The following is a 72,089-nucleotide window of genomic DNA, read 5'->3' as shown; positions in this document are numbered from 1 at the left end:
TTATGGAGTACTATTCAGCTATAGAAAGGAAGAAAGTTCTGATATATGCTACAGATGACATGAAAATATTTTCCAAACACAAAAGGACAAATACTGTGTGATGTCACTTATATGAGTTGTTAAAAATAGGCAAATTGGTACTTTCCTGGTGGCACAGTGGTTAAGAATCCACCTGCCAAAGCAAGGGCTACAGGTTCGAGCCTTGGTCCAGTAAGATCCCACATGCCGCGGAACCACTAAGCCCATTCACCACAACTACTGAGCCTGTGCTCTAGAGCCTGTGAGCCACAACTACTGAGCTGGTGTGCCACAACTACTGAAGCCCGCGTGCCTAGAGCCCATGCTCTGCAACAAGAGAAGCCACCACAATGAGAAGCCCATGCACCACAACAAAGAGTAGCCCCTGCTGTCCGCAACTAGAGAAAACCCACACACAGCAATGAAGACCCAATTCAGCCAAACATAAATACATAAATAAATTAATTAATAAAAAGAAAAAAAAAGGAATAGGCAAATTAATAAAAACAGAAAGTAGAATAGAGATTACCAGAGGTTGAGGAGAGGAAAGAATCATTAGTTATTGTTTAATGGATTTAGAGCAATATTGTGAGTGTAATTAATGTTAAAATTGGCTCATCTTTTTAAGTTCATGACATTGGCTTATTGTGATCTCAGGATAATTGTCATAGAATATGCTATTTCATAACACTTCCTCCCTCAGCCAAGCTATGCTAAAAACTAGAGTTTCAATAGGTAAGTGTGGGTAAGAAGACTAGCAGCTTTGTTGCAAGAAGGAGAAGATATATTTTTGAGAGGAGGTGGGGCATGAAAAACAAATGATTTTGTCAGATAAAAGTTAGTTGTGTTATGAAAAGACAAAGGAAACTTGCAGCTTTGTGAGATTGAAACTGGTTAGCTTGGCGTGAGCAGGGAACCAGCCAGAAACTTATCAGAGTTATCTTGGACAAGAGACACAGAAGGGCTAGATAAAGTCTCCCCAAATCCTTGCCTGCCTGGGACATTATATGCACACATAGGAGAGGCTCACATGGTGGTAAGAAAAACCAAGGAAGTAATGAGAACCAACCTAACTTGGAATGTGCTTTCGACTGCCCACAAAGATTGATTATCAGAGAGTGGAAGGAAGCCTTCTGAGGTGTTTTCCCAAATTATTGGCTGAACACAAAGCCATAAAGACATATTGGAAATCTACAGAAAGACAGGCAGCTATAGCCTTATGAGATGCATTTCATAAAGAAAAAGACTTGAAGTCAAAATTACTTCTAGATCCATGGGCTGCAGAATGGATATTGTGTTAGCAGGCATGAAAATATTAATCTCTTTGTACATCTTCATCAGAGCTATTGGGTGATCAAGGGTTTTGTCAATGAGCAGTTATATTTTGAAAGGAATCTTTTTTTTCTGAGTAGAAAGTCTCAACGGTGGGCTTAAAATGTTGTAAACAGATGTGCTGTCATCCAGGCTTTGTTATTCAATTTATAGAGTACAGGCGGAGTAGATTTTGCATAATTCTTAAGGATTCTAGGATATTTGGAATGGTAAATTGACATTGGCTCAATTTAAAGTCACCAGCCGCATTAACCCCTAACAGAAGAGTCAACCTATGCTTTGAATCTTTGAAACCAGGCAATGACTTCTCCTCTCAAGCTATCAAAGTCCTAGATGTCATATTCTTCCAATAGCAGGCTGTTTTATCTACATTGAGTCTGTTGTTTACTGTAGACACCCTCATTAGTTATCTTAGCTAGATCTTCTGGATAACTTGCTGCAGCTTCTACATCAGCACTTGCTGCTTCAACTTGTATTTTTATGTTCTGGAGATGGCTTCTTTTCTTAAACTTCATGAACCAAACTCTGCTAGTTTTCAACATTTTTTTCCCCAGCTTTTCCACTTCTCTCAGATGTCACAAAATTGAAAGGAGTTAGGACCTTGCTCTGGATTAGGCTTTGACTTAAGGGAATGTTGTGGCTGGTTTGATCTTCTATCCAGACTACTAAAATTTTCTCCATATCAGCAATAAGGATGTTTTGCTTTCTTATCATTTGTGCATTTACTGGAGTGTCACTTTCAATTCTCGCCAAGAACTTTTCTTTGCATTCACACCTTGGCTAACTGTGTGGTGCAAGAGGCCTAGCTTTCTGCTTATTTTGGCTTTGGACATGCCCTCCTCACTAAGCATAATCATTTCTAGTTTTCAATTTAAAGTGAGAGACATTTGACTCTTTCTTCCACTTAAACACTCAGAATCCATTGTAGGGTTATTAATTAGCCTAAGTTCAATGTTATTTTGTCTCAGGCAATAAAATGGCATGAGGAGAGTGAGATGGGGAAATAGCTGGTCTGTGGAGCAGTGAGAACACACACAACATAAAATTAAGTTCACAGTCTTATATGGGTGTGGTTCATGGTGCCCCCAAACAATTACAATAGTAACATCAAAAATCACTGATTACAGATCATTATAACAAATATAATAATTATGAGAGAATTCTCACAATATAATAACATAATAGTATTGTGAGAATTAACAAAATATGACACAGATACATGAAGCGAGCAAATGTTGTTACAAAAATGGTGCCAGTAAACTTGCTGGATGCGGAGTTGCCACAGACCTGCAATTTGTAAAGAATACAGTGTCTGTGAAGCCGCAATGAAGCAAAGTGGAATTAAACAATCTACTGCACCTTGAAGGCTGAGAAGTGGAAATTAGTCAATATTTTGAAAAAAAGAAGAAATGAAGACAAATGAAAAGTAATAGAATACTGTGAAACAAGTGCATCAATATAAGGATAATGGGAGTTCAGAAAAGAAAAGAAGTAAAACGTATTCTAAGAAATAATGGCAGAAAATTTGCCAAATTTAATGAAAACCATACTAATCATAATAAATACAGAGATCCACAGTTAGCCACACCAAACAACTAAAGAAACAACTAAATATTAAAGAGAAAGAAAACATCTTGAAAAGGAACGAATATCTCATCACTTTGAGGGAAATAGTATTGATAATATTACCAATGGCTGATGTCTCTTTAGAAAGAAGAGAGTTCAGATGTCATTAAAATGAAATATTCAAGTACTCAGAGAAAAAACTGTCATCCAAGAATAATATATATAGAAAAGTTATTATTAAAAAATGAAGACAAAGTTAAAACATTCCTAGATAAATAAAAACTGAGAAAATGCATGGCTAGTATACCTACCTTAAAAAAATATTAAAGGAGTCCATCTGGCTTAAAGGAAAGAACAACAGATAGAAACTCAAATATGCATGAAGAATTGAAAAGCTCCAGAAATGATAAATATGTAGATAAATATAAAAGACTGTGTTATGGGCTAAATTCTTTCTCCCTAGAATTAGTGTATTGAGTTCTTAACTCCTAGTACCTCAGTGTATGATTGTATTTTGAGATAGGGCCTTTAGAAAAGCAAGAAAGGTAAAATGAAATCATATGAGTGAGGACTAATTCAATAAGACTTGTGTCCTTATAAGGAGAAGAAGACGACACAGACATGCACGGAGAGGACCATATGAGGACACAAAGAGAAGACATATACAAGCCAAGGATAGAGACTTGAGAAGAAACCAACCCTGCTGACACCTTCATCTTGAACTTCCAGCCTCCAGGACTGTTAGAAAATACATTTCTGTTAGTCCAACTAATCTGTTGTAATTTGTTATGGCAGATCTTTTTGTATACTTTAACTAACATAAAGTATACAAAAATATTTTTCACTTTTCTGTTAATGTATTTGAAAAATAGTTGATTGTTTAAAGCAACATTTATAATATTGCATTGTTAAATTTATAACATACAGAGATATAATATATGAAAATAATATGACATATAGGCTGTATTGGGGCAAAATTGCTATATTTTAGTAGAATCAAGTGAGCTTTAATATGAATTGGACTGGGAAAAGTTAAAGTTCTCTGTTTAATCCCTAGAACAACCACTAAGAAAATAACATTAGAATATAGTTTAAAACCAATAGAGAAATTAAAATGGTATAGTATAAAATATGTGTAATAAAAAGGCAATAAAAGGGAACTAGAAGAACAAAAATACATGAAATATATGAAAAACAAGGAACATAACAGAAGATATAAATTCAAACATTTTAATGATTATGATAAATATGAATGAACTGAACATTCCAATTAGAATTAATCAATTATCAGACTAGATAAAATAAGTCTTAATTATATGTTCTCCACAGTGGTACACTTTAGATACAAAGACACAAATAACTTGAAAATAAAGTATGATAAAGATACAGCGTGCAAACACTAACCATAACAGGGCTGCAGTGGCTACATCAATATAAGACAAAAACACATATCAAAACAAGAAATATTGTAACAGACAGAAAGGTCATTTCATAATGATAATAGGTGCTATGAATCATAAAGTTGTAATTGAAAATGTACATGCACCTAAACAATGAGGCCGCTAAATACATGAAACAAAAATGAACCAATTGAAAGGAAAAATAAACAATTCAACAGTTACAGTGTCAGGTTTCAATATCTCTGTCTTAGAAGTAGACAAAATCAGTAAGTATATAGAAGAGGTGAACCACACTATCAACCAACTTGTTCTCACTGACCGATATAGAACATTCCAATAGATAACAGCAGAACACACATTATTTTAAATGCAAATGAAACATCCACTAAAATAGAACCTATGTCAGGCAATAAAAAATCTCAATACCTTTAAAAGGATTGAAGTCACAATGTGTATGTCATCTGTTTGCAATAGATGATTAGAAGTAACACAAAATATTTTAGGGAATTTCCAAATAATTGAAAATTGAAAAACACATTTTAAATAGTCTAAGGCTCAAGTAAAAAATAAAATAAAATAAAATCACAAAAGTAATTAAAAAGATCTTTACTAATTGAATTAATAACTTTTTCCTCAAGCAACTATATAAAGAACAAACTGAACCCAAAGCAAACAGAAATAAATAATAAAGATTATAATGAAATTAAATGAAAGAGAAATCAGAATCAGTCATTTTGTGGATAGATACAAGCTGATTCTAAAATTTACATAAAAAGGCAAAAGACCCAGAATACCCAATGCAATATTTAAGAAAAGGACAAAGTTAGAGAACTGATAGTCTTCAAGATTAACTGCAAATCTACAGTAATCAAGAGAGTGTGGAAGTGGCAAAAGTGTAGACAAATAGATGATCAGAACAGAATAGAGTGCAGAAATTGACTTATAGCAATATGGTCTGTAATGAAGCAGCAAAGTTAGTGCAATAGGCAGAGGATAATCTTTTCAATAAATGTGCTGGAACAACTGCACATCCACATGCAAAAAAAAAAAAAAAAAAAAAGAATCATGACAGAATTTTAACCTTTCATAAGAATTTACTCAAAATGGATCATATCCTAAATGTAAATTAACACAGAATTATAAAATCCCCAGAAGTTAACTTACAAGAATATCAAGGTTATCTTAGCTTTGGTGATGGTTTTTCAGATACAACACCAAAAGCACAATATTTGAATAAAAAACTTGGAATTTTTGATTTCATTAAAATTAAAACCTTTTTCTCTACTATAGATACTGTTATGGGAATGAAAAGACAAGTCACAGACAATGGGAAAATATTTACAAAACACATATCTAGTAAGGATTGTTATCCAGGTTATATGAAGACCTCTCAAAACTTGGCAAAGTTGTCAAGTTAATAGTTTAAGTAACGTTACTTATGGATGAAAGTAGAAAATATCATTCAAAATGTGCACTTTATTAACAAACCTCTGTCTCTCTCTCTCTCTCTAGATATATATATATATATAAATACACACATGTACACACACATACACATAAATGTATGTACATGTGTATGCATATATTGCAAATCATATTTCAAGACTTGAAATGCTCAAAATTGTTTATGCCAAAAAGCATTTGCCCTTGTTTGTTCAAGATAGGAATTAGTAGTCTAGGATGTTAAGTCTACATGTTTTTCATTTTGCAATGCTATAGAAAGTTAAATAGTAATTACTATTGCCCTTGTAATATAAATCATTTGCTATTAAAGTGGTATTTTATAGGAAACTATAATTATAAAACCACAAACCAACTTACTGAAACACTTACATGAAACACATGACTGACAAAAGTGGACAAAAGGCATTATCTTATTTACATACAAATGACATATAACATGATATATTCTGAGGCCCCTCCAATTTCCTCACCTGTGATATAATAGGATTATATATCAAAACTCACATGATCAGCTTATTATTTATTATTCAATATCTCTATGTATGTTTCTGCTTTATAAAACCAGTGCCCCTGCTCTTCTATTTTGCTCTTAATTTGTAACAGTAATTATTTTCTAATTTCTTAATTATAAATCCTGTTAGAATTTAAAACCTTTAAAAATATAGCTAATTTATCATTGGAATTTATTACCCTATTAAGAAAGATCCCAGTTATTTCTTAGTTAAAACTTATTACTTTGGGGGTCTTTGTTTATAGGAGAGTGCATAATCTACAGGAGTTATTTATGGACTATTTAACTTATTTGGTGTTTAGAAGGCTGCTATTTTCAAACATTCCAGGGAATTTCTTAATACTATTATCCAAATAATGTGACACTTTTATTAAAGAATCAGTTGGTTGTTGGTCTTTGCTTGTTTGTTTTTACATAAAGCAAAAACCTCAGGAGTTCTCTCTGCACTTAATAACTAAAAATGAGGACTGATGAGAAGGCTTTCTTGAGAGGGAACTTCCTAGTCAAAATGCTCCAGGGTTTTTTCTCTCAGACCAAATCATTCTTCAAAACTCACTGGGAATGTAACCTTTCTTTCTGGGGCAGAAGGTGAAACTCCATAAATCCAGTTGTGGGTATTCCATACTGAGTTTAAAAGCATTCTACTGATCCATAATATTCAATAGCAAGGGGACTTATTCAGTGGTAGAAAGTTCCTTGAGGATTCTTATAGTTTAAGTGGAACTGACTGAGATTATCTTGGGCCATGCTTATATTTCAGCAGCTAAAGACTTAAAACTGTAAAAGTACTTGAGTTGTGACTTTCATTCTTAGCTTTTGGCTGAAATGAAGTTACCTGGATTACAGTAGAAACTGAATTATTGTCAATGTTGAGACACAAACTTGAGGAAATGAGCCCAGCAATAAAAATGCGATTATCAGGGAAAGAAGCTGAGTAATTGTCCTAGGGAAGGATGAATGCAAAGTAACTAAATAACAGCAGAGACATTTACTCTATACTCGATATCCAGGTCTTGGTGGAACATGCCTGGAAAATTAAAACTGGAGTGAAATTCTGTATGTATCAGGATATGATACTGTAAAGGAAAAACAGCAACAAAACAGATACGTTTCCCACACCATAAAAAAGCACCAGTGGTTTTTTTTTTTTTTTTTTTTTTTTTTTTTTTTTTTTTTGCGGTACGCGGGCTTCTCACTGCTGTGGCCTCTCCCGTTGCGGAGCACAGGCTCCGGACGCGCAGGCTCAGCGGCCATGGCTCACGTGCCCAGCCACTCCGCGGCATGTGGGATCCTCCCAGACCGGGGCACGAACCCGCGTCCCCTGCACCAGCAGGCGGACTCGCAACCACTGCGCCACCAGGGAAGCCCTACCAGTGGTTTTTAAAACACCAAATCTATATCTTCTTTGTGTTACGCAGGTCAGCCAGTGGGCTTATTCCAGCCCCTTTGGAACCTGAGGCATGGATGACAAGGAGATTTCCCTGTAGTAATACTTCCTGGCCAACACATGCCTCCAGCATTTTCTTCTGCAGGAGAAGAAAATATGAAAAAATCACACGATGCTTTTTAATACTTCAACCCTAAAGTGACGTATACCTAATATCCATAAAAAAATATGAACCAATGAACCATAAACTTTTAAAAATTGTGTCTTAGAAAGACATTTTAATAAAACAAAAATTCAGAGAACATTCTGGGAAATTTTTTTCAATACGTTTCTGGCAAAGACACAATTTTAATTTTAAAAGAATTCTTGTAATTCTTATTCTTTTAATTTTAAAAGAATTCTTATAAATCAATAATAAGAAAACAAGTAAATTAATAATTGACAAATATTTGAAAAATATATGTTAAATTTTATTATATAAAATATTAATATATAATTCATATCATATTTTATTATATAAAAATATATATTTTTGAAAAAATATAAAACCCAAAAGATATATTTTAAGTCTGTTTAAATCTATTGGATTGGTAATAAGACATTAAATAATTTTAGAATTAAGACCTTAAAGAGGAAAACAGAATGACAAACACAGTTTATGTTTAATTTCCCTGTAAGAGTAAGTTAGGCGGAGTGGTGGCACTTCAAAAATGTCCACATCCTAATTCTGAAAACACACAAATATGTTACATGGCAAAAGGGACTTTTCAGAAGTAAATGATCATAATGGGGGATATTATCCTGGATTATATGGGGTAATGTAATCACAAACGTCATTATAAGCAGTAAATGGAAGCAGGAGAGTTAGAGAAGAAGATGAGATGAGATGTAACCAGTGTCAGAGTGGAGAGAAATTTGAAGATGCTCTGTTGCTGGCTTTCAAATTTGAGGAGGGTCTGTGAGCCAAGGGCTTCAGGTGGGCTGGGGAAGGCAGAAAAAGGAAAACAATTGACTTATTCGCTAGAGTCCCCAGAAGGAAACAGCCCAGCTGATACCTTGATTTTAGCCCAGTGAAACCCATTTTAGACTTCCAACCTCTAGAACACTTAGTACACATGTGTGTGTGTTTTAACCACCAACTTTGTGGTAATGTGTTACAGCAGCAATACAAAATTAATGCAAAGGGTCTATTCCAATCCAGCACAGATATCTAAGAATCTAATCAAATCCAGTGACGAGCTTTTGGGTCTATTGATTAAAGAAAACTGGAATCCAGAATTTGGGGGAGATGAGGATTATAAACAACCCACTATAGCAGTAAGGGTAAACACTAATTGAAGATACTATTACCGTGACTGAAAGCCCAACTTTTAATTATCTCAATCCCTAAAATTGGATTAGGTTAATCATCAAAATTTGCTAATGGCCCTAGATTCCTACAAGAAAGAGAGTCAGATCTCTTCAACAGAAGATAATAACATCTTTAGCTTCATGTTTTTCTCTAATTTGTTATAAAGAATTCTCAGCACTCAATCAAATATAACTGGGTATCCAAGGTGGAAACATGACATAAAAGAAAACTGTGAGAGACATCAAACCGTACACACAATACACAAGGATAATGTTATAAGAGTAATAGGAGTTATAGGAGTAATATATATAGGAGTAATCAGGCACAGACATTAAAATAACTGTTTATCATGATAGATACATAAAATGCAGTATTAATAAATTCAGAAGAAATTTGAAAGCAGTTAAAAGGAGCCAAATACCAAATATAAAATAGTAAATTAAAATATCCACTATTAAGAACTGAATGGATGGATTTATCAGCAAGGTAAAGAGAACCAAAAATAGGATTAGAGAATTGGTAATATGTAAGAAATAAATATTCATAAAAGTCAAAAATAAACAAAAATACAGAGAATAGAGAAGAGGGTTAGAAACGTAGGAAATAAAGTGAGAAAGTTTAAAATGTGTGTAACTGGAATCTCACATGAAAGTTGACTAGAAGTAAGGAAAACACACTGTTTGAAATTAAAATTTCAAAGGAAATTTTATCAAAGGAAAATAACGAAGGAACAGCAATAAAAATAAACCATGGTTTCAAAAAGTCATAAGAACTCCAAGCATGTTCAAGAATAGCACTCTAACAAATGTTGGTGAAGTTGTGGAACAACTGGAACGCTCACATGTTGCTGAGAGAGGTTTGAGGGGGATGTTATGTAAATTGGTAAAATGACTTGGAAAAATATTTGTCATAAATGTTTTTAATATGCACACAGTCAGTGACCAAGCTATTCCACTCCTAGGCAGATATCAAGAAGAAATATAAGTGTGTGCATATCTAAAGACTATACAAGAATATTCATAAAACACTATTTATAACAGCCAAAACAAAAAAGACCCATAAAACTCTATCATTACAGAATGTTTAAATAAATTATGGTGCCTCAATAATATAAATGTTATACAGAAATAAAAAATCACATTGATGAACCTCATAAACCTAATATTGAATAAAAGAATCCAAACACAGTAATATATTTTTGTATTATTCTATTTAAATAGAGATTAAAATAGACAAAAGAAAACCATACTCATAACATCTGGAACAATGGTTACCTTTAAACAAGAGTAAGAGAGAAATGATCTCAGATGAAGTTATTAGTCGACTTTCTAACCTTGTTTGTGATTCACAGGTGCTTGTTTCTTGATAATTGATTGAGTCACACAGAGATAAATTAATTAGCAAGATATTTTAGAAAAGAATTAGTAAATTAGTTTCCTGCAGCTTCTGTAACAACCTACCACAAATGGTGACTTAAAACAACTGAAATGTATTCTTTCACAGTTCTGGAAGGCAAATGTCCAAAATCATTTTCACTGTGTTGAAATCAAGGTGTCAGCAGGGTCATATTCACCCAGGAGGCTCTAAGAGAAAATCCATTGCTTGCCTCTTCCAGCATCTGGTAGCTGCCTGCATTCCTAGACTGTGACCACATCATTCATTCCAATCTGCCTCCATTATCACAATGCCTTCCGCTCTTGCACAGAATGTGTTTTAACTCCCCCACTTGTGACTGCATTTAGGGTCCACCCAGAAAATCCAGGAAATCTTTTCATCTCAGTGTCCTCATCTAATCATGCGTGCAGAGACACTTTTTCCTCGTGAAATTATTTTCATGTTACAGGTATTTGGACCTAATACATTTGGAGGAGCAATTATTCTGCTTACCACAATTGGTAAAACATTTTAACAGAGGATTAGAATTTTTTTTTAATATTATATATAGGAATAATGGTAGCCTTCAGTCTTCTTCACAGATATTTCTTGCTTTCCTCCATTTAGGCACTTAATACATTTGCCTTTCCATAGTGAGCTGTAGCAAGACATGTTTAAATGACTTTGATTAAAGGCATGTGTGTACTTTTGTGATTCATCACATTTCCTATCATCTGCCACATTGACCAGTGATTTTATTTTATTTTTTTAAGTTTTATTGGAGTATAGATGATATAAAATGTTGTGTTAGTTTCTGTTGTACAGCAAATTGAATTATTTCTACATATACATATATTCACTCTTTCTTAGATTCTTTTCCCATATGGGCCATTACAGAATATTGAGTAGGGTTCCCTGTGCTATACAGTAGGTTCTTATTAGTTATCTATTTTACATATAGTAGTGTGTACATGTCAATCCCAATCTCCCAATTTATCCCTCACCCCCCCCCGCCCTTTCCCCCCTGGTAACCGTAAGTTTGTTTTCTACATCTGGGACTCTATTTCTGTTTTGTAAAGAAGTTCATTTGTATCATTTTTTTAGATTCCACATATAAGTGATATCATATATTTGTCCTTCTCGGTCTGACTTACTTTACTCAGTATGACAATCTCTGGGTCCATCCATGTTGCTTCAAATGACATTATTTTGTTCATTTTTATTATGGCTGAGTAATATTCCATTGTATATATGTACCACATCTTCTTTATCCATTCCTCTATCGATGTACATTTAGGTTGCTTCCATGTTGGAGCTATTGTAAATAGTGCTGCAATGAACACTGGGACACATGTATCTTTTCGAATTATGCTTTTCTCCTGATATAGGCCCAGAAGTGGGATTGTAGGATCATATGGTAGCTCTATTTTTAGTTTTTTAAGGAACCTCCATAATGGTTGTATCAATTTACATTCCCACCAGCAGTGCAGGAGGGTTCCCATTTCTCCATACCCTCTCCAGCATTTATTGTTTGTAGATTTTTTTATGATGGCCATTCTGCCTGGTTTGAGGTGATTCCTCATTGTAATTTTCATTTGCATTTATCTAATAATTAGTGATGTTGCATATCTTTTCATGTGTTTTTTGGCACATGTGCTTTATATGCCTTATATCTTCTTTGGAGAAATGTCTATTTAGCTCTTTTGCCCATTTTTTGATTGGGTTGTTTGTTTTCTTGACATTGAGCTGCATGAGCTGTTTGTATATTTTGGAGATTAATTCCTTGTTGGTTGCTTCATTTGCAAATATTTTCTGCCATTCTGTAGGCTGTCTTTTTGTTTTGTTTATAGTTTCTTTTGCTGTGCAAAAGCTTTAATTAGGACCCATTAGTTTTTCTTTCTTTCTTTCTTTTTTGGGGGGTATGCGGGCCTCTCACTGTTGTGGTCTCTCCCGTTGTGGAGCACAGGTTCTGGCCACACAGGCTCAGCAGCCATGGGTCACGGGCCCAGCTGCTCCATGGCATGTGGGATCTTCCCAGACCGGGGCACGAACCTGTGTCCCCAGCATTGGTAGGCGGATTCTCAACCACTGCACCACCAGGGAAACCCAGTCCCATTTGTTTTTATTTTCATTACCTCTAGGAGGTGGAAGAGACTCAGCTAACCTGGGACCATCAGTGACAATGTCAGAACCCCACTTTACTGTTAAGAAATAGAAATGTATCATAATTCAGGTTAACTCCTTCATTGGCTTTTAACCTATATCTCTGCATTGAATTAATGTGGTGGAGGATCATACATTTAATGTTCTAGTTTATTCAAAATTATAATTTAGAGCATCTGGCCTAATCCGTTAAGTCAGCTTTTCTTGATTAAGTGACCAGAGGGTTATTTAATACTCTCACTAGGAACTTCTGTTTTGAGTTCTCCTGAAGCCAAGATTGCTGACACAGATATTGGAGGCTTGAGTTGGAGGGAGAGCATTGTCATGTGTGAATAAGGTCCTCTGCGGAGTTGTGCATGGAGTGTCTCTGGAACTTCTGGCCCTGCCTGCACTCTTCTTTTCATGCTGAACCATATCATTTGTCTTCAAATAAAATCTTTAGATGAATTTGCTCTGTGGTGTCTATTGAACCTATTCAAATGTCTAAACTGGGGAAATCTTTGTATACTCAAACCTGGAAGTTTGAAAGATGTAACAACTCTGGGCCAACCTTTGATTAATGAGCAGCAAAAACCATTAGGTACGTGTTCCCCTCATTTGTGTCTCAGAGGAACAATACTGAAAAGCATTATAAAAGCTTCCTTAGGCTATTCCCAGCCACATTGATCCCTGGTTTCTCACAGAAGAAACTAACTCATTATTCACCTTTAGATTGGCTTTCCTTTCTTTTCTGTTTCATTCTTCCCAGGCTTTCCATTCTTGGTTTCTGGGATCAATTTCTCAAAGCCGGCAATCCCTAGATTTAGATTCTGATTTCTGAAATAAACTCAAGCTAAGACACTCTAATAAATTGTATGCTGTTTTTCCTATTCTTTAAAAAAATTTTATGACATAGTATTCTTACTAGCAAATGCTAAATAGATGTGAAATTTTGAAATAAAACCTCTGCTATTACAGTCTGTAGGAATTATTAAGTTCCTGCATAAACTAAAATTGTGCTCATTTATTTGCTGAGAATAATTCTTGATTAAATGAATTATCTTTTCATTTTTAGCCTTCACTCTTCATTTACTTTTAGAACAATTTATTGAAATAAAGTTGATTTACAACGTTATGTTAGTTTCAGGTGTATAGAAAAATGACTCAGTTATGTGTGTGTATATATATATATATATATATATATATATATATGTATAAATTCTTTTTCAAGTAATACATAAATTCTTTTTAGATTCTTTTCCATTATAGGTTATTACTAGATATTGAGTATAGTTCCCTGCACTATACAGTATGTCCTTGCTCGTTATCTATTTTATATATAGTCCTGGGTGTATTTTAATCCCCAAATCCTAATTTGTCATCTCCCCTTTCCCCTTTGGTAAACATAAGATTGTTTTCTATGTCTGGGAGTCTATTTCTGTTTTGTAAATAAGTTCATTTATATAGATTCCACATATAAGTGATATCACATAATATGTGTATTTTTCTGTCTTACTGCACTTAGTATGATAATTTCTAGGTTCACCCATGTTGCTGCAAAAGGCGTTATGTCATTCTTTTATGTCTGAGTAATATTCCATTGTGTATATGTACCACATCTTCTTTATCCATTCATCTGTCTATGGACACTTAGGTTGTTCCCATGTCTCGACTTTGTAAATAGTTCTGCAATGAATATTGCCTTCACTCTTCATTTAAATGCTAATCTATATAATGAGGGAAAATTGGTTTTTAGGTACTATCCAAGAATTTTCCTGAAATGTAATAAGGCCTGAATCCTCAGCATGAATGATACTACTGAGCAGAATTAAAGACTAACATTGATACACATTGCTTTAAAATTGAAGTTCATTAAGGAAAAGTTTGGTAAATGAAAAAGAAAGCTAAGGAAACAGAATTATAAACTGAGAGAAGACTAATTATTAACAACAATAGATGGCAAATGTCAGTGAGTAATAGCCTCAAAATTCTAAGGGGAAATTGAAATTTGACCTTTATATCCAACAAGTTAATGAACCTAAAAGAAATTAAATATAAAGTTATATGTAACTTTCAAAAACTTTTACTACTGTTAGATCCATTAAATGAAAAGTTTGAAGTCCAGAATATGTAGGGGAAAAATATAAACAATGTACTTCAAAGAGAAAACAAAGAATTCAAAATGTGTAGCAAAATATAATGAAAAAGTAAATCAACATGACATTCTGGCCAATGCCCAAAATATGATTGTGATAAGATTGTGTATATATATATATGTGTGTGTGTGTGTGTGTGTGTGTGTGTGTTTGTGTGTGTGTATTTATAATTAAAATTCTAGACAAAATACTACCTCGGAATTTAGGAATAAGCTTTTCAGATGGAAGTGAAAATCTGAATAAGAATCTAATGAGAATAACTTGCCTTAATCAGGACTCCACTAAAGATAAGAATGAATTCAGACTTGTTTAAATATATACATGTTACCAATTAAAGGCTAATGACTAAAATAATATAACTGTAGTTTGTAAATCATTTACATCAGAACAGGAATAAAAGATGGCTCTAGAGTGAAAGGAAAATGATATTAACCCAAAATTTAGCTAGGGCGCAGAAAATGTATACTGTATATTCATTTCTAGTGGTAATGTAAATTGGAACAGTTACTTTAAGGAGTAACTTAAAATGACCTAATAGAAATTTAAATACCCATACGTTATGAGTCAGTAATTCCTGAATATACACTGGAGAAACACTTGTTCACATGCACAAATGGACATATACAGGAAAGAGCCTAGCAGCAGTTTTGGTAATTTAATTTGATTTAAAAAAATATAAAATTCCATAGAAAGGAAATAGATAAGTAACTTGTTAACACACAGGTACACAAGCACAAACACACACACAATCAAATTTTATACAATACTTTAGTTGTCTCTTTCCTACTCTTTAATTTCTCTTTCTCACTCAGCCTATAGAAAAATAATAATGGGTATATATGTATAACCTATTATTATTATTTTCCCTTTATTCTTTTTCTTTTTTTTTTTTTTTTTTTGGTGGTACGCGGGCCTCTCACTGTTGTGGCCTCTTCCGTGGCGGAGCACAGGCTCCGGACGCGCAGGCTCAGTGGCCATGGCTCATGGGCCCAGCCGCTCCGCGGCATATGGGATCCTCCCAGACCGGGGCACGAACCCGTATCCCCTGCATCGGCAGGCGGACTCTCAACCACTGCGCCACCAGGGAGGCCCTATTCTTTTTCTTTTCTTTTACTGCAGTAAAATTGCTTTACAATGTTGTGTTAGTTTCTGCTATACAATGAAGTGAATCAACTATATGTATACCTATATACACTCCCTCTTGGACCTCCCTCCCCCACATCCTCCCCTCATCTAGTTCATCACAGAACACTGAGCTGAGCTCCCTGTGCTATACAGCAGGCTCCCACTAGCTATCTATTTTACACATGGTAGTGTATTTATATCAAACCTAATCTCCCAATTTATCCCACACTCCCCTTCACCTGCTGTGTCCACATGTCCGTTCTCTACATCTGCGTCTTTATTCCTGCCCTAAAAATAGGTTCATATGTACCATTTTTCTAGATTCCACATATATGTGATAATATACGATATTTGTTTTTCTCTTTCTGGATTGCTTCACTCTATATGAAAGACTCTAGGTCCATCAGCATCTCTATACATGATCCAATTTCATTCCTTCTTATGGCTGAGTAGTATTCCATTGTGTATATATACCACATCTTCTTTTTCCATTCATCTAGTTTTGGACATTTAGGTTCTTTCCATGTCCTGGCTATTGTAAAGAGTGCTGCAGTGAACACTGGGGTACATGTGTCCTTTTGAATTACGGTTTTCTCAGGGTATATGCCCAGTAGTGGGATTGCTGGGTCGTATGGTAGTTCTATTTTTAGTTTTTTAAGGAAACTCCATACTGTTCTCCATAGTGGGTGTATCAATTTACATCCCTACCAACAGTGCAAGAGGGTTCCCTTTTCTCCACACTCTCTCCAGCATTTATTGTTTGTAGATTTTTTGATGGTGGCCATTCTGTCCAGTGTGAGATGATACCTCATTGTAGTTTTGATTTGCATTTCTCTAATGACTAGTGATGTTGAGCATCCATTCAGGTGTTTGTTGGCAATCTGTATATCTTCTTTGGAGAAATGTCTATTTAGGTCTTCTGCCGATTTTTGGATTGGTTGTTTGCTTTTTGATATTGAGTCGCATGAGCTGTTTGTATATTTTGGAGATTAATCCTTTGTCTGTTGCTTCATTTGAAAATATTTTCTCCCATTCTGAGTGTTGTCTTTTCATCTTATTTATGGTTTCCTTTGCTGTGCAAAAGCTTTTAAGTTTCATTAGGTCCCATTTGTGTATTACTGTTTTTATTTTCATTACTCTAGGAAGTGGGTCAAAAAAGATCTTGCTGTGATTTATGTCAAAGAGTGCTTTTCCTATGTTTTCCTCTATGAGTTTTATAATGTCTTGCCTTACATTTAAGTCTTTAATTCATTTGGAGATTATTTTTGTGTATGCTGTTAAGTAGTGTTCTAATTTCATTCTTTTACATATAGCTGTCCAGTTTTCCCAGCACCACTTACTGAAGAGGCAGTCTTTTTTCCACTGTATGTTCTTGCCTCCTTTGTCATAGATTAGGTGACCATATGTGCGTAAGTTTATCTCTGGGCTTTCTATCCTGTACCATTGATCTATATTTCTGTTTTTGTGCCAATACCATACTGTCTTGATTACCATTGCTTTGTAGTATAGTTTGGGGTCAGGGAGACTGATTCCTACAACCCCATTTTTTGTTCTCAGGATTGCTTTGACTATTTTGGGTCTTTTGTATTTCCAAATGAACTTTAAAATTTTTTGTTCTAATTCTGTGAAGAATGCCATTGGCAGTTTGATAGGGATCACAATGAATCTGTAGATTGCTTTGGGTAGTATAGTCATTTTCACAATATTGATCTTCCACTCCAAGAACATGCTATATTTCTCCATCTGTTTATGTCATCTTTGATTTCTTTCATCAGTGTTTTATAGTTTTCTAAGTACAAGTATTTTGCCTCTTTAGATAGATTTAACCCTAGGTATTTTATTCTTTTTGTTGCAGTGGTGAATGGGATTGTTTCCTTAATTTCTCTTTCTGATCTTTCGTTGTTAGTGTATAGGAGTGCAAGAGATTTCTGTGCGTTAATTTTGTGTCCTACAACTTTACCAAATTCACTGATTAGCTCTAGTAGTTTTCTGGTGGCATCTTAAGGATTATCTATGTATAGTATCATGTCATCTGCAAACAATGACAGTTTTATTGCTTCTTTTCCAATTTGTATTCTTTTTATTTCTTTTTCTTCTCTGATTGCCATGGATAGGACTTCCAAAACTATGTTGAATAAGAGTGGAGAGAATGGACATCCTCATCTTGTTCCTGATCTTAGTGGAAATGATTTCAGTTTTTCACCATTGAGTATGATGCTTGCTATGGGTTTGTCAATATGGCCTTTATTATGTTGAGGTAGTTTCCCTCTATGCCCATTTTCTGGAGAGTTTTAATCATAAATGTGTGTTGAATTTTGTCAAAAGCTTTTTCTGCATCTATTGAGATGATCATATGGATTTTATTCCTTAATTTGTTAATATGGTGTATCACATTGAATGATTTGCATATATTGAAGAATCCTTGCATTCCTGGGATAAATCCACTTGATCATGGTGTTTGATACTTTTAATGTGCTGTTGGATTCTGTTCGCTAGTATTTTGTAGAAGATTTTTGCATATATATTCATCAGTGAAATTGGTCTGTAATTTTCTTTTTTTATGATATCTTTGTCTGATTTTGGTATCAAGGTGATGGTGGCTGTGTAGAATGTATTTGGAAGTATTTATCCCTCTGCAATTTTTTGGAAGAATATGAGAAGAATGGGTTTTAGCTCTTCTCTAAATGTTTGATAGAATTTGCCTATGAAGCTATCTGGTCCTGGACTTTTGTTTGTTGGAAAATTTGTAATTAGTTTCAGTGTCATTACTTGTGATAGATCTGTTTATATTTTCTCATTCTTCCTGGTTCAGTCTTGGAAAATTGTACCTGTCCAAGAATTTGTCCATTTCTTCATGGTTGTCTATTTATTGGCATATAATTTTTTGTAGTAGTCTCTTATAATCCTTTGTATTTCTGGGGTGTCAGTTGTGATTTCTCCTTTTTCATTTCTAAGTCTACTGATTTACGTCCTCTCTCTTTTATTCTTGATGAGTCTGGCTAAAGGTTTATCAATTTTGTTTATCTTCTCAAAGAACGAATGTTTAGTTTTATTGATCTTTGCTATTATTTTCTTCATTTCTATTTCATTTATTTCTGCTCTGAACTTTATGATTTCTTTCCTTCTACTGACTTTGGGTTTTCTTTGTGTTTCTCTCTCTAGTTGCTTTAGGTGCATTGTTAAATTGCTTATTTGAGATTTTTCTTGTTTCTTGAGGTGAGATTGAATTGCTATGAGCTTCCCTCTTAGAACTGCTTTTGATGCATTGCATAGGTTTTGGATCATTGTGTTTTCATTGCCATTTTTTTCCATGTATTTTTATATTTCTTGTTTGAATTCTTCAGTGATCTCTTGAATATTTAGTAGTGCAGTATTTAGCCTCCATGTTTTTGTGTTTTTTACAGTTTTTTCCCTGTAACTGATATCTAGTCTTATAGTGTTATGCTCAGAAAAGATGCTTGATATGATTCAATTTTCTTAAATTTTCTCGGGCTTGATTTGTGACCTAAGATGTGATCTATCCTGGAGAATGTTCCATGTTCACTTGAGAAGAAAGTGTATTCTGCCACTTTTGGGTGGAATGTCCTATAAGCATCAATTACATCTCTCTGGTCTACTGTGTCATTTAAAGCTTGTGTTTCCATATTTATTTTCTGTTTGGATGACCTGTCCATTGGTGTAAGTAGGGTGTTAAAGTCAGTCCCCTACTCTTACTGTGTTACTGTTGATTTCCCCTTTTATGGTGGTTAGCATTGGCCTTAGATATTGTGGTGCTCCCATGTTGGGTGCATAATATTTATATTTGTTATACCTTCTTCTTCTTGGATTGATCCCTTGATCATTATGTAGTGTCCTTCCTTATCTCTTGTAACAGTCTTTATTTTAAAGTCTATTTTATCTGATATGAATATTGCTACTCCAGGTTTCTTTTGATTTCCATTTGCATGGAATATCTTTTTCCATCCCTTCACTTTCAGCCTGTATGTGTCCTTAGGTCTGAAGTGGGTCTCTTTTAGACAGCATATATGTGGTCTTTTTTATGTATCCATTCAGCAAGCCTGTGTCTTTTGGTTGGAGCATTTAATCTATTTACATTTAAGGTAATTATTGATATGTATGTTCCTATTACCATTTTCTCAATTATTTTGGGTTTGTTTTCATGAATAATTTTCTCTTTTGTTTCCCACCTAGAGAAGTTCCTTTAGCATTGTTTGTAGAGCTGGTTTGGTGGTACTAAATTCTCTTAGCTTTTGATTTCTCCATCGAATCTGAATGAGATCCTTGCTGGTGAAAGTAATCTTGGTTGTAGTTTTTTTTTTTTTTTTTTTCCATCACTTTAAGTATATCCTGCCACCCCCTTCTGGCCTGCAAAGTTTCTGTTGAAAAATCAGCTGATAACCTTATGGGGATTCCTTTGTATGTTATTTTTTTGTTTTTCCCTTGCTGTTTTTAATAATTTTTCTTTGAATTTAATTTTTGTTAGTTAATTAATATGTGTCTTGGTGTGTTTCTCCTAGTCTTTATCCTGTATGGGACTCTCTGTGCTTCCTGGACTTGGGTGCCTATTTCCTTTCCCATGTTAGGGAAGTTTCCACTATAATCTCTTCAAATATTTTCTCAGACCCTTTCTTTTTCTCCTCTTCTTCTGGAACCCCTATCATTTGAATGTTGGTGCATTTAGTGTTGTCCCAGAGGTCTCTGAGATTGGCTTCAATTCTTTTCATTCTTTTTTCTTTATTCTGCTCCTTGGCGGTTTTTTCCACCATTCTGTCTTCCAGCTCACTTATTCATTCTTCTGCCTCAAGTATACTGTTATTGATTTTTTCTGTTGTATTTTTCATATCAGTTATTGTGTTGTTCATCTCTGTTTGTTTGTTCTTTAGGTCTTCTAGATCTTTGTTAAACATTTCTTCTGTTTTCTCAATCCATGCCTCCATTCTATTTCTGAGATTCTGTATCATCTTTACTATCATTACGCTAAATTCTCTTTCAGGTAGATTGCCTACTTCCTCTTGATTTATTTGGTCTTATAGGTTTTTACCTTGCTCCTTCGTCTGTGACATATTTTTTTGTTGTCTCTCTCTCTCTCTCTTTTTTTTTTTAATTGGTGGGATTTTGTTCCTGTTTTACTGGTTGTTTGGCCTGAGACTTCCAGCACTGGAGTTTGTAAGCTGCTGGGTAGAGCTGGGTCTTGGTGCCGAGATGAGGAGCTCCGGGAGACTTCACTACAATAAATATTCCTTGGGGTCTGAGTTTCTCTGTTAATCCAGTGGTTGGGATTCAGAGCTCCCACCGCAGGAGCTCTGGCCCAACCTCTGGCTCATGAACCAAGATCCCACAAGCCATTTGGGGGCAGCAAAAAAAAAAAAAAAAGAAAGAAAAAAGGAGCAGAACAATAACAGAGAGTAAAAAATAAAATTAGATTGGAAAGCTAACAGATATGTTAGAAAGAATAAAAAAATAAAAATATAGATGAAACAACAACTGGAAGGTAAAACAGAGCCACAATTGTAAAAACGAGGAGAAAAAGGAAAAAAAAAAAAGAGCCAGAAAAGGCCCTTTCTATGGGGGGTGCGGTTTAGGCAGAGGTGGGGTTTAGGTGGTGGTCAGGGCATATGCTTAAGACCCACATGATGGGAAAAGGCCCTGGGGGCGTCGGGGTTAGGGGATTAGGCTCAGTGCAGCAGGTGGGGCTGCAGCAGGAGGGGCCCAGGGGAGTCTTTAGCCTTGGAGGGCAGAGGACCAGTTCCAGGACCCCAGCATGCTTACTGGGCCCAGAAGAGTAGGGGATATGCCACGCGCATTCACCCCTGATTCTCCGATCCCAGACAGCCCCTCCCAGTTGTCCTCTCTTCTTCTTCTTCCCCCTCCTTCCTAAGCCCTTGGGACCCACATGGCTGGAGGGGACCCCAGAAGTCAGGGAGACCAGTTCCAGAAGCCCAGCAGGCTTCCCAGTGCCTGAGTGGTTGGGGAAATACCAACTTCACCTCCTCTAATCCTCTGGTCTTGGAGGCCCCCGCCCGCTGGCCTCTCCTCTTCTCCCCCTGCCTCTCTCCTACACCCCTAGGACCCACGTGGCCCAGAAGGGGCCTCAGAGGGTGGAGGACCTGGCCCAGGAGACCTGCAGGTATCCTGGAGCTTGATTGGGCAGGGGAGATGCTAGGCACACTTCACCCTGATCATCTGAAACCCCTAGGGTCCCCCCAGGTGTGGGAATACCTCCTCCCTCCCATCCACCCCTCAGTGCACTAGTCCTGTCTGGGCTCCACTTCTCATCCCCCCTCACTACACCCTCATCCTACCCGGTCATTCAGGGGTTCCTCCCATCTCCTTGGGTGTCCCTCCCATCTCCTTGGGTGTCAAGGTTCCCCACCAGTGCCCAGCAGGCACCCTAGTTGTAGGGAGACATGAATTCCATATCTTCCCCCGCCACCATCTTGACTCCACCCCTAACCTAGTATTTTAAAAATATGTGTTATAACAAAATCACCTTATGGTGAATTTGAAACAAAACTCAAATATGTAATTTAGGCAAACTTTTAACATTTTTAAGTGGTCTAATTAAATACACATTAGGAACTACCTCTGCCAGCTATCATGGAGCAACTACCACAAAACTAGCAATACCATCCTAAGCAGTTACAATTGATGAGGCAGCTGGATAATAGGCAGCTCAGAACAGGGATTCCTGAATTAATGGAAACCCAAAATGAGAGTTCCAAAATCTCTTCTGGAGCTATTTATTTAAAAACAAGGAGAAAATAACATATTAGACTATCACCACAGTAAAAAAACTTTTAGCTCTACTTTGAATCCAATATGAGATTTACAAAAGACTCTGTGCTTCATTTGGACTTCTAAACATTTATTTATTCCAAGGACACCCTACTGAATTTTGCATCTAAATTTTAAAGTGATTCTCGTTTCAATATTTTTTGATGAAATACTTCACATCCTGAGTAAACACACACACACATAAAATAAGGGTCCTCATGAATAAAAATAATTTGACCCTTGATTCTACAAGAAAAATCAAACAAACAAAGAATACAACAAACAAACAAAAAAGTGAAGTGCTAGTGGATTTAATAGTGGTATTTCTAAATGCAGCAGGAACATTAAAGCTCATATTTTCCTGTTTCAACTTTGAAGTTGTATTTTGCTTTCTTCCTTAGACAGAAAATAAAATAAAAGACAGAGTCAGAGACAGAGAAAGTGAGCAGATGGAGAGAGAGAGAGAGAGAGAGAGTAGGGTTTGCTTGACATTACCTAGAAGAGTGAAGAAAAATTAAAAGAATAAACATCTGTTACTAGGTTTCCACCATCCTACTCCCACCTCTATTTTTGTTCCCTTTCTTCCTATCATTTTATTTGTACAAAGGTAATAAGCAGCATCCATGTTCCCTGGAATCCTTTCCGTACACTTCTCATCAACCATCATTATTTTAGGTGAGATTAAAATTTTGTTCAGCCTAGACAGACTATTTGAACAGACCTTAAGTCCTTCCCATGGGCTTCTTCCACTCCATTCCATACTCTCCTCTGCAGTAAAACACAAATATAATTCTATTGTCATCCTATTAAAAAGCTTCTACTTCTCCTTATCATCGATAAATGAAATCAAAACCTCTGGGTACATAATTTAAATCTCTTTACAGTCTGACTCTTTCTAACTTTTCCTGCTTCAATCCTGGTGTTTCCTATGTGCCCGAACTATGCCATATTCATTTCTGTGCTTTTCCCACTTGGTAGAGGATTTCATTTCAGTATCCATCATGGAGTGTGTGTATATGTATACATATGTACATACATGCAAACATATGCATACATATATATGTATTTCTTTACATATCTTTACTTCCCATTATGCTCTGAGCAGCTTGAGGAAGTGACTTCTGAACACTGTCCAGAATTGGCAAAATGTAAATAAGTATAAATAGTTGTTGAAATATTATCTTGAAATCATTAGGAATGAGTCAATGAATAAATAAATGACACCCTCCACTCCCTATATTCAGACCTATGAAGAAAACATTTCTTATCTCCTCTACAAAGCTTCTCTAAAATATACTAGATCTCATCAACATCAGCCTATTAGAAGTTGTTAAAACCAGTAGAGATAAGCAATACGATATACTCAAGAAAAGCAATAAAATTATGCAAATTTACTGGCTCAAAAACATGACTACTAGAATTCATTATAATACTCTTCTTAAACCCAAATATTAGATTCCATTTTCAAAGATATATAACAAAATTCTAGGTGCATAAATATGTCAATACATCAAAATTTAGAATTGAGCCAGAAAATATTGAATTAAAAATAAAATGTTTTGGAATATAGGTTATTACAGATTTGATTTGCTAAATCTGTAATATACTACATTATAAGTCAACCTCCATTACTTCAGTAAAGGTTGTTTACTTTCCTGCAGTTATATATTTTTTTGTATTAAAACCTAATTACTGCTATCTAATTTCACTAAATTATGAGGGTAGAGCTCCATTCACTGCTTGAAACTGCATATAATTATCAAATATTGAAAAATAACAATGAGACATCCTTATAATTACAGTTAAGTACTTTCCCTGTGTATAGAGAAATATAAAAGTATCTGTTGTTTTTCTTTATAGATAAATGATGTTTTTCTCATGAGCTAGAGGAAATTATCACAATGTTTGCCCAGGTGTTTCTCATATGCTTACAGAACCGAGTGGTGCAATTACCAGTCTACTTTCTCTCTTTAATAGCAAGAGTACAATTGTGGAGTTGTGATATCTGCTATAAAACAATTAGTTTTTCAATTATATAATTGCTCCCCTTTCTCTCTTAGTTTTTTCTCTGTTTATACTGAATCAAATTGCCTTTCCTCTTTCCTTTTGAATATTTTCTATATTAATTTACATAGAAATACATTTTTTTCTCTCACTGTAAATTTTTAGTCATCCATGCACTGTTTTTTATAAATCTATATAATCCATAATCCTATTCCTGTAAATTAAAAGTTGAAGACACAAGAACATGGTCTCCTCTCCACTTAAAGGAACCAGTCATAATATTGGAGAGCAATGGAACCTGAGATCTTCAGCACCCAAGTTTTTCCTTAGGTGACCTCTTTTGTCACAAGCTACAGATAGTAAAGATACTCATCTTTAGGTACTCTAGTTGTTTACATGACTCTGAACTAAACATTCTCTGCCACCTATTTTTTGATTGCCTGACATACGACTTTGGAATTTTAGCTTGCAAACGCTTTTTCTAGACAGTTTGCTACTGTTCTGTAATTTTCCACGGAAATACATTACAGTTTGCATACTTTTCCTGTCAGAAATGCTATCAGATAAACCTTAGGCAAGGTTCTTAACTCTTGAAAAGTAAGGATTTTAACAACCTGGGAAGAATATAGAGCAGGATTTTACAAGTTTATCATTCCCTCCTACAGCTCCTGATAAAACATTTTGTACTCTTGAGTACTGGGAACACTATTACACATAACTTTGTTTTCTATCTCAACAGGGAGTAGGGTGAGCAGCCCTGTGTAGAGATGGATCTCTATACAGAAAAGTGAGACAAATCGGTTCTTGCAGCAATTTGTATTTTTCAGATCTTTTCATTTTCAGTCTTTTGGGGGGAAATACATTTGCTTAGAAGAATCTTCCATGCACTTCTTATAATAAGCTTAGTTTTATAACTGAAATATCTCCACAGGATTTCAGAGTCTTACATGTTACTTTGTGTTGTTGTTCTACTAAATTGTCTTAATTGAATGTCATCCCTTCCTTCATTAAATAGCTAAAGAAAGTTCATTTAGTTTAAACAAGTGGAAGTATGTATGGAAGTAAGGGTAGAGCAATAGTTACATTTTTTCTGCCTGTGAAATTTAAAATCCAATAACATGCACCTCAATGAGCCGAATATATAGGAAGGACATGGTGTAGGTGAGCAAAAACCTATAACATAAAAATAATTCAAAACAAATCATCCAGAAGTAACTTAGCAAGGAAATATCAGCTTTAATACTGCAAACTATCTAGTTTGGAAAATGGTATATTTACAAGTATGTTTTAAATGAAGTCTCACCTTAACAAAATGATCTAAGGGCCATGTTTAAGTCAGAATGCTGCATATACGGCATGCCACTTTCTTGGTAATCTCTACGTTCCCCTCTATTTTCTTCAAATATTTCATTGATTTTTTTTCTTTCTATTCTTCCACATGGTTTCATAAAAAAGAAAAATAAAGAGAATTACAGGCAGTGATAATTACGTACAATGAAGAATGAAGTAATGGGTTCTTCCTCATGAGCTCATGATTTGATCCTCTTTGCAGCTTACTGGTACTCAACAAGCTTTAAAGATGTTAAAGATGACTGATTAATTGGGTCCTCTCTGTTTATCTCTACTGTTTGTTACCTTTTTCAATATTCTGTACTTTACTAACATTTCATTCTTAGAATTCTTAATCTCCTTGAATCATATTAATTTTCTGACAACTGAATCAAAAAGTCTAAATCTTGGTGTGTTTACTTTTTAAAAAAATAGGTGTGAATAATTTAATTCAGAGATGATCTCTGGAAACCCTGACACAAGAGTGAGATTGTGATTGGATGAAGGGGGAAGATCATCAATAAATTTGCATTACTATACAAGTTACCACTGGGGACAACAAAAGTTTAATCCCACTAGGGACTTGGAAAGCTGGCATAGAACACACTCTTCAGCTATTTCACCCAAAGAAGCCAGGGTATTTACTTACCAATTAATGTCTGTCATTGGTTGGGTTGTGTGGTTTTAATTCCACAACAATTTTGGCTTTCCACTTGTATGGACAAATGGGTAAAGCTGCCGAAAAAGCCTTCACACAATGGGATGCAGCTCCTAACAGTTGGTATTCCAGCCCACATACCCAGAAATAATAAGAACCAAGGAGATATGTACTAAGCACTGACAGAATCTACTCTAAGTCCTTAGTACAGATAAATGTCATTTTAATATATCTTAACATTTCTAAGCAAATACATTGCCTTCAAAGTATATAGAAAACTGTGTTGCCTCAGAACCTTGACACGAAAACAAAAAATCTGTGTTCAAGGCCCATATCAACAAAACATAGGAAAAGTTATATACTCCCCTGTTGTCCTCAACTTCCCTGTCTTGCTCATTTGTAGGATGAAAATGTATGCAAAAATATCCATAAATTAAAAGAAAATAAAAATATAAAATGGATTATTTCTATCAAACAATTTTAAAAAGAGCAAGCAAAACACCCAGTGACTTAGAATAAAGCAAATTATTGTGCAATTATTTAACTTAGATATTAGAAAGACCGTAGTAAAGCTAGTAAAGGATTGTGATTAGAATTATTTGCCAAATTATAAGTAATTTTTAAGTAGGATCAAATGCATCTGATAAATTATGTTTTCATTGATCCATGGATATTTTGATATCTGGATTCATCTTAACATGTAAAGAATTACTAAAGATAAACTCAGCATATTGCTAAAGTTGATATCTCTAATTTACAGCACACAACAGTCATGATAATTAAGCTAACTGATATTGTCACTTATGATTGCTTCTTGTCAGAAACTGTGATATTTTCCCCACTGAGTAGGGAGTGGAGGTGGGTGAATTAAACTTAGTGCTAGAATTATCTCCCTCTTAGGCAGAATTCATCAAAACCAACAGTGAGGTTCAAAATGACCAGTAATAAAAGTAGGAAGAGATGATTGCTATGAAGCTCAACTTAATGGGACTGGACTCACAGAGAAAACCACCACATAGTGAATCAGATCAAATAAAAGAAGTAGAATGGCCTGCATATATTCTATTAAGAAGAACAAAATGAAACAAAACAAAATGTTACATTATAGTAATTTCAGATATTTATACCACCTAACTTTTTCTAATTAAAATATTATTTTGTTATACAATTGACAAATGCACATATTAAAAGCTTAAAAGAAAGAGAGAAGGAAATTCTCCTACTTCTGAATCTAGTCCAGATTCCAGAGGATGGTCCACAGTTTCTTGTGCAGTTACTTAAATGGTGGGATTCCTGGCTTATATTGATTCACACCTTTCATAAGCAATGTAAGTCTTTGTTTTTCTACATTCTTACAGTGTTATGTATTTTCAACATTACTGATCTCGCATAATTAGTAGGTTAAAGAGAAACATTTGTTTTAGTTTTTATTTCTTCGTGGTAGTTGATGTTAAACACCTAATGCTTAAAAGACCCGTTCTTTTTCTTGGTTGTGAATCACCTGTTTGTTTTTTTTATTCATTTATATATTACATAGTTTGACTTTTAATCATTTGTGGAAATCCTTTGGGTACTGATCCACTAGAAGAAGGAAAGATTAGTAGTCTCTGTGATCTACAACCATTTCTAGACCATTGAAACTCTTTCCCTCCACCTAGGGTTTTATTGTTTTTAGTAGCTTTACAAAAAAAGCACGCATATATATGTGATATTTTCATCCTTATCACATATCTACAAAGTAATCAGAACTTACTGATATTATCATCTCGATTTTAGCGTTGAAGAAACGGAACCTAAGTTAATGATTTTTGCAAGACCCATAACAGAAATTAAACTTCTCTTCCGATTTCTTGCATTTTTTTCCAACTACATACATCCATATCTCTACTTTCCAACAGAGTGTTGTTATATCCATTGTCATGCACCAATGTTTTTTCTATTAAGTTTTCTTTATTGAGTGTATCCTAATTAATGGAAAAACAGGTATATTCCCTGAAAATTCTTGCAAAAACCTGCTTTACTAATTTATCATTTCAATGCCCCCATACTTGGTGATAGACTTTAATAAAACTAAATCAGCTGTTTCCCATACTCCTGCAAACTTGGCACAAAAGTCAGTGTCCACATTATTTCAGCTTTCTGGAGTGGTCCTAAATAATTTATGCTACCTGTTGCCAAACTATTACCCACTTTACAAGGCTGGGTTCATTTCTTTCTCATCAATGAAAACTGTCAGGATCTTATCAAACCCAGGTCAGAATTTTTCTCACTCTCTGGTTTTCCAAGAATCTTACATTATTTATATATAATAAAGTGAGTTGATTTGCTTAAGTATCTACCATAATCTTTCAAATAATGCTAATTCACTTCCTATTAATATGTTATATTAATGCTATATAATATAATATGCTATATTTATGAATGCTATATTCACTTCCTATTAATATGCAGTTTGGCAACAGAATGTGACTTTGTATAAATTAATGCAGTTTGTCGGTACTATTCACAGGTATCAGTAATTATTACCAAGCTGGGAGTTGAAGAAATTCGGGGGTACTCTTTATGAACTAAAAAATAATTATTTAAAATTTAAGGATAAAAAGGAGAAAGAAGAGGTGGTAACTAAATAGATAATTAAAATATAAACATGAATGCAATAATCTAGACCAGGTTAATATTTGGAAAAATTCAAAAGAACTTTCCTAATATTTCCAGAATTTTACTGTCTGCCTCTCACACTAGACTCAAGATTTATGTTTTGTTTAGGCAATAGAGAACAACAAATCACTAGGGAAAATTTATGGAAACCAAAAAGTGGGCTGTTTAATTACCAAAGAAAACAGGTGCTAGTACTGATGGAGGGAAGGTACCTCTCCATTGGCAGGAGAGAAACAGCAATGGGAGGTTAGAAGGTAGAAGTGAGTTTTTCTTAAAAAAAGATGTGATAGAAGAAGAACTAAGCCAGAAAAAGAGGGAAAAATAAGAAGAAAACAGGCAGGGGAAAATTTAAACTAACCTAGGTAAGGAAGTCAAGAGATTGTCACAGGTGTGTGTACAAAGAAATGAACATCAGCTGGATTAGACCAGTGGCACACTGTATGATTTGTACCCTTACAAATTTTTATGATACAAGTCCTGGGACTATATAAGATACTCTTAACTATATAAGATAGTTATTTATTAATATAGACTTATTATTCAAATCTAACAGAAAAGGAATATTTCATGACTAGAAAGTAGCTCATTTTGTTTGTGAGAGCACTGATTATATTTTGAGGGAATTAGTTCACCATGAGACAAAAGCAAGGGAAAAAGAAAAGAAAACCCTGCTTGTGGAAATAACAGTGTTGAAAGTATGAAAAATGATGTTTAAATATCTAAAAATCTAGTCTCCATATATCTTTTCACCATAATCTATAACCTCATTCTTCTAAAGTATGCATTCCTACCCTAAAACACTGTCTTTCTAAATATACTATGGTCTTACATGCCCCAGACTTCTGTTCATTCTGTTATTTAAAGATGGAGGACTCTTCTAACACATTTTCCCACACATGAAAAAATGTCTGCACTCATCAATACATATCTCCCATTGCTAACTACTCCACAATGTCTTTCCTAATTCTTTAACTCACAATTATTAAACCTTTTCCTTTTATTTTCATAGCTCTTTGCTTATTCCTCTATTCAGAGCAAACTTTAATATGTTAAAATATGTTAATATATTATTTATTGTTTACTTGTCATTCTGAATTATATGTACCAAAAAGTTTGAAGGAAAAGCAGAAAAGAAAGCTAATAACTGAGATGAGATAGAAATATCAAGAAATCAAATATCTTTTGTTAAGTACAATTTCATTGTTAGGATTTTGCCCCAGAAATATAAGATATATGTCTATAAAAAGGCTAATACATGAATGCTCATAACAGCTTTATTCAGATACCAAAAAAAAGAGAAAAAAAGAAAAAACCCACACAAATAAGCCAAATATCTATCTACAAGAGAATAGATAATCAAATTGTGCTATTTTCATACAAAGGAATGAAATGCCACCCAGCAATGGAAAGGAATAAAATTCTGATGCATGTAAACATTTGTAGACTCTCACAGGTATTACACTGAATGAAAAAATCAGAAGAGAAATGTACATATGATATTATTCCTTTATGTGATGTTCTAGAACAGATACAAATAACATGTGGTAAAAATATTCAGAAAAAGGTGGAGGTAGGTGACTAAGAATGAGTATGAGAGAACTTTCTGGAGTGATGAAACATTCTATTTATTGCTAGTGTGTGGAGTACAAAGGTATATGTACTCATCAAAACATTAGACTATACATTTAAGATGCATGCAGTAAAAGTATGTAAATATTCCTTTAAAAGATCTATAAAAAGAACTATTGAATTTTATTTAGTACCTTTACTTTTTTCTGTAGTATAGGTTGGCAAATGTGAAAGTATTATCTGTATATTCAAGGTATTAAATAATAAGTAAATATACTGAAAATAATAGGAACCAGAAAAGATACAAATATAGAAAGAGAAAAGACTAGAATGTACTCTGTTGATTGGAATTAGAGTTCTCTGTACGAACTCATTACACACACACACACACACACACACACGACACACACACATTTGATGGTAGACAGTTCTCTATGACTCTTGTGCATTTTTGCCCATTTTCTAAGAAAAAGTATTAAAATCATTTGCTCCAGATAGCTTTCCAAGAATGTTTTTATAGCATTCACTCTGGAGGGATAAACATAAGGTCTCCCAGGCTCCCTCTGATCAGGGTAGTAAAAACTCACTCAGGGCCAAATGTGGGCAGATTTGCTACCAACTGCCTTATAATATTGGGAGTTTCCCTTAGCTCATGTTTCATCAGTTGTGACATAAAACCAACTGTGTGCACAGCATCCACTTGGACCCACCTCCAAATCACCCCGAGGGGGTTGGAGGGAAGAGGAACTGATGGGTACAGGAAGCTCTTAATGCCCGCTGTGCCATGAGGAATAAAGTTCTCTAATCCATGTATCTTGTGTTTTCTGCCTGCATCTATGAACCCATGCAGGCTAACTTCTTAGTTTAACTTAGTTTTCAAGTAGAGTAAAATTTCAGAACTCACAGTTCCCTATAACACCCATTTGTTTTCTGGATTTTTCTGATGAGACGGCCTAAAATCAATGACATAGCTATCCCATAGATGACCATACCTATGATTTGCAAGACCATGCAGATATTGGTCTTTGAATACCATTCAGCTCCAAAAGGAAACAAGACTTCTTTAAGAATACACTGAATCCATGGCTAGTTTAGGTGGAGAGAAAGTAAAAATGTGCTAAAGAATGATGGTGGCAAATCTTAACCGAGTGATTATATTTAACATCACCAACTTTGAGGACAAATCAGTATCATTTTTGCCTCCTGATGTGATACACTGAGAAGAACACATCATTTTAATACTATTCCTGCCTAAATAGTAAAACCTAAATCTAATCATGAAGAAATATCAATAAAGAACATTCTACAATATAAATGACCTGTGCTCTTCAGAAATATAAAAGGTCACAAAAAGCAAGGAAACTCTGAGGAATAATTCTAGCTTATGAGACTAGCAATACCTCACAAATAACTGCAAAATGTGACCTTTGTAGATAGAACATTTGACCGTGGGACACCAAATGACTATGCTTCCAAATGACCCATTCTGCACTGGGAACTGATGACCTGCCAAGTCATAATGTCTAATGAGCCTGTGGCAGATGGAAATGGTAAAATTGGGATCAAGCATGAACAGGATGAGAGGGCATGAGTAAGCTGCATGAGTTGGTAGTCAAGGCCTCCACACAGCTGCACCCAGGGCTTGAAGCTATTGTCATCTGGGGTGTTTCATCTGTCTAGCTGAAGAATAAAGAAAAGCCCAAGCTATGTTATGGATGAGTTGATTGGTATGTGTGAGCAAGCTGAAAACCTACAACTGCCTCATAGTCACACTCAGGTATGGCCTTAAAAGACATTGGAGTGGGAAAATCTTCCCAATGGGCAGAACTGAGAGCAGTACACCTGGTCATCTACTTTGCATGGAAGAAGTAGTGCCTGAGCTGAGAATATATACACACTCCTGGGCAGCAGCAAATGGCTTGGCCTGGTCAAAGGCCTGGAATGAAAATTTCTGGAACATCAGAGGAAAAAGGGTCTGGGGTAGATCATGTGTTTGAACATATGGAAGTGGACACAAACTTGATGTTAGGCCAATGTATGGGTAAATTAAACTGAATACTAAAAAAAAAAACAAAACTTTAAAATCATGTTAAATGCAATATTGATCAGTGGGGCTTTGAGAAAAATTAATTTGAAACATAAAAATGAGGACAATTTTTGACTTACTCATATTCATGAATGTGTTGTATTAAGGTAACTATCAAAAATTAACTTATAGAAAGTTTTCATAATAAAAGATTATGTATCAAGTCCATTATCAAGATCAGTAAAAGAAAATAAAAGGTCTTAGAAAAGAAAGTTTTAAAGAAGTCCGAAAATACCCTGAATAACAGTCTCTTAATGGTTTTGAAGTATGTACCAAGTGTTTTGTAATTTCAGAATTGTCAGTCTTAATTGCATAATTAATAAAGCATTTTAAGTACCAGTAGGAGAAAGAGTTTGTAAACATTATAGATTTTCACAAGGGTGACAATTTATTATAGTTTAATTACTTCGTAGATGCTTATAGACAGAGCTCCCATGAAGCTGAATCTCCATGCAGTTAGGCAGGACCTGAAACTCTACTGTCACTATTTTTTTGTCAACATAGAGGTGAAATAAACAAATGCGATCTAAGTAAGATTTTACAGCTCACAAAGAACTTTTCCAAGTGGCTTATCTCCCCCGTTGCACATAGTCTATGCATTTCCAGTTATAGCAGCATCTTCCACCCCCTACCATCCCCTTCCAATTAAAACAGGATTTTTAGAAATGGAAAGTTTTAAGGTTAAGCTTTTTATTTCTAACATAACATTTTTTTTAAAGTTCTTATATTTTTAACTGAAAAATAATTGCAAGCATATGAGATCAGAGGTTAGGTTTTGGAGGGTGGGTGTTTGTTTTTCTAGGAAAAAGGGATCTGTTTTCCCAGAAATAATATTATGTGCCTGCCTGAGCCTGTAGGTATCCTTTCTTTAATCTACTTTGCTTTCTCAAGGGGATCAGATGTAAGGCCTAACTCTCCTCATTTGACCCATGGTGCTCAGCTCTCTTGATGAGGATAAATATAACCTGCATCTGCCTGCTTCTTATCATCCCCATATTGCTTTCCTACCACCTTTTCCTGAAAAAAGTCCTTTGCCATTATCTACCTCAAGTTCCAGAGCTTGGAGATACTGCATCTCCTCTCACAGTACACTGGAAGAGGGAGCAGATGGTGCTAGTAGCACTCTTAGATATGATGCTGGCTTTGGACAGAACTGATAGAATAAAATCCTCTGGGAGAATCAGAGAGTCTTAGAATATTTTTGTAAATAAAAAATAAATAAAATAGATTTTATCCAGCCTCATAGGTAAATAAAAAAATCAAATGACATGTAATTTTATTTTATTTTATTTTATTTTTGCGGTACGCGAGCCTCTCACTGTTGTGGCCTCTCCCATTATGGAGCACAGGCTCTGGACACACAAGCTCAGTGACCATGGCTCACGGGCCTAGCCACTCTGCAGCATGTGGGATCTTCCTGGACTGGGGCACGAACCCGTGTCCCCTGCATTGGCAGGTGGACTCTCAACCACTGTGCCACCAGGGAAGCCCCGACATGTAATTTTAAATCAGCAATATCCTGATGTTATTCAAATTGTTCAGAATATTCTACAATATGAAAATAACTTTAATTAAAATGAATATAATCCCATTTGTCAAAATCTACAAATATCACTTTCAGGTGGTAGACTATCAGACATATTTTTATTAAAATATAGGTTGATTGGTTGAATCTATCAATGAACAATAACTTTACTGACATCTACTTTCAAAATTTTAATGAATGATTTTATATAATTTTATACCTAAAATTAGTCATATAAATTTCATATAGAATGTGAAAAAGTGAAAAATCTGTTTGAGATAAACTCATTTAATAAATATGTGTATTTAAAATGTACAGAGAAATTTTACCTTGATGAGTTTTTTGAGAAATTAATTTTTAAGTGACATTTTGTGTTTCAGAATGGCTAAATCAGGAAAAAGTCCTCTAACCTTTGTTACTCTATTAGAAAATAACATCTGAACTTCCCCAGGATGAATTTAACCAAAAATGTGAAAAGAGCAAGGGCCAGCTAGTCATGGATGAAATGAAGTCATGGGTGAAATGTTAATCAAGGCAATTTTGTAGTGAAGACATGTGGTGATTGGGAGAATATATAGCAAAGGTGTAAGTAAAATGGCTGTAAGCAGAAAAAATGTGATTGCTCGTGGAGAAATAATCCTAATCGTGATACACCATACATAATTGATGACTTAATCTCAGCAAAAGCATTGCTAAATACTTTGCATACATCATCCCATTAAACTTTCACACCAAACTTATAATTCAAGTAAAAAAAAAAAAAAAAACCTAAAGAAACTGTGAATGAGGGAATTTAAGTAAAGTATCCATATTCCCAGAAGAGTTTTGAAGCTATGATTCATTCTAGATTTATTTAACTACCCAGTGTTTGCTCATAACTCTGATATTTTACTTCTTCCCTCTGTACCACACTGCACTATACTGTCTCCTATTTTATGAATTGATTCCCTGATACTGTATATTCCATGTGTCTTGACAGAGCAAAGTAGAATAAATATAAGACCAGATTTTTAATATCCAGATTTTTTTATAGTTTGGGAAAACGAATTTGCAGTAACAACTTAAATTCAACTCAATGTATCCTTTTCCTATTTTTTTCTGCCACAAATGTAATTTCATCCCATCCTGCCTATGCACACATGAGTTCCTGCAGCTGAAAGTGACTAGAGTAAAATATAAGACCATACTGAATTGTAATCCTTTAAATTTGTAATCACCAAATTCAAGCTGATACTGCCCGGGAATCATGACATTTTCCTAGTCCCTACTCTCCAAGATAATTTTATACCTTCCCTTTATTTTCTCCTTTCTTCAAACTTTCATCATCTTTTTTTCCCATTCTGTTGCTTGGCTGATATTTTTGCTTCCTATTCCACAGTGGAAAAAAAAAAAAAAAGAAGTTAGAAGAGAGTTTTTCAGAGACTCATTACCACATCTAGCAATTAATTCACTTCTGTTTGTAATCATATCCAACTTCTCATTTATTATTATGGATGAACTGTCCAAGTTCCTATCAAAAGCAATCCTTCCATTTTTTCACACAAGATCCATTACTCTTGTTTTTAAAGGCAACACCCCAGTGATTTTCCTCTCTTTCCCACATCATGAATTTTCTCCATGCTTTCTGGATCAATATGGTCAGGATACAAACATGCTTTGGCTTCTTCCCTTTAAAAAGCCCAGCTCCATTACAAATAGCTCAGTTTCGTTCCTTTTTATGGCTGAGTAATATTCCATTGTATATATGTGCCACATCTTCTTTATCCAAACGGACTTGAGGATATGGGGAGGGTGAAGGGTAAGCTGTGACAAAGCGAAAGAGAGGCATGGACATATATACACTACCAAACGTAAGGTAGATAGATAGTGGGAAGCAGCCGCAGAGCACAGGGAGATCAGCTCGGTGCTTTGTGACCGCCTGGAGGGGTGGGATAGGGAGGGTGGGAGGGAGGGAGACGCAATAGGGAAGGGATGTGGGAACAGATGTGTATGTATGACTGATTCACTTTGTTATAAAGCAGAAACTAATTAAAAAAAAAAAAAAAAAAAAAAAGCCCAGCTCCAATACTACCCCATTCCTCCATTCCCTATTCATTCTTCCTTGAAAGATCAAGCGTTTCTCCCTGTCATTTCACAGAAACTGATTTCCACTTTTCTACATCTATTGGTCAATTATCAGTCCATATCTACCTTGATTTAGCAGCATTTGTAATAATAGTTCAATCTTTCCTTCTCGAAGCTCTTTTATTGACAAACAATATCACACTCTCCTGGTTTAACTTCTAATTCACTGTGTGGTTTTCTTTCTCATTTACCGGTTCCTCCTAATTCTCAACACTGTAGTGTACTAGGACTCAGTCCTCAGACTTCTACATTTCCCTTGTTTTGCATTACGGATGGAGGAAAGTCAAACTTAAAATAAAAATGGAATTAGTCATGATCAATGGTGGAAATATATAGACTTTAAAAATCCTTAGAATAAATGGAAAGAAAAAAAACTTGCAACTACTATTAACAATTCATCAATTACCAACTATATTATTATAACTGTATTTAATGATTTTTCTAGAATTAAAATTTAGGGTTAAATACTTAAAACTGATATTGTGTGTTTAACATATTTAATTGGATACTACTTTGTGGCTTCTAAGATTCTACCTAAACATATCTATGGTATACAATTCTGATACTATAAAAAACATTTACACAAATATGTATATCAACATATCTATATCTATATTACTCATTGTCCATATCATTTTTATGCTAGAATTGAATTAAATGGAATATTTTGAAAACATACTTAAGGAACGTTTAAATGTGATTTCAGTACCTCACCCAGCATATAGTAAGTTAAGCTAAAATATTTGTTAATGTCATAAAATAACCTCAAACTCCTACTGTATTTTAACTATGATTTGTGTTGGTCTGTATTTGAAATTATCTAGTTAGGCATTTATATAAGTAAAATGTGAGATAATTAGAAACATATTTGGGAAGAATAAACTTGTTTTTCCCTAGAAGTATCTCACAAACATATTACTTATTAAAGTGAACAGTTGTGAAATCTAAGGAACATGACAAATAGTCTCATATTGAATGTTATGTGGAAGACTAAGAGATCATATGCAGACATGTGTGAATAATATATGTCAATAACCTAGGCTTTATATATTGATTAAGAAAATCTAACTTGCATTAGACATACTGAATTTACATTAATGCTGCTTATATGGCTTCAATTCAACTTAATTTCTACTAATGTCTTTCACAAGGGTTTCTAATAAATCACTTCTTCCCATACACAATCTGTATGACTAAGTTTTAAAAATCAAATTCATAAACTTTATTTTATTAAGATTAAACTTCCCTCCTATTATTTTAGTCTACTGAACAACTTTAAACATAAATCTACCAGTCTACGTAATAACTCCTTCTTATTCTATATTAATCACATCTATGATAATCCTACATTTTATATTATCACCTACGATACTAGTAAAACAATTTAGTAGGAAACTGTCAAGGAAAGGCCATCAGTGAATATAGCAAGCAAAGTTTGTCCAGATTAAAGCTTTAATTTTTCAAAGGTTGAAATCAAGTTAATTGTAGAATTTTTTAACTTGGGGTTCTCTTTTCAAAATGCAAGTTACTGTATAATCAATAACACTATCTAAAATGAAACACAAATTAGTGTGGCACAACTTGTTCCTTAATGAACAAATAATGGCTTATCTATATTTTTTCAAGTACTTTTTATACTATTTATAGGTTTATTGAGTCATTTAGCCTCCACGAAATATGCTTACCACCCACTATGTGTGAATCTCGGCTCTAGGTACAAAGGAGGTCTTCCCATCATTTACTTGATCCTCTAATGTGCAAGTGGTATATAGAAAATATTTTGAACCTAATAATCACACTCTCAACTGTCTTTTTAAGAAATCTTAATATTCCTGTTGCCAAATTTATTGCTTTACAGTCTTTTATTTTTCTGGCACCAAATTTCTTACTACGAAATAAATTCTTCCATTTTGTATATTACTCTTAACTCTTGATTATCTATATTAGTTTCACATTTCTCCAACCATAGATTTTTTTCATAGAAGTAAGATAAACTTTAGTAAGTACCCAAGTCTTTAACCAAAAAATTATATATTGTAGTTTTTAACGAATTACTGTTCATTACCACGTAATGAAATGACAACACTATCAATGACTGATGAAAGAATAGATATGGGATAAAAGCACCAGCATCTCTCTCTCTCTCTCTCTCTCTCTCTCTCTCGGCATTTGAAATGTAATAATTTGCATTAAAGAAAAAGTCTTCATATCTTTCTGTATATTTCATATACATTTTGAGTATCTGAGGCCTGTTTAACAAAATGTAGCTGGTTTGGACTAAAGTTATTATAATAATTATTATCGCTATTTTTGTCTTTGTTGAACATGAAAAGATTTTTTGTGAACATCAATACTCACTTTATTCATTAGACTGATCAACTGTATAACATCCTTCACAACCATGGAGTAAGGACAGGAGTTTTACATAGATCTATGACTCACCTCTTCAGTTGAATATACTCTGAAAGTGAATGCTGGGAACACCTGCATTTCTATAGAGATTTCCCAGTGAAGTGAAGTTTAACTGCTATTGCTGGGTGCCTCTAAACTGTGTTGCACCTCAGTAAGGACTAGAGAATGATCTTTAAGATACTTCTATTAAAATTATTCCAATTATTATTCCAGGGTTACAGTTTCTAAAGGAATTGGCTTGTATTTCAGTCCAAAAGAAATTATTTTCCTTCACAATTTTTGAAACCACCTGCAACTGTAGTTGAGCTTGTTTATTTGCCTTTATTTTTTTCTTTCAGGAAAGAATATACCATCCATTGCCATTACAGGATACCCACTAAATACATAATTAACCTATAATTATGCTTTTTTGTTAATTTTTCTGATGATAGTTGTTTCATTTTGCTTTCTGTCACAAAGAAACTTGGCCAGGCATACCCTCTAACTGAAATGAATACATAGCATAGCATGGAAAGCTGGAGGCTGCTAGGCGAGCATCTGAACTCAGATGTAAGTGGTGGAGAAGCTGGTAGACAAGCAGAATCTGGTATAGTAGAGCTGAGCAATGTCATGGCTGCCAGAAAAACCAGACCTTGTGGGAAGGGCCAAAGGTGAATGGGAGAGAACTATCTAGAATATTTGCTGTAGGAAAGAAAAGAATGTGCAATTTCATGAGAAGAATGGTTATAAAAGTATGAAATAGGCTATTCTGTGAAGAGAATGGTGTTACTAAAGAATGAAAATATCTATTGTCTAGAATTGTATAACAATCATAATCGGTGAGATGTTTTCTGCTGTTATGAAATTAGAAGCACCTGCTGTTACTGGTAATAACAGCTCCTGACCCGAGTATGTCAAATAAATTTTCCAAGCACTGAAAATTACTGTTGTCATGGAGAACTGCAACTGTCCAGGAACGAAAAGAACTTTTCTGTAGGATTTTGAACAGTTTGAATTGTTGCTTTTTAATATGTTACCATCATCAAAGACAAATGCTTATGTCTAGATGATGAAGTTTGCTTACAATATAACAATCTTTAGTATCTGGGAAAAAATCGTCTGGTCAGGGATTTCAAGTTGGGTCACTGTTTTTCAAAGACCTATTGTTTTCAACGTTTCAAAATGATATGTTTGTATTAATTGTTGTTGGTGGATGGCGGGAACAAAAAGTGCCCACAGAACTGAGAAGGTATCTTGAGACCAAAGAACGCGGCAGGCAGCTCCATGTAATCAATGGGTCAGTTTATTACAGGGTAACTTACTTACAGGGTAAGATTGGGTAGTTTACAATCCAGATGCATTCACAGCTGCGTTCTGCACTGAGGGGCCACTGGGACAATTTTATAGTTAACCTAGGGTATGAGTTATGTGCTTGAAAACAGGAAGTGCCTTGCTAAGTCAAGATTTATGAATGGGTAACTAGTCTCGTGAGTACTGGGAATACATCAGCCAACGTCTTCATCGTTTGGAGACTAACAGAACATAGAGGCTAGATAGACCTAAAGATCATTAAAAAATATCTATTAGCTAAAAGCCCTGGATGACTGAGAAGAGATTTACTACACAGTACAGCCCTAGGTAGGGTTAGTGGAAGGACAGGAGGAACTGAATGGGCCCAAATGACATCACTTATGCTAATAGCTCTACAGCCATAAAAACTGGTATATTCATTAACATTATAAAACTGAACAAATGTATAATTAGAGTTAGGTAGTTTATCGAATGACATTTCTTTGATTAGTTAGATAAAAATAATATTATAAAAACAAAATGACACTAAGATTAAAGGGACAACATTTAGTTAGAATAAAATGGTTAAATTATATATATTTATAAGCCATATTAAATTTAGCACAATGCTTTGTTAATGTTGATATTTTTTATTCCTTATTGCAAAATATATTTCTTATAACACAATCAAATGAAAATTCAAGTAGGAGATATTTTAAAAAATTGAAGTTTTTAATTATTATAATTGAAGGTAGTGAGAAATTTGAAAGACTATGAATAGCAGTAATGAGTAAACACAGTTATCCAGGTAACTAATTCATTCCTAGTTTATCTATTCAACATAAATGTATTGATCACCTAGCATATGTTACTGGCAGAGATGGCATTAAACAAATCTGACAAAAACTTTGCCCTCAGATATCTTACATAATATTATCATTACATATCCCTTACATATTAATTAGTTACATATTACATTAAATATTAAGATCATGACTCCTTTAGCAGAGATCTATTTGGCTTTAGATTATAAAATCTTCAAAAATTACTGTTAGAACATTTCCATCACCCCAAAATATTCTGTATCTTGGTTGTGGTGGTAGAAATATAGGTGTGTATACTTCTCAAAAGTCATCAAAATGCACAATTAAATTTTATATTTAAACTGGACAATTCAAACTGGGGAATAAAAATTAAAGTTGTATATAAATTGTGTCTTAATAAAGTAGATTTTAAATGCTTGATGAAATATTTTTAGTTATATACTATAATAATTACACATACATACCTAAATTTCACAAGTGTATATATTTTTGATGTGGATGTAAAAAGAAACATAGAAAGAGTAAGAAGGAAGTATGGCTTGATATATTTTGGGAACTCTAGGTCAAGCGTTAGTATATTTGTTGTATTTTAGAAATGTCCCTTTTATTTAAAATGAGGTTATTTCATCTCTGCCCTTCAGATCCCTAGGATGACAGTACTGGTGTCACTCATAGATGGCATAGAGAAGGCCTCCTAGGAACTTTGGATGATATATATAAAAATTCTATTATCTTCCTATAAGGATATTTACCTTTCTTTGGAGCTTTCATTTTTAGGAATAGTTTATAAAGAGACAATTTTTTTGCAAATAAATGAAGAAAAATAAAAATTAGTTCCTCTTCTGTTTATCTGATGCTTAAGTTCTCAGTTGTGAGGTTTAAAAGAACCAAAAAGCACATATCCTACCTGTGATTAATGATAGGATCAGTTCAAAAGAGAATTTATAGATAAAGCCTCTGTGAGTAGCTATCTAAGTCTGTGCCACAAATTATAAGTGGTTGGGATTAAGAGAATATCAGAGAAGAAAAACAAGAACAAAAGCTGCTTACCCGACTCCTTTTGACTGAATCAAACAAACTGATATTGGCCTAGAAACAGAATTATCACCATTAACCTGAGATAGAAATGATTCAAATGTCACACTGCTAACAAATAAAATAAGAAGGCTGATGTGTTTCTGCTATTTAAGGTTGTTTTAAACAGTACAACGAGGCTTTATGTTGTAATTACATAAAATAAAGGCGGTGCTATGTCTCTCATGGTAGAAATAGAGAAGACAATTAATATGAGTAACTTAAAACAAACTTGCCAAAATATGAATAATTACGATTTCTAATAAGACCAGTCTTTTATTACAGCTCTGTTTCTATACACTTGATACTTTCTTTTTTTGATCTCCTTATACCACCCTTCCCTTCATTTTTCTTATCCTGTAAACATGGACTTATACCTCAGAATTTAGCTCATGTCTTATTTCATCCAGGAAGCCTTCCTTGCTTCAGTCTCTACCTCTGCCCAGAGTACACGTTTATACTGGGTGCTCATAATGAATGGTGCATGTTCCTCACCCAAGACAGTTATCATATGGTATTGGAGTTATATCTTTACTGATTTATGTCCATCATTAGCAGGGAGCTCCTTAATAAAGGAATTGCCCAAAAAGTGATTTCTAGAAAGTCTTCCCTCTTATTCTTTTTTATAACGTCTTCTTTAGGCTATTTTAAAACACACTGTAATTTGCTATTTATTTATTTTCTTTCATTTATGTATATTAGAGAGTGCTCTCTATGACTGGGGAGACCTGTCTGTCTTGTTTGTTCTATTCCCAGGGCTTCACAAAGTGCCTGGACCATATCAAACTCTCGAATATTTACTGAATGAGTGAACAAATATATCATGACTTTTTATCATCATATGTCTAGCATACACCATCTTATCTAATACATAATAGATATGTTGATAGAGAAAAGACTTGTGTGAAATATTAGGAAGAGGAAGAAATGGACATTATTGTTAACATATGAAAATTACCTATTTGAATATACATATTAGCAAGTGGTATAACAATGTATACAGAGAATAAGCCTTGTATCTAAACTCTGGATTGCATTCTATATTTTTATCTAATTTTATTTACCAATACCTGACTTATCAATTTACAAAATTAACTCAATTTTACAGAAGTCTTCTACCAAAATCATAGAGAACAGCTGTATAAAATATTATCATGCTTTAGAGAATATTTATTCCAAACTTATTATATTAAAAATAAGTAAATTAGTCTCACCTATGTGATAGACTTCATCCAAAGTTGAAATCTAGTTAGTAGCAGAACCAAAGCCATAACTGTAACTGCAAAATATTGTTATTATGAAATTTTATACACACATGCAATATGTAAACAAAAATGTGTTTAATATATTGTGTGTACTGACTTATGAAGAAGGTATATTTACTCTGTACACATACCAATAGAATTTATGGGGAGGCGAGAGAGGATAGAAAAAAGCAAAACTTAGTTAGTCGCTTAGATTTCCACTATAAATTTAATATAAAATTTAATTGTCACATATATCCCTGGATGGTTGGTTATAAATGACAGAAAAAGGAAGGGAAAGGACGGGAAAGAATTGAAAATAAACAAAAAGAAAGGCATAGAAGAGAGGACTGAAAAAAAGAATGGACAATAGAAAATGTGACAAAGATAGAAGAATTGATCATATGAGAACAGGACAACAGTCCTTGCAAAACAATTATAAATCATCTGGAAAAATATACTGTCTGCATTCAGTGTGTTTAAGTACTTTCATTTTGATCCAGAGATTACATCTGCCTGAGTGCAGTAAAACTATAGCAATAACTACAACTAATATTTATATAGTATATCCTAGTTGGCAAATGCATTTTTTAGAATCTCCCAGCAGTGGGTTTCATGTCATCTTAGAGAGAAATCGAATGATGCACCAAAATATCATAGACAGATAAGTGGGTATTTGAGATGTTTGCTGTTTTTGTTATTTAAATGTATTTGAGATGGGCATTTCTGCACAAATATCTCTGATGGCTTTCCAAATTTTTAAGAAATTAATTTTTAAAAATTAGATTAAAAGTATGAACACAAACATTTTGAAATTTTTTATAAACTTATTTATCTTCTCTAGATTAATGTTGTAATACTGTAGATTGAGGAACATAAGAAATCATTTGTATAACATGGTCTTTATTCTTGAAATATTTTCTGTTTATTTTCTGTACTTTCAGATAAATGCAATATCATTTTACATTTTTATTGGGTCAGATATATTTGCATGGTAAATTTGATATTTTACACGGGCTTTTTTTTTCCCTCTATAAAGTCTCCTAGCCTAAATTAGTTATACTGAAACTTAATGGGAACAAAAATAAGCAATGTGTTCTAAGTACATGATAAAGAAAATATAAAAATGATTGTGGAAGTACTTTTAAATTATGCAAGAATTATATGCATATACATGCTTTTTTCTAATTCTGTATAGTTTTGTATTTTTAACATAATTTGTTTGAAGGTAATTTTTTATTTAATGAGTAATTTTATGGACATCATTTCTAATGACTACTTAATTTTTTCATAAGAACATATCATAAGTCAAATAATGATTTTCATATTACAAAACAAAGTAGAAAAGAGCATACATACCAAATTGTAACAGTAGCTTTCAGTGAGTTATGGGATTTTGTTGATTTGCTTTTATCCTTTTATATTTTTCTGTATTTAAAACATTAAAAATAGTAAAAATCATTTTACTAAACTTTGCCAATATTTCCATGTAAAACAAATTTATATTAAAATATGACTCTGTAATTTTTAGAAGGGCAGAAAAAAGAAGCCAGGACCCATCTTTGGGATTAAAGTAACTAAATGCTAAATTTTAATAGGGAAAATATGTTTTTTTTAAATTATGTGACACAAAGCTCTTGAATTAACATGACTGACTCTGAGGATGGGTGCAACAGAGCATAGAATAAATCTTCTCACATAAAATACCAACATTCCAGAGGATTACTTCCATGCTCTATTTCTTTCAGTTTGTTACTGTGGTCTATCATTGTAATACAGATATAGCCAGTTAGTCCCAAATAAATTGGTTAAAATATGTGTAACTGAAAAAGAGTATACTAAAATTGAATAATTTCTGGCTTATTATTATTAACATCAAATGCTCAAAATTTCACAATTCAACTATACTGAAGGGGAATGAAAGACAGATTTTTATATGGGCTAATCACTTATATGGTTTAAACAACTAAAATCTTTAGACTTGATGAAACATTTTAACAGTTGGGAAAAAAATCCACAATTCTAACATCAAACATGTAGTATGACCTTTATACAGCATATAAATTTATGCATATAGAATTGGCTTCTTCAGGAATGGATTATTTTAGGAAAAAAATATGGTGAATGAGATGATCAAGATGTTAAAATGCGTGATAGTGAATGCTTTACCACCTCCTCCCTCTCCAGCTGTTGTCTTCCAAAATAAAGAAACCTAGAGTTGTATTCATTGAAGGCAGGCTTTAGACTATTTGTATAAATGTTTATCCTTTATAAAGTACTCTCTGATTTTCTTCAGTGACACTTCTGCTTTTCCCGTGATTATGACATTTCTTGCCATATTCAAAGATAACAAGACCAATCCCCCCAACTGGAGAGTTGTCTCTATTTTATCTGGACAGCACGGTGATATTGATCAGTCCAGACACTTGAATCCAGTTCTACCTATTAGTAGGCATTTACTTTGACAAATTACAATTTTAGGGACAGAGTCTATCACAGGATAATCGCCCAGATATGCACATTAAGAAGTGGCATTACAGTGCACGTCCACACATCTAATTCACACTTATTATTTCAGAGGTGCAGTCTCAAAGGACGAATGCCCTTATTTGCTGAAATGCAAAGCAACAACCCCATGGGACCCCCTAAATTGTTAAAACATTTAAAAATTCTGTGTAACCAGTAACCATGGAGACAGTTATCTCCACAGAAACAATGCTCTCAAATTAGATGTGAAAAGAGGTCAAGTAGAGGATTTTAGTTTTCTTCTTGTTTTACCTTTCTAGATTGCAGATATTAAAACAAGGCGAATTATCTTCTAACAATGAAGGATAATATTAATAGGACATAAACAAAATTTTGTTGCCCTAAAAAGTGGGTCTTCACTTAAAATTTTCAGGAAAACTTCTATAACATTTATATATTCCAACTGAACTTGTATGCATTTAATATTGTGTATGATTCATATTGTTAATTCTCATTCACTTGAAAGCCAAGACTACATAAAGTCAAATCCATGTTAAATAGATACATAGAGATAAAAAATATTTATCAAAAATCAAAACTAAATTTTGTAAGTAAAATGATCTCAAATTCTTTGCCCCAGAATATCTACTTATCTAATGATCTAAATATTTTCTAATTCTTAGAATATTTTTAACACTATAATTTTAAGACACAAATATTAATAAGTAGTTTTTGAGTCATCATATATAACCTATTTTTAAAATGTCTCCCTTAAAATATTTTAAAGTTTCTTTCTTCTCATCTAGCCATGAGTATCAAATTCTAATAAGCCACAAAAGGATCAAATCACCCCAGATACAAATATAAACAGATATTGGTGAAAGATGCCAGATCTGTGCAAGATTAAATCTTAAAAACATATGCTTTATTAACAACAGATGTGACATTTAACAACTGTGCCTTAATTAGCTTCAAAACACACATTAATTCCCCTTTCAAACCACCATACCATTGACATCCAGATGAACCAGCACCCAAGGTCTATTCTGTTTTCCAAATAGTTGTTTTGAAGTGCTGACAACTCTAATTGCTCTGAATATCTTCATTCTTCCCTCATCCAAAGCATAGGTAATTTAACTTTATTCTTTAGATTTCAGGTGAGGAGGGTTGAATTTGTTTTGATTACTAAGATAAAAAGATAAAAGAGTATCCAAATTGTATCATGAAAGCGCTCTTAGGAACTCTTCCAATCAATGAAATATTAACCTATAATACTTTTTAAAAAATACAGAGTCTTTTCAAATGGCCTAATCATAACTTTAGAAGACATATGTATTTGTGTGGGCTAACAGATCCAGTATTAAGATATGTTAAGTGATTGTGTACAGCTCAAGCTCTAAAATAAAATATACTTTTAAAACAATGTTATTACAACAATCAAACTGCTTTAATAAAGTAGCATTTGAGACAAACACATGCATATGACAGCACAACACACACACACACACACACACAGAGTCAGAAAGGACAGTAAAAGAAAAAGAGAGAGAGGACAAAATATTAGAGGAGAATGGATCAATTAGATCCTAAGAAAGTGAATTGAAGTGAGGGTTAGATTCAAGTTGAATTTCCTATTGAAACTGAGGGAATGTTTAATAAGAAACATGCAATAAATGGACATTTACAAAAGTGTCAGAAAACATAAAATTTTATTTGATTCTTGAACTAAATTTTCAGATCAATTTACTACTTTATAAAATAAAAATATATCTATATCTACAAATGCATATGCATTGAGTGTCACATAAGTGAAAATTAAATTTCAAGTGAGATGCAGACTCTACCCTAAGTATTCTGTAGATTAACTTAATTTCAAATAAGAATAAACAGCAGGAGAAAACAGATAACCTATGTTTAAGTGATAGCTCTGAAATTTAACCATTATATTATCACCAGTAAGAGTCATTAAATTTAACCTGAATTTTAACTTATTCAACTCTAATATGGAATTTAATTATAATTAATATATTTCAAGTGCTGTGGGAGACTCAAAGAAATTCATATGTATGTGATTTATTAATATTTTGGAGTCTGAATAAACAATTATTATTTTAACATTTTGGTACAGTATAAAGTGTATTTGGATGGTGCGGAATAAGATACTAGTTCTGGTGGCAGTGGGGACATGAAAATGGCAATTCCCTTTCACAAATAAAAACTGTACAAAATTCTCAAAAACAACAATTTCAGGGCATTGGAAATTGACCAATAGCAGACAGCAAATGGAGAAGAATTTATTCTTGAAAACTTGCTAGAATTTCTAAGACATACAGTAATCTGTGCCTTCTTATCTAGAGCTACTACTATCCACATTGCCACACTGTAACTCAGTTGGTGAGAACTGTAGCTTTACCAACCTGGTGCTAACCATGAAAAGCAGTAGCTTTAGTTCCAGAGAGGATGATGTTGATTTAGGACAAGGGGTGAGAAAAAAAGTATGGTTTTGCATAATAAAAATTAGAAATGTGTAGGATAAAATAATAGATTTGATAGCCTATGTTTTCAGTCTTGCTTTGGGGCAAGTAGTAAACCATCATCAAGGAAACTCTGGAATTGAAACATTAAAGGAAGTCCTGAAATTAGGTCTCCACACATTCCTGGATGGCAAAGAAATTGTGCAAATACACTGAAACAAAAATGTGAAAGCTGGAGGAAACTTGAAAACTGATTGCAAATTTAAATGTATTCCCCAACCCATGTACAGGTCAATCAGCAGCAGCTGGAAGACTTACACACTTGGAGTATTTGACCACAACTTCTACTAAAATCATTGGCTGGCCATTACGTTATATCTACACCAGAAAAAAATCCTAAGGAACTAGGCTGAAAGGTAAATTTAAGCAAAATAAATAAATAAATAAGAAGGAAAAAAAAAAGAATTGGGCAGAGATATCAATACAATAGCAGCACACAGTGAAGGACAAAGACTGAACAATTTAATTACATGTTACTAAAACAAACAAGCAAACAAACAAGAAAATATAATTTACATTTGCTAGAATACATTACCTAAAATATCCAATATTCAACCAAAATTAAATAGAGATACACAGAAAGAATAAATTATAACTCATACCAAAAAAAAAAAAAATTCAGGTAATAAGAATTAATTCTGAGCGGGTACTACTTTCAAATAAAAAAGCTTCAAAAACACTATTATAAATATGTTTAAAGAACTAGTGGATAATATATTCAAAGAATTAAAGAGGAATATAATGATAAATTGTACAGTGAAAAGCTAAAAGCTTTTCTTCTAAGATCATGAACAAGACAAGGATGCTCACTCTTGAAACTGTTATTCAACACAGTATTGAAAGTCATAGTGAGAGTAATTAGCCAATAAAAAGAAATAAAATATATCCAAATTGGAAGGTAAAAAGTAAAACTGCGACTATTTGCAAAAGACATTATACATAGACAACCAAAAACTGTTAGAACTAATAAACAAGTTCAGTAATGTTGTAGGATAAAACATCAATATATGAAAATCTGTTGCATTTCTGTACACTAATAAACTATCAAAAAAGAAATTAAGAAAAACAATCCCAGGGCTTCTCTGGTGGCGCAGTGGTTGAGAGTCCACCTGCTGATACAGGGGACACTGGTTTGGGCCCCAGTCCAGGAAGATCCCACATGCCGTGGAGCGGCTAGGCCCGTGAGCCATGGCCACTGAGCCTGCGCATCCGGAGCCTGTGCTCCACAACGAGAGAGGCCACAACAGTGAGAGGCCCGCGTACTGCAAAAAAAAAATTTAAAAAAAAGAAAAAAAAAAGAAAAACAATCCCATTTACAATTGCATCAGAAAGAATAAAATACCTAGTAAATTTAACAAAGGAGGTTAAAGACCTGTATACTGAAAACTACAAAATATTAAGGAAAGAACTTGAAACAAGTAAATGAGAAAATATACTGTGCTTATGGCTTGGAAGAATTAATATAGTTAAAGTGTCTTTGCTACCCAAAGCAATCTACAAATTCAATGCAGTCCTTATCAAAATTCCAATGGCATTTTTCACAGAAATAGAACAATCTTAAAATTTGTATGAAACCACAACAGACTCTGAATAGTCAAAGCAATCTTGAGAAAGAACAACAAAGCTGGAGGCATCACATTCCTCAATTTCAAACTCTACTACAGTAATTAAAACAGTATGGTACTGGCATAAAAAGAAACATATTGCTCAATGGAACAGAATAGAGAGCCCAGAAATAAGCCCATGCATATATGGTGAATTAATTTACAACAAAGGAGCCAAGAATGTACAATGGAGAAAAGACCATCTCTTCAATAAATGGTGTTGTGAAAACTGGAGGGCCACAAGCAAAAGAATGAAACTGGACTTCATTCCTACATCATACACAAAAAGTAACTAAAAATAGATTAAAGACTTGAATGAAAGACCTGAAACCATAAAACTTCTAGAAGAAAACTTAGGTGGTGGGCTCCTTAACATAGGTCTTGGCAATTTTTTGAATCTAAAACTAAAAGCAACAAAAGCAGAAATAAACAAATGGGACTATGTCAAACTAAAGAGCATCTATACAACAAAGGAAGCCATCAACAAAGTAAAAAGGCAACCAACAGAGTAGGAGACAAAACTTGCAAATCATGTATCCTATAAGGGGTTAATATCCAAAATATAAAAGAACTCAAGCAACTCAACAGCAAAAAACAAAACAAAAGCAAAAATGAAATAAAGAATACAATAAAGGAGATATTTTTTCCAAAGAAGTTATACAAATGGCCAATGCATACGTGAAAACATGCTCAACATAAGTACTTAGCAAAATGCAAGTAAAAAAATTAATGAGGCATTATCTCACACCTGTCAAAATGGTTATCAAAAAAGCAAAAAAAAGTAAGTGTTATTGAGGATGTGGAGAAAATGGAACTCTTGTGCACTGTTGGTGGGAATGTAATTTGGTACAGCCACTATGCAAAACAGTATGGAGATTCCTCAAAAATTTAAAAATAGGAGATTGGATCAAGATGATGGAGTAGGAGGATGTGGAGCTAACCTCCCCCCCCCACAAACACAAACCCATCAAAAATACATCTACTTTGGAACAATTTTTATGGAAAACTAACTGGCAGAAGAACTCCTATACAATTAAAGCTGCAAGAAAGATTTCCATGTAACCTGATAGGATTGAAAAAAGGCATAGGGTCAGGGCCTCCACCACTGGGAGGGATTTGAAAAGAAGAAAATGTCTACATGGAAGACCAGACCCTTTCCCTGGCAGGTGAACCTGTCAATTCACAGACTGGGCATCCCAGTCCTGGGGTCCAATGGGGAGAAGACAAGCCTCCTTGGCTGCTGGGAGAACTGCTAGGACAGATAGAGGACAGAGAAGCCTAGACTACTCTTGAAGAGTGTGCAGGTACCATCTTGCCAACAAACAGGGCAAGATGACACCTCACTGTATTCCCCAATCCCAGCAGGGTGAACACACAACCCTAGGTCATGGCCCTGCTCATTCCACACCACAGATATGTGCAGGACCTGGGCCATCTGGGCCCTGGGAAAATACTCCATCTAGCTACACAGAGACAGCCTGGGAGGTGGTCAAGATGAGGCCGTGGCAACCATTGCTTACTTGGGATGCACCTTGGGAAACACCATGACATGATGGCCATGGTCCATCTCCCAGCCAAGTAACCCCTCCAGTCCCCCCTACTCCATGCCACAGGTTGGCAATGGATCTGGAGCAGACAGGCCCTGGAAGAAGACTGCCATAGAAGCAGCCCAGATCTCTGGCTGCAGTGCATCTTCCTCAGTTCCTGCAGCCACAATGCCCTGTCCCCCAGCCACAGCCTAGCCAACATTCTGGCACTGCCTACTCCATGCCACAGTCTAACAGTAGATCTTGGATGACCACAGCAGGGGCAGAGACACAACCTTGAGCTGTGTCTGAGTGGCACAGCCACGGATGCCTACAGAGTCAGCACCTCAGGCCTCTACAACCCTCATTTGCAGCAGGGCAGCAACCAAGGGGAATGGGGCCTAATCAAGCCCAGTCGTCTGGACTTCTACTTCAACAACTGTAGATCACCCTCCACCTCTGATAGGGTGGTGACAGCCATGAAACAGAGAGGAAGTCCCACCTCACATCCTACACAGGTTTTAGATACTCCAACACCAACCACATGCCTTATCAAAGTGATAGCAGCCAGCACACCCTGAGGAAGGATGTAGTTGGCATCCATATCAAAACCAGCCCTCTTACCAAAGACACTGGTTACACACAATCTACACAGGGACACTCCCACATAAAAGCACTCCTTCAAGACCACAATAGATACCTGTTTCTCCTAAATTCATAGAGACAAAGGAAGCAAGATGAAAAGGCAGAGGAACTACTCTCAATTAAAAGAGAAAGAGAAATCCCCTGAAATAATAAATAATAAGAATAATGAAACAGACATCACCAACCTATCAGACCCCATATTCAAAAAGGTAGTAACAAAAATGTTAACTGAATTAAGAAAGATTATCAATATAAATGCAGATCACTGTAACAAGGAACTAGAAACTAGAAAGATGAACCAATCAAAAAGAGATAATTGATTTTCTGAGAGAAAAAGCAATGTAGAAGCATGAATAACTGACTAAATGGCATGAATAAGTTATCTGGAAGATAGAATATTGGAAATCACCCAATCAGAATAGCAGACAGAAAACAAATGAAAAAATAAATAAATAAAAACAATATAATATAAAACATGTCAACATATATGTAATAGGTATTCCAGAAGGAAAAGAGAGAGAGATGATCAAAAATGTATTTGAGGAAATTATGGCTGAAAACTTCCCAAACCTAAAGAAGAAAACAGATATTCAGGTACAGGAAACACAGAGTGTCCCCCCAAAAAATGACAGTAAACAGAACCACACCAAGATATATCATAATTAAAATGGCAAAAGTTAAAGAGAAAGAGAAATTTCTAAAGGCAGCAAGAGAAAAACAAAGAGTCATTTACAAGGAAAACCCCATAAGTCTATTAGCTGATCTCTCTGCAGAAACTTTGCCGGCCAGAAGGGAGTGACATGATATATTCAAAGTCCTGAAAGGGAAAAACCTGCAATCTAAGATACTCTACCCAGAAAGAATAGAATAGAAAGAGAAATAAATAATTTCTCAGACAAGCAAAAACTACTTCAAATGTAAATGGACTAAATGCTTCAATCAAAAGATAGAGTGGGGAGTTCCCTGGTGGTCCAGTGGTTAGGACTTGGCACTTTCATTATTATGGCCTGGGTTTAATCCCTGGTTGGGAACTAAGATCTCTCAAGCCACACAGCATGGCCAAAAAAAAAAAAAAAATAAAGTGGCTGATTGGATAAAAAAATAAGTCCCATATACGCTGCCTACAAGAGACTCACTTCAGGGCAAAAGACACACATGGACTGAAAGTGAGGGGATGGAAAAATATATTTTATGAAAATGGAAATGACAAGAAAGCAGGGGTAGCAATATTCATATCACACAAAATAGACTTTAAAGCAGAGGCTGTGATGAAAGACAAAGAAGGGCATTATATAATGATAAAGGGATCAATACAAGAAGAGGATATTACACTATTAACATATATGTGCCCAATATATGAACACCTAAATAGATAACACAAATATTGACAGGCATAAAGGGAGAAATTGACAATACTACAGTAGTAGTAGGTGACTATAACACCCCACTTACATCAATGGACAGATCATCCAGACAGAAAAGCAAGAAGGCAGCATAAGTCCTAAATGATACATAAACCAGTTGGACTTAATTGATATCTACAGGACACTACATTCCCAAAAAGCAGAATACACATTCTTTTCAAGCATACATGGAAAGTTCTCCAGGATAGGCCACATGCTATGCCATAAAACAAGCCTCAATCAAGAGGATAGAAATTATATCAAGCATCTTTTCCAACCACAATGTTATGAAACTAAAAATCAACTACAGAAAGAAAAATGAGAAAAGAGCAAACATGTAGAGACTAAACAACATGCTACTATAAAACCAATGAGGCTTCCCTGGTGGTGCAGTGGTTGAGAGTCTGCCTACCAATGCAGGGGACGCGGGTTCATGCCCTGGTCCAGGAGGATCCCACATACCGCAGAGCAGCTGGGCCCATGAGCCATGGCCACTGAGCCTGCGTTTCCAGAGCCTGTGCTCTGCAACGGGAGAGGCCACAGCGGTGAGAGGCCCACGTTCCACAAATATAAAACAAATCAAAAAACAAACCAATGAATCGATGATATCAAAGAAGAATTCAGAAAAAACCTTGAGACAAATGAAAATGAGAACACAACTTTCCAAAATCTATGGGATGCAGCAAAAGCAGGTCTAAGAGGGAAGTTCATAGTGTTACAGGCCTTCCTCAAGAAACAAGGAAAATCTCAAGTAAACAATCTAACCTACCACCAAAAAAAAAAAAAAAATCTGAAACAGAAAACCAAACAAAGCCCAGAGTCAGCAGAAGGAAGGAAATAATAAAAATCAGAGAGGAAATAAATAATGCAGAGATTTAAAAACAATAAAAAAGATCAATAAAACCAAGAGCTGGTTTTTTGAAAGTATAAACAAAATTGACAAAGCTCTAGCCAGGTTCACCAAGAAGATAAGAGGGAGGACCCAAATAAACAAAATAAGAAATTAAAGACGAGAAATAACAACCAATACCACCGATATGATAAAGGAGGGTGGTATGTGAATATCAATACTTTATGGAATGAAATAATTGAAATTCATACAGGAGAGTACATCCAAATGGATCAGTAGAACAGGGTTTGTCAGTGTTGATATGAACATTGGTGTTAGTTTCCTAGGGCTGCCATAACAGACTACCACAAACTCTGTGGCTTAACTAAGAGAACTTTATTTTCTTACATTCTTAGAGCCCAGAATTCCAAGATCAAGGTGTCAGCAGTCATGCTCCCTCTCAGGGAATGAGGAAAGAAGTATATATTTCAGAAATCTTTCTTAACTTCTGGTCATTGCTTGGCTTGTAGCAGCAAAAATCCAGTCTTTACATGGTATTCTCCCCATGTGTTGTCTGTGTCCAAATTTCCCCTTTTTGTGAAGACACCAATAATATTGGATTAGGGGTCCTCTCTACTATAGTATGACCTCCTCTTAACTAATTACATCTGCAATGACCCTATTTCCAAGTAAGGTCACATTTTGAGGTACTGGGGGTTAGGACTTCAGCATATGAATTTTTGAGTTACACAGTTCAGTCCATAACAGGAAACATCAAGAACTATGATGCAGTAAAGAGAGGAGTGCCTTTCAGACTACTGAGCCAAATGAATACAGAAATAACATCTTAACTTGTTGCAGGGGGAGTGGCTTTGTTTGTAAGAATGCCAGTGAGAGGTGGTCAAACAATGGCTTCAAGTCATTGATTTATAAGGTTGGGTCATATATAATAATGTATTCAGATAGTGATAAGTTGAATGCTATCCATTCTTATATTATTTTTAAACATCTATATATTTAACTTTGCTTTTTAAAATGTATCCCACAGTCTTGATTTAAGCAATGTTCACACGTGTATATTATTACATAAAATATGGCAAAGTTTTTGAGATAGAAACCTACTTAAGACCACTTGGTTATTGTGATTTTTGATATACTAATTTCAAATAAATTTTAATTCCTGAAGAAGGAATTTTATCTAATCATTGTCCTGGGGCTAGACATAGAAAAGAGCAATTCGTTTTTGTTTTTTTAATAATCACATAAGATATGTTTTTGAACAAGTAAAATAAAAATGTGCAAAAAATCATATTTTAGAAAGAATGAATAGAAGAACATGGTTCATTTCAGAGAAATTGACCTTTATTTTACCAGCAAAGGCAATGTCAGTTCAGATTAATGGTGGTATAAATCCAGTTATCCTAGTTATCCTACTTTTTTCCTTCTAAGTTGTGTAACTGCATAACTGTACACACAACCTTTTTTGAAGGGATTTCTTTTGATCCCTATGTCTTGAACTACTAAAAACATTCACTTTTCTTTAAATAAATAGTCAGTTTTGAAACAAAAAGAGCAAAATCTCATACCATGAGAAAAGTTGCTAAAACTTCCAAAGTAATAATAAGTTTAACTAAAAGGGGTGATTTCTCTCTCTATATATATATATAGAGAGAAAGGCTGTACTCACTATTGGAACTGCTATTTGATGTTTTCAAATCTTTATTGTTATCCATTAATTTTGATATTAAGTGAATATATATTGAAGTATTTTACATTTGCAGTATATTTGGAGCACATAGGTTTCCTTTGAAAAGATAAATGAAAAAGTGTCATTTGAAACTTAACTGTGTAATCAATACATCACAAAAGGTTCAGAATTCCAGCGTTTGAAAATGAATAATAACTAAATTTGATATTATCAGAACTTCCACTACAGGTATCTTAAAGTTAATGGTATAAAATTCTGTTGCTTTTTAAGTTAATATAACCTCAAACATAGAGAGAAAACTCAGTGAATGCTCATATCCCTTTTACTAAAATTCATCAACTGTTTACATTTATTCCATTTCCTTTATCATTCTCTCCTTTGAAATATTTATGTAAAACACCTTCATCACATGAATATCAAGATTTATAGCAATAGATAGAAAGGGGTAAGGAATCAATAATAATTCCCAACCCCAACCTGATTTCATAGGAACTCTGTAGCATAAAACACATCTTAGAGCTCTTCCAACTTCTAGAAAGTGAGTTAGGATTTCAGATTCACTTGCCAGTAAGTCATTGATACCTGAGTGGGCATAAACTCTCAGGCACTCTCAGCTCTCTCTTGTTGAGGGAGAAAGGGTTCCAGGAGTAAAGGACAAACCTATGTATACGATTGCAGGTGCCAACCATTAGGAGAAAAGCACAGAGAACTTATAGGTGGTTTTCTAAAGGAGTTTGGAAGGGCAGTGACAGTGTCTGCTGCATTGCCCCTATGAGACATAGAGAAGAAGAATAAATACAAAGTGTGCCTCTATTATATTACTAAAAGTAACACGTCCCTGTAAATACTGGGAAAGTAATTATGCTTTGAGATAGAAGATTTGTAGTTTAATTATTATTTTGAATTGGAGAGTAGGAGTTGAATGTGTTTTTTGCATATTGTATGTATTTTACAACTTTTCACATTGTGTCATTCTATCATTCAAATGTATGTCACTTCTATTACACCTAGCTCCAAAGACATTTTAGCATAATTAAATAAAGAATTTTTTTTGCATAGTGTCACCCTAGAGCACCAAAGGTATAGAGCTGCCTTCCTTTTCTTATTAATTTGGGGAAATTATTTGGTTGTTTAGATACTAAGTCCTAATTAAGTACCTAGAAGAACTACTTATTTGGAGTAATTGAGCTTATAACTTAGGTTATGGCTATAAGCAGAGATTGGGTGATCTTCTCTATTATATATTTCTTTTAAACAATTTAATCAAATCTGTGGTTGGAGTCTTTTTTTTTCTTTGAAACTTCCACAGAATCAAAAGTAGGGACAGAGCAAAAAATGTTTTAAATTTCTTTCACATAAGAAGTTACTATTCACGTTTTCCATAGATATAATATTGGAAAAATTAATTGTACCTCCCTCTAAACTATGGATAGTAAGTGATTAGTAGTTTGAACATAAAGGAGTGTTACCAGGAAAACTTAAGGCCAAATATTCCATGGCCAGTCAGATGGAAGGTCTGGAATTCTCCCTCTGTGTGTGTGTGTGTAACTAAAATGAAACCTTGCAAGGGCTAGAGCTTGTAACATTTAGAATAAAGATGCAAACCAATGTGTGGATAAGGAGAAATAAGGCCTTGCTAGGGTACGAACTGGATAACTGTAGGTGGAAGTATATCTCATAAGATGCTTCAGTAGCAATTGAGCTAAGACTTAATCTTAGTATTTGGTTCACCACGTATGAATTAGGTTGGCATCTATAGCAGGTTCAAATATGTATGGTCCATGAGATAGAACAGTCAATATGTCCCCATTGGCAACTCACGAGATTCATGATCAGATAAGAACTAAGCCTAAAAATACTCAGCCTTTGAAATAATTCTAATGTATCAACAATAAATGTATGATGCTTTTGGTGCATGGTGGTGATACAGTGTTTAAGTCACAATGGCCCTTGTATGAATTGTGTCAACACTGTCACCACGTTTTGGACATTTAAATTTTTGAAACTATTCTAGTAAAATAAATGAGAACAGAAGAACCAACAGATGAGCTAAACATTCATTTCCAATAAGGGCATTTGCCTTCCTGAGGAACCAGAAGTCTGTAATACAAAAGTAATCTAGACTGCTGAATATAATTATATAATAATGAGCAATCAGTGATACACACTATGAAGAAAATCAAAGGTGGGTAGGAGTAAAGTTACAAGGTTATTTTATATAGGGTGATCATAGAAGTCCTCTCTATGGTGGTAACATTTAAAAAGAGACCAAAATAAAGTGAAGAAGTGAGTATGTGACTATCTGGGGAAAAATGTTCTAGGTAGAGGAAACAGTAAGTGCAAAGATTATAAAACATCAGCATGCTTATTCTATTTGAGGGCCAGAAAAGTGACCAGCATGATCTGAGCAGAGAACAGAGCTAAAGGAATGTACAAGCAATTATAGAGACAGATAATTGGTTTATGTGAAATGTACAGGGAGTGGTAAGGATTTTCTATTTGAATCTGAGTGAGATAGAAACTGTTGGAGCAGAGATATGATGTGATACATGTTTTAAAAGATGATATTGGCAGTGGTGTGGAGAGGGCTGATTTTATTAGAGTAGCTGATTGGTTTGTTGTAATGCCTTCAATAAGGCAATATGTAATGCCTTCAAGGTGTTGGCCTTGGGAAACTTCATAGAGCTCTTTAGAATTCAGCTACATCAACTGGAGAATTTGCCAAATTACTTATTTCATTCTCTTCCTTTCAGGTTAAATGACAATGCATGTTAACATAACTTTGTAAATTGTAAAGCATCAAATCAATGCTAATTGTAGAGAAATGTATGGAAATCTTTATACAAACCACTGGTGAAATTCAACAGATAGACCTCTGTCACTGGGAAGTCTATGAGGCTTAATACGTTTACTTGTAGCTAAACACTTCACATTTATTAAGATTTTCTCTCCTGATATAACATCAATTTGAACTAAGACATATGGTACATATATTTAACAAAATGAGCCTTTTACTCAACTCTACTTTTGCTTGTTAGCAGTCTACAGATTTGAGCCCCTGAATGTTTGGAATGTCAAGGACATAATAAGTTTAATTCTAAGAAGGTTAACACATGAATCTACCAAGTTATTATTTTTAAAAATGATTTTCTTTTTTCAAAACTTTTCATAGTATCTCAGTTGGTTTTTGATTATGTTTTAAATGAAAAGTTATGCTGTTTTTAGCATTAATACTTCAAAGTTATTGCCAATGACAATGACCAAAGAAATTCATAATTATTTGTCCATAAATATTAATTTCAACATATCACAAATAATAATTTAAACCCATAAGTGTACTTATAGGCATGTTATGAAAAGGAACAAAACAACTGTCATAGTGTTCAAAATGGTACCTGCCGCTTTGAAGAGTCCTTGATTGACCTCCACAGAGTAAGTGGGGGCCTGGCAAGGGGAGTATTGTTCAGTAAAATGAGTTATTTCATCTACAGAGACAGCATGCATTTGCCAAACAATGTAAGTGGGTTTTCACCACTTCCTTTCATTTTAGCAATCAATTTGAGAGCTGTACTAAAAGTAGTGTGAAGTTCATTGTCCTCTGGCACAAAATCAGAAAGCGCATTTAAATTTGGCTGTGTTATAAAAAATCACATAAACAGTAAATGCTTTTACATGAAAAGATGCCCAAAGTAGAATACCTTAAGTTTTATAGTGAATTAAAAAATAGTTTTTAAAAATTATTATTTTTTTAAATTTATTTATTTTATTTATTTATTTTTGTCTGTGTTGGGTCTTCGTTGCTGTGTGTGGGCTTTTCTCTAGTTGAATCGAGCGGGGGTTGCTCTTCGTTGTGGTGCACGGGCTTCTCACTGCAGTGGCTTCTCTTGTTGCAGAGCACTGGCTCTAGGCATGCGGGCTTCAGTAGTTGTGGCTCATGGGCTCTAGAGTGCAGGCTCAGTAGCTGTGGCACACAGGCTTTAGTTGCTCTGCGGCATGTGGAATCTTCCAGGACCAGGGCTCGAACCCATGTCCCCTGCAGTGGAAGGTGGATTCTTAACCACTGTGCCACCAGGGAGGCCCCAAAATTATTTTTAAATAGAAACCTTCCAATTAATTTGCAGGAAAGGACATAATTTAAAAGATTCTGCATGAATTCTTCACATTTGCTTTTTTTTTTTACTTCAAAAATTGACATAGTTTTGCTGCTTTTATTTTTTTTTGCAAAACTTGTATAAAATAATCATTAACATTTTTCCAATGCATATTTTTGAGAATCACTCTGCTAAATTGTTAAACACATTATCTCAATTAATTCCCCAAAATAGCCTTTTGATGTTGGCCGTAGTGTTGTACTGTAATACAGATGAGAAACTGATGCACTGAGTTGAATTATTTGCCCAAGATCTCACAGACAGTAAATCGTGGAGCCAAGGTTCAAACCTAAGAAATCTGCAAGCTGACTATATATGATTGTGCACTGACTATACTGCTTATGGAGAATCATAAGGGAATGTGAAGTAAAGACATCTTTATCAAACATTTCCAATAATTAGATTTTTATTGTCAAAGTGGTATGTTTGTTAAAAAGATATAACTTTTCACTTATAAAATTGGCATGACTTATTTCTTCCGAACCCCAGATAGGACTAGAATATCATATAATACAATCTCTCTGAAAGGAATTTTGGCACATGAATTAAAAGCTTTATAAGAGGCATAATTTTTGACTCAGAAATTCATCATTTGGAAAAGTAATTATAGATTACCCATGATCAGGGAAGCTGGGCATAGAAAGTCATCAATGTAGATTGCCTTAGGTAAAAGGCACTGATTTCCATGTTGATTGTGTGAAGAGTCCAGGGACACAAACCTGGGCTTAGTAGGATTCCAAGTGATACTTCACTCTGCCCCAACAAACACAATTGTGTAGGTACACAATTCTTAATTGAAACATTGTATAAAGTGATCAAGGGGAATTTGTTTTTGTGTAAAGACATAACCACATAGACACTTAGTCTCCATGGCAGACTTTATGACCAGACTCCTACATCCAGCTTTTGTTCCCATTGTTTGAAACCATTCAGTGTAATTTTAATATACGACTTAAGTTGCTAACCCTTTTAACAAATAAGACATAGAATTTCATTTATGACTAAGTTTCTGACCAATAATCCACCTATTTAGCCAAAATATTGCAGTTCATAAACAGGAGAGGTCTCTCTGGTCTTTGGCTAACCTGGATACCATAATAACATTGACCTTCCATAAATCTTTGGAAGCTTTGGGGCTCTGGTGCCTCTTTTCCACTTTGGGGCATATAATTCAGATTCTTGGTGTCCTAGGATACCATGTTACCCCTGCATGTTCTGCAACATCTGCAAGCGCTATAAGGAATCAGAAGTGTGATTATTACATCTACCATTATTCTAATTTGGAGAGGATTTTTACCTTCTCTTATCTCAGAGGAGGCCCAGCCTTATCTCTAAGCATAATATTCCTCATAATGTTTCATTAATCCAGCTCAGCATGCAGCCTCCCTGGCCATGTGAATTTGTTCTTCCTTCTCTCTGATTTTTTCATATATACAGATAGGTTAAATATAAATAGATTAATTCCTCACTTCTCTCAAGTCTTTACTTAAATGTCACCACAAGCATTGTGGTGATGCCATTAGTGTCCATAAGTATTTAAGTTTCCATCTTTTCTTACCTCTGTGACATGTTTACCTATATACATGACACTCTTTATTTCTTCTCATAGTCACCAGCCAAAATTAGTCATATAATTCCCTATCTAGTTACAGCTGGGCAGTGATAAAGTCATAACCAATATGCCCAATTGATCATCCCCATTCCAGCATAATCAAAGTCTTATTTGTTATGATGGACCTAGAATTCGGATCCCTGTATCACTGCTTAGGAGGAAGTTGCCATAATGAGCTGCCATATCTATAGAAGAATTTGCAGGAGTTAAAAAGACACATTTATATGCTAAACTAATTAAAGTTTAAGAGCTTTTTCTTTATTTATTTATTTATTTTTTTTTCTGCAACTTAGCCTACCTAACTAACGTACTTGCTTTAAACACAAAACTTAAAATTATAACCAGTTCTCCAAACATTTTCTTATCCTTTCATCCTTCTTAATTTTGCTCAAAGGACTTATTATCTAACATATCATGTAATGTAAATATTATTTTTAAAAATTCTTACTATCACCGCCATAGCCTCACTAAACTATCGTCATGAGGGGAAGGATTTTTATGTTTTGCTAACTACTATATATCCAGTACAAGGTAGGTGCTCAATAAATATGTGTGGAAAATGAATTAATAAAAATGTCTGAACTGATTTAAGATTTAGAAAATAAGATTTGTGTTTACATCAGGTGTGTAATTTTTGGGCTAATTTTCTCCCAGTGTTTACATATATTTTCAAGAAAGCATAGTATTACTTGCTTTTGCTGTATAATTCCTCATAGCTCGAGCAAAATCTGATTTAATTAAATGGTGCTCATAAATCAAGAAGTAATTTGACAATTCCTTTTAAGTTATTACTATTGATATGGATACTATAATTATTGTAATTCAGTCCAGTCATATGAGCTAATTTTAACTTTTCTTTCTTTGGATTTCATCCAAAACTTACAATCTTCCATATTTATTCATTATTTGTGTTTTGAATTACTTAATATTTGCTCTATGATAGTGTGAAAGTGGGAAAATACATTTTTAAAACGTGTTAATTGGATGAAATATTTTCTACATCCTCTCTTCATTTACTGTAACCAAAAAAGGCCAATAATTGAGATTGCTGAAGCAAAGCACCACTTTATTCACTCAGCCAAGGAGCAGATTTCATGTTATTTAGACTATAAATTCTTTCTTCATGATTTTAGTTATCCTTTAATAGTTATTCTATTTCCTTTTTTTGCTGTAGAAATTTATTTGATTATTCCCCATTGTGTTTGTCTTTAATCATTTAGATTTAGATTTTAAGAATATGATAGATGGAAATGAGAAATTACTGAATTATATAACTGTGTAGAGAGAACCTAACAATATTTTGAGAATAGACAAAATACCTGAACACTTCTATTTTTAAAACTACCAAAGGGAGAAAATCCGACATATGGTCGTCATGGGGTGAGGGCTAGGGTTTGGAATGAAGTGCTTAAATATGATTAGTTCTTAAACTGTATATCACAGAACCTCTTTTATATTAGGTAATATGCTTAATAGGAAAATTATTTACTTCACTTATTAATATATTCATCCAAATTAATGTTCATATTAATATTTTCAGGAGCATTAAAATTCTTTTTCTCTATCTTAAGAATTACTGAGAAAGTATATCTTTCTGCAGAATAATGACTTTAGCAACTGTAATGTTCACAAAAAAATATTTAAAAGAAAATAAATGAAGGAGTGGAAAATGCAAAATAGAATACAAACAGAAAAAATGAAGCAAATCATATTTCAAATAAATAACATAACCACCATGAAATTCGTGGGAGAACAGTAGCCCAAATGATTTTTAAGCAACATTTGAATGAGACTTCCCTGGTGGTGCAGTGGTTAAGAATCCACCTGCCAATGCAGGGGACACTGGTTCAAGCCCTGGTCTGGGAAGATCACACATGCCATTGAGCAACTAAGCCTGTGCACCACAACTACTGAGCCTGTGCTCTAGAGCTCGTGAGTCACAACTACTGAGCCCACGTGCCACAACTACTGAAGCCTGCATGCCTATAGCCTGTGCTCCTCAACAAGAGAAGCCACCACAATGAGCACTGCAATGAAGAGTAGCCCCTGCTCACTGCAACTAGAGAAAGCCCACATGCAGCAACAAAGACCCAATGCAGCCATAAATAAAAATTTAAAAATTATTTAAATAAATAAATAACACATGGATGATATAACCTGAGGCTAAGAAAAAAGACCTCTAAAAATATTGAACTCTATAGTTACTAGCTTTATCTTTCACAGAGACATAGTAAGAAATTCTGGAACTACTTTTTGGGTATCCAGTGGTTGAGTAATTATGTAAATATATTGTGGATAATTGGAGCTTGGCTTGTCACTGTGCATATGGAAGTTATAAATATAGAACAGGACAAAAGGATAGAATGAGGCTCTGCTATTGGATTGGAATGGGATGTGTCCAGTGTGAGCTCATGTGTTTATGCAGAAACATGTACTGATACATATTCAGATATAGATGTATATAGGCATAAATATAGATTCATATAGTTTTTGATATGGATATATCTATAAATAGATACAGATGCATCTGTATTTGCACATATATCCATGTATGTATGTATGCACATGCATAAGTATGCATCTAGATATATATGTGTTTGTGTATATATTAGGTAGTTAGTCTAAAACAATGATTTTCTAGTGTCCACAAACTCAACTTATGCCCAAATCATGGTTGATATGTATCACACTTGCTAACAACAACTAGGACTCCTTGAGAAAAGACCTGATTCTAGGGCTAGAATAGTAAACGTTCAAAATGAATCTAGAGTATCTTATTGTCTGGAAAGTATAAAAGTGCTGAAGGAATGAAAGGGACAAGCCTAAAGACAAAGGAACCAGCTTGAAGGGTATTCCCTTCAATACGGGGCAATTGGGCCGTGACTAAAGGATTACGGCTCATTGAATAAATTAGAAAGCTCTGAGTCCATCATGATATAAAGAAATATTGAGAAAGGAAAGACCTTCCTCAAAGTAGAAAGGCAAAAAAATAAATAAGAAATTTTTTAAAGACATCATTATTTCAAAAACATTATAATATTTTTTAGACAAGAATCGTTATGAATGCTAAAACTAATAGGTGAAAGTTTGAAGAATACTATATATATACAGTATTAAAGTATCTCCCCAAAGATAATTATGAATTACAAAAAAAAAAAATAGTAACACTCCATTAAAGAAAGCTCCCAGGCCCTACCTCAGTCTTGTGAATAAAATTAACATCAGTGCTCCTATAAATCCCACCAGTTTCCTTACATGACACACTTTTAACAGAGTGTAACATCACTTGCACATTATTGTTTCCAAAACTGCATAACTTAATCCTGAGATAACATTAGAAAATCTAAATGTGTGTATATATGTAGGACATTAAACTAATTTAAAATATTAACATTTCAGGGATCTAAATAATATATTAGTTATTTGACTATTCTCAAATTTTTTCTCTATGTCCAAAATTATTAACAGTTTTTAAAAAGTACTGTTAGAGAAAAAGAGGACATTTCAAACTAAAAAGTTTTGATACACATACGTATACATTTTTTAAATCTTTTAATCTATCTTTTACTGGTGGGAGCAATAATCTGTCCCTACCTTCTACATTCTGACCAGAAATTGAAGTCCATCAATTATTTTGAACTCATACCTTTCTTGCAATATCTTACTAAATGAAACCAACTATTATATGCTGCTATTATTATTCTGATTGCCAACCTTTCCCCTAGAGCTACAGGCTTTATGGTTTATGGTCTACTTCATATGTAATATAAAGCAACAATTTTATGCCCAAAAGTGCTGTTTACATATAATGGATTACCATCTTTCCAACATCAGGTGATAATTTCCATGCTGCTAGCCAAAAGACGTTCATATAACATCACATAGTTTAGATTTTGTTTTGTCAATGGCTCATCACTGATAATATGTGTTAGTCTGAATGGGCTAGTTAACAAAGGAGTCCAACATTTCTAGTGGTTTAAAAAAGCAAGGTTTTAATTTTGTTGCAAAAAAACATAACTACCACAGTCTCTTTCTGAACATTTAGGGCATTTCTTTCCTTCAATATTATTTCATCTCTATAATGCTCATAATAGCTTCACGTATATCAATCAGCACACTTAACTGAAGTTAATTTTATCATCAAGTACTATTCCTTAATTCATTAAAAATAACAAAAAAATACAGTTACAATTCCCTATTTACATCATGATAGAAATGTAAGGTTAAATGTTAATAATTTTGATTAACTGTTATAATTCAACATTATTAATGCAATATTTGATTATACAGAAGACGAGCAGGAGTTTTCTAGTTGAGTGAATTCTAAAATGGTTATATTCATACATATAAATCAATCATTAATTTGTACAAATTCAATGAATATGATAAAATTTTTTCTTATAATAAGCACTTTATCTTAAAAAGCAAAGCTATTGAAACATTTATAAATATCCATATAAATCAGAATATGTATCTTAATATTACCCATGAGATGTTATACATGAAAACACTCTAGACATTGTTAATAATTACTTTTACTTATTTGTAAATTATTGTTTGCATTTACATTTGATATATTGAAAATATTGTCTTCCAGTAATGAATTAGTTTTCTAAGGCTGCCGTAACAAATACCACAGACAGTGGCTTAAACCACGGGTTCCCACCCCCCAGGTAGCAGACCGGTAATGGTCTGCGACCTGTTAGGCACTAGGCTGCACAGCAGAAGGTGAATGGTGGGCAAGCAAGCAAAGCTTCATCTGCTGCTACCCATCGCTCCCCATCACTCGCATTACTGCCTGAACCACCCCTGCCCCTGTCTGTGGAAAAATTGTCATCCATGAAACTGGTTCCTGGTGCCAAAAAGCTTGGGGATCACTGGCTTAAACAACAAAAATGTATTTCTTCACAATCCTGGAGGCTTGCAGTCCAAGATCAAGACGGTTGGTTTCACTCTGAGGCCTCTCTCCTTGGCTTGTAGATGGCCACCTTCTTCCACTGCCTTCACATGATTTTCCCCTTGTCTATGCCTGTGTCTTAAACTCCTCTTTCTATAAGATTATTGGTCATATTGGATTAGGGCCCACCCTAATTACCTCATTTTAATATTATTACCTCTTTAAAGGAGTTATTTCCAAACAAAGTCACATTTTCAGGTACTGGGGGTCAGGAGCTCACCATATGAATTTTGGGGGAACACAATTCAATCCATAACAAGTAATCAGATTTATCAGGTTATGTTATTTTAGCTAAAATTAAAATTAATGAAATTATGCAAAGTTATATTGGGATTTTCCTAGTATTAAATAGGTGCCCCAGTATAAGAAATTACTATTAAGTGATGGCCACTACTTTATGGTTTGTAATCTGATATGGGGATTTGTTGTGGGAAAAGATGTACCAATGGACATTCATTTTGTCTACACAACCCTCATTCTTCTCTCCTTCTCTGAGTAATATATGGCTGATTTGTATCCTGCTCACTCATATGGTTTTGGGGGTCTATTTGTCTCAGTACCTGCTCGGCTGGCATAAGGAGTAGGTACATGAGACAAGTGCTCCGATTCCCTCTGATATGTCAAATGATCCCGTTCTGGGACTAATTTTCTAACAGAGGAAAGAAATAAAAGCAGAAAACCACAGAAAAAATCCCTAAAAATTAGTTTAGTGGTAGAGAAGGATCCTTTCACCTCTATTTGTGAAGATGTGAGTTGTGATTCCAGAACTTCTGACAACTGTGTCTGTCACAGTTTGTGTTCCCTGGACAAAAACTTTAAGATGGAAATTAGCATAAAAATAAATGTATTAGTTTTTATTTGCTGTTATTTTGTGGCTGCTGTAACATTGTAAATAGTGCAGCAATGAACACTGTGGTACATGACTCTTTTTGAATTATGGTTTTCTCCAGGTATATGCCCAGTAGTGGGATTGCTGGGTCATATGGTTGTTCTATTTTTAGTTTTTTAAGGGACCTCCTCTCCAGGTTATTTTTGATAGCAATTGGTATTGCAACTTGTTTTTTGTTTGTTTTTATGAGCTTTTAAAAGGCCTGTGGTGGTATCTAACTATGGTTTAACTTGGATTTCTCTAATGACTAATTAGAGATTATTTCATGCCCTTATGTGGCCATCAAATTTTTGCCCATTTTATTGGGCTATTTGTTTTCTTATTATTGAGTTTTGAGAATTTTAATTTACTCTCAGATCAATTTATTTATCATACAGATGATTTGCAAATGTTTTCTCACAATCTCCAGCTTTTCACTTTCCTTTTTTTGAATTTCATTTTATTTATTTTTTATACAGCAGGCTCTTATTAGTTATTTATTTTATACATATTAGTGTATATATGTCAACCCCTATCTCCCAGTTCATCCCACCACCACCATCACCACCCCCTGCCCTGCTCTTTTCACTTTCTTAACATTGTGTTTTGAAGAACAAGAGTTCTTAGTTTTATTGAAGTCCAATTTACTATTTTCTTTTATGGATCATTCCTTTGGTATCATATCTAAGAAAATTTTCGAAATGCAAGGTCAAAAAGATTTCCTCCTACATTTTCTCCTAGAAATTTTACAATTTTACATATGGGTCTCTGATCAATTTTGAGTTACTTTTTTGCTTATAGTGAGAAGTATTGATTGTGTTTTGTCTTTTAACACATGTATAATCAATTATGTCATAAATCATATATTCTAAAATCACTTGTGACTTGCTATTGCATGTTTTCTCAAATCAATTGACCACATATAAATGAGTCTAATTATGGACACATTATTCCTTTTTAAAATGTAAAAAAAAATTCCTTAGCTCACAAATAGTAAAACAAAAATAGACTGTAATATAAATTAGGCCTACCTACCATACTATAACTGACAAATAAAAATTGTGTATATTTAAGTTATATAAGTTGATATTTTGATATACATATATATTGTAATGTAATCACCACAATTAACATATATATCACCTTACATTTTCTTTTCTTTTTTTCTTCTTTTTGGGAGGAAAGGTGAAAACACTTAAGATCAACCCTCTTAGCAGATTTCTAGAATACAAAACAATATTGCTAACTAAAGTCACATTGCTATACTTTGTTCTCCAGAACTTCATCTTGTGTCACTGGAACTTTGTACTCCTTGACACACATCTCCCCATTTCCCTTTCCCCCTAGCCCCTGACAACTACCTTTCTACTCTCTGCTTCTATGAGTTCAACTATTTTAGACTCCACATATAAGTGAAATCAGTGAAATCATGCAATATTATCTTTCTGCATCTGGTTTATTTTATTTAGTATAATGTCCTCTAGGTTCATTTGATGGCCATTTAGGTTGTTTCCATATCTTGGCTATTGTGAATAGTGTTGCAATGAACGTGGGAGCGCAGATATCTCTTCAAGATACTGATTAAATTTACATTGAATATAAGCCCAGAAGAGGAATTACTGTACCAGCAGTTACATTCTTAATTTTTTGAGGAAACTCCATACTGTTTTCCATAATGGCTGTGCCACTTTACAATCCTATCAACTGTGTACAAGGGTTTATTTTTCTCCATATTTTTACCAATACTTATTATCTTTTGTCTTTTTTGATAATAGCCCTTCTAACAGGTATGAGGTAATATCTCATGTGGTTTGGATTTGCAATTCCCTGATAATTAGTGAAGTTGAGCATGTTTTCGTATACATGCTGGCCATTTGTATGTCTTCTTTGGAGAAATGTCTTTGCAGGTTTTTTCCTTATTTTTAAGTAGGTTATTTGTTTTTGGTTTTGGTATTTTGCTATTTAATTGTATGAGTTCTTTATATATTTTGGATATTAACCCTTTATCAGAGACAGCTTGCAAATATTTTTTCCCATTCTGTAAGTTTATCTCATTCTGCCTTTTCACTCTGTTAGTGATTTCCTTTGCTGTGTGGAAGTTTCTACTTCGAAGTAGTCCTACTTGTCTATTTCTGCTTTTGTCTCCTGTGCTTTTGGTGTCATGCCAAAAAAATCATCCCTCAGATCAATGTCAAGAAATTTTTCCTTATATTTTCTTCTGGTAGTTATATGGCTTCCGGCATTACAATTAAGTCTTTAATACATATTGAGTTGATTTCTGTGTATGATGTGAGATAAGAGCCAAATTTAGTTCTTCTGCACATGGATACCCAGTTTCCCCAACACCGTTTATTAAAGAGACTGTCTTTTCCCCATTGTGTGTTCTTGGAACCCTTGTAAAAGACAGTTAACTGTAGAGGCTTAGATTTATTTCTGGGCTACCTATTCTGCCCTACTTGTCTATATGTCTGCTTTTATGCCAAGTACCAGGTAGGTACTAATTCCTTGTGATGTAAACTTAGGTGAGGGATTGTTAATGTTTATATACAGTTTCAAATAAACCCCTATAAATATTAAAAACAACTTATGAAGTGTCTTTTAACCATGACCTTTTATTAAATATAAGTATATTAATTTTCCCTTTCCCACTAAAACTACAAATTTAGCCTGACTGACTTTCCTTTTTATTAAAATATGATCCCAGCTTCTACTTTACATTCCCCTAACTACTTGACCACATAATTTTCACTACAGGTCTCAAATTGTTAATCTTCCCCTGACAGCACATTGAAGGAAAATGGGGCTACAATGTTAGAGTTTCTAAGCCTCTGTTTTAGAAAACTCTTCGATAATATGATTGAACTGCCTAGAAGTAATATACATTTATCATAGTACCTAACTTGTTTTTTATCTCTTGAAATAATGCATATTTTCCTGTCAGAATCACACATTAGATATATCAGGCGATTGACAGAACTAAAAAAAATTCACTAAAAATTAGTACAAGCTTTTTCCTTTGGGAAAAAAAACTAAAATTCATGGAAAATTTGAACAAATAATGAAAGCAGGAAAAGTCATTTACTTTTCTCTTTTTTATAACCTATAATTAAGTGAAATGAACTCTGGATAATCGACTGATTGGGAAGCTACTAGAATCAGCATGCTTTAGCTTTTCCTCCTCCTAAATGGATAATCAATACCCTGAAACAAAAGCAGAACACTGCAGTGATGATTTCAAATATTCTCTTACTGTTAAGATATCTAGTATAGCATAAAAACAATGAGCAAAGCATGTAATTGAATTTAAAACTTTTATTTTTTTATTGTATAGAAGTAATTAAATTTGCAACTAAAATAGAAATGATGTGTTTCGCATGTCATTCTCATGCAAATTGTAGATTTTCCTCTGAAATTAAGCTATTCTCTATAACATTCCTTGAATATTGGCAGTTGTTATTCTTTTAATATTTATATTGACACATATGATTAGGATTTTCACCTTTTAGTTTTGAGATATTCTGGCTTTGTTTTGCTTAATTCTATATAGTTTAGGAAGCTTAACATAGTTTTATGTGGGTAATCAGCTAAGTTGTTGAAACACCTGAGCTAATAAGGCCAAGTTTAGGTTCATTCAGAAACTGCAGTCTCTGACCCCACATGAAAATATATTCTTCGGGCACAAAGGTAAGGTACAGTGGAGTGTGTACATATTTTCAAAATTCATGGTGATTGTCAGAAAAATAATTACAGCTACATTGTTAATGAAAATAAGCAAAAAAGTCACTTTTAAAGACTAAGACCATAATAGCAACCAATTGTGGCACTCTCTATGTTACTGTAATATAAAATGATAGCTAATTGAAGATTTTTCCCCTTCAGTATTTTATTTTTCCTCATTGCAAAAAGATTGCATGTCATTGTCCACCACTTTTTGTAGAGAGTTGTGCAGTTAGGACAAATGTAGAAGGTTTTATTGTTTTCCTAAAGCTCTCTATAGGAAATTTTATCAAAGAGGTTCAATTCAATTCATTTCAGGAGGTTGGAGAAGAATTTGAGGTGTAAGGTGAGACCAGAATATCTAAAACAGAAACTGATGGTTGAATACATAAGAGATAGGAAGAACAGGTGCAAGGCTTATTGGAAGAATCCCAGTAGATTTTTTTTAAATGCAGTGAGGAGGCTACATGAGACACCATGGAAGACTGGGTTCTGTGCACTTGGCTTTCTGAGTCTTCACACTCATTTCCTTTCGGCTTGCCAAACATGAGAGCAACAAAACCGAAAAATGTCTAGTCTCTTGGCTTCTAGAACATACATCTAACTATCAGGCATGAAGGACTTGAGTTGGAAGACCTTCATTTCATTTCAAAAAATATACCAAATATGTAGCATGTGTTACAGCAATAAGAA

The sequence above is a fragment of the Hyperoodon ampullatus genome (genome assembly GCF_949752795.1).
Source record: "Hyperoodon ampullatus genome assembly, chromosome: 5".
Taxonomy (NCBI): domain Eukaryota; kingdom Metazoa; phylum Chordata; class Mammalia; order Artiodactyla; family Ziphiidae; genus Hyperoodon; species Hyperoodon ampullatus.
This window is presented reverse-complemented; position numbering follows the sequence as displayed.